The sequence below is a fragment of the Leucoraja erinacea genome, unplaced genomic scaffold (genome assembly GCF_028641065.1).
Source record: "Leucoraja erinacea ecotype New England unplaced genomic scaffold, Leri_hhj_1 Leri_160S, whole genome shotgun sequence".
Classification (NCBI taxonomy): domain Eukaryota; kingdom Metazoa; phylum Chordata; class Chondrichthyes; order Rajiformes; family Rajidae; genus Leucoraja; species Leucoraja erinaceus.
This window is the reverse complement of record NW_026575902.1, coordinates 162,556-234,644: the sequence shown is the minus strand read 5'-3', so window position 1 is coordinate 234,644 and position 72,089 is coordinate 162,556. Positions and strand designations below refer to the sequence as shown.

Sequence of the window (72,089 nt, the reverse complement as noted above, 5' to 3'; positions counted from 1 at the left end):
GTGTGCAATGTTCATGTAGTGCTGGTAATCCATTTCAAACGTAGCCCAGCGTCCGCTGATATCCGCATCAAAGACAAGAGGGTCAGGCTTTCGACAAGAAGCCATCGTAAAGTAAAACAAAACTCACCAAATAATAAAAATAAAAACCGTTATACAGAAGACGAAGGTCAGATCACTTCTGACGCCAAGTAAACACGAGCCAGAGCAGTATGTGATTTATAACCGTATATAACATATAACCAGATAACAATTACACCACGGAAACAGGCCATCTCGGCCCTTCTCGTCCGTGCCGAACACTTACTCTCCCCTAGTCCCATCTACCTGCACTCAGACCATAACCCTCCATTCCTTTCCCGTCCATATACCTATCCAATTTATTTTTAAATGCTAAAATCGAAACTGCCGCCACTACTTCAACTGGAAGCTCATTCCACACAGCTACCACTCTCCGAGTAAAGATGTTTCCCCTCATGTTACCCCTAAACTCCTGTCCCTTAATTCTCAAATCATGTTTTAACACATCTTTAATGAGCACTTGAAACTTAACTTAAGATGGACAGTGATTTTAAATTGGATCATCAAATAGGCGCGGTAGTAAAGTCCAGCTTCTTTCATTTAAGGCAGCTGGCAAAGGTGAAGCCCATTCTTGAGCGGCAGCATTTTGAAACAGTAATCCATGCCTTCATCACGTCTAGGCTGGATTACTGTAACGCACTCTATTTTGGAATTGCTCGATCTTCCCTGGCTCGTCTCCAATTGGTTCAAAATGCTGCTGCTCGCCTTTTAACTGGAACTCGAAAGAGGGAGCACATAACGCCAATTCTGGCCTCCCTCCACTAGCTCCCGGTGTACGTTCGAGTTCATTTTAAGACTCTTTTATTTGTTTTTAAATCTTTAAATGGCCTCGCCCCGCCTTACCTCTCTGAGCTGCTTCATCCCTACGCTCCTGCCCGGTGCCTCAGGTCAGCTGCTCCTGGAGGTACCGAGGTCTAAGCGGAAGCTCAGAGGGGATAGAGCCTTTTCTGTTGCTGCTCCGGCGTTATGGAACACTCTGCCGTTGCACATCAGACAGGCCCCCTCACTGTCCATCTTCAAAACCAATCTTAAAACCCATTTATATTCCTTGGCTTTTGACCCTGTATGAGACTTTGCTCCTGTTTTAGTGTTTTTAATGTTTTTTTTTTTTTTTAATTGTTTTTACTCTCTCTTTTAATGTTTTTATTGTCGTGTAATAATTATTTGTCCATGATTAGTCATGTACAGCACTTTGTCGCAACAGTGGTTGTTTTTAAAGTGCTCTATAAATAACGTTATTATTATTATTATTATTAACAGCGTTGAGGATGACAGGTTGTCAATTCATCCTAGCGGCTCGAACTGGCAGTGCCGGGAAAGAGTGTTATTATAAGTGTTATAGTGGAGTTAGTGATGCTGGTTTATGTGTGATTGGTTCACATGCATCATCAATCTACAGGAACTGTTCTGACTAGGATATGAAGGCTCTGCAGAAAGTAGTGCGTTCGGCTGAACCTTGAGTTCCTCTTGGTTAGATGCAGACCGTTTTATCTGCCCAGAGAGTTTACCTCCACTGTTGTGACTGCAGCCTATATCCCTCCTGATGCTAATGCCAAGCTTGCAATGAAAGAGCTGCATACTGCCATTAGTAAACACCAGACTCACAACCCCGAGGCAGCCTTCATTGTTGCGGGTGACTTCAATCACTCCAACCTGAAGACTGTACTCCCCAAATTCCACCAACATGTCTCCTTCCCCACTAGAGTAGACAAGACACTGGACAAAGTGTACACTAACATGGCTGAAGCTTACAAAGCCGTCCCCCTCCCCCACCTTGGTCAGTCTGATCGCCTCTCATTGTTCCTGCTCCCTAAGTACTCCCCAGTCATCAGACGGGTTAAACCCACTGTGAGGACAGTTAAGGCCTGGTCAGAGGAAGCGGACTCCACACTTCAGCAGTGTTTTGGAAACACTGACTGGAAGGCGTTTGCAGCCCAGGCCACCCTTGACTCTCACACGGACATTGATTCCTACACATCCTCTGTTCTGGACTTTATAAACTCCACCATCAATAGTGTCACCTCCCTCAAACGGGTGATCATATTCCCGAATCAGAAGCCATGGATGAACAGCGAGGTCAGGCTACTGCTGAAAGCACGGGACACCGCTTTCAGGTCAGGCGATGCTCGAGCCTACAGTTCATCCAGGGCTAACCTGAAGAGGGGCATCAAGAAGGTCAAGCACTGCCATAAGCTGAAGATTGATGAGCACTTCAACAACAACTCCGACCCCCGACGCATGTGGCAAGGCATCCAGGCCATCACGGACTACAGACCCACCAACACCACCCCCACATCCAGCGACGCCTTCTTCCTTGAGGAGCTTGATCACTTCTATGGCCGCTTCGATAGGGAGAATCTAGAGGCAGCCATCAAGGCTGTGCTACCTGCCGATCACCAACCCCTCACACTCACCCCCTACGACGTGTACATGGCACTGTGTAGGACTAATGTGCGTAAGGCTGCTGGCCCTGACGGCATCCCCGGGCTCGTGCTCAGGGCCTGTGCTGCGCAGCTGACAGACGTCTGGACTGACATCTTCAACCTGTCACTTGCCCAAGGAGTTGGCCCCACGTGCCTGAAAACCACCTCCATCGTGCCGGTGCCAAAACACTCCACTGCAGCAAGCCTCAACGACTTCCGCCCAGTTGCACTTACTCCCGTGATCACCAAGTGCTTCGAGAGGCTGGTCCTGGCACACCTCAAAGGCTGCCTAGCCCCACATTGGATCCCTATCAGTATGCCTACTGCAAGAACAGGAGTACGGAGGATGCCATCTCAACGGCACTTCACTCCACCCTCTCCCACCTCGACAACAGAGACACTTACGTAAGAATGCTGTTCATCGATTACAGCTCAGCATTCAACACCATTACACCCTCTAAACTGATCACCAAACTCGGTGACCTGGGCATCGACACCTCCCTCTGCAACTGGATACTGGACTTTCTAACCAACCCAGTCTGTTAGGTTAGACAAGCACACCTCTTCAACCCTCACCCTGAACACCGGTGTTCCTCAGGGCTATGTGCTGAGCCCCCTCCTCTACTCTCTCTTCACCTACGACTGCACACCTGTACATGGTACTAACACCATCATCAAGTATGCAGATGATACAACGGTGATTGGCCTCATCAGCAACAACGATGAGTTGGCCTACAGGGAGGAGGTCCAGCTCCTAGCAGCAGGGTGCGCTGACAACAACCTGGTCCTTAACTCCAAGAAGACCAAGGAGCTCATTGTAGACTTCAGGAAGTCTAGGGGCGGCACGCACACCCCCATCCACATTAACGGGACGGAGGTGGAACGTGTCTCCAGCTTCAGGTTACTGGGGGTCAACATCTCCGATGATATCTCTTGGACCCAAAATACCTCAACTCTGGTCAAGAAGGCTCACCAGCGTCTCTTCTTCCTGAGGAGACTGAAGAAGGTCCATCTGTCTCCTCAGATTCTGGTGAACTTCTACCGCTGCACCATCGAGAGCATCCTTACCAACTGTATCACAGTATGGTATGGCAACTGCTCTGTCTCCGACCGGAAAGCACTTCAGATGGTGGTGAAAATTGCCCAACGCATCACCGGTTCCTCGCTCCCCTCCATTGAGTCTGTCCAAAGCAAGCGTTGTCTGCGAAGGGCTCTCAGCATCGTCAAGGACTGCTCTCACCCCAACCATGGACTGTTTACCCACCTACCATCCGGGAGCCGCTACAGGTCTCTCCGTTGCCGGACCAGCAGGTCCAGGAACAGCTTCTTCCCTGCGGCTGTCACACTACTCAACACTGTACCTCGGTGACTGCCAATCACCCCCCACCCCCCACCCCCCGACAATCCTCCCACAGGAAAAACACTATAACTGTAGGCATGTAAATAGATTTATTTATTGGTATCATATGCTATGTCGCTCTTCCAGGGAGATGCTAACTGCATTTCGTTGTCTCTGTACTGTACACTGACAATGACAATTAAAGTTGAATCTGAATCTGAATCTGAATCTGAATCTGAACGCACCATGGGAACTACACTCGCCCCCCTGCAGGAACTATACATCAGAAGATGCAACTCCAGGACCAACTCCAGGACCAACAAGGCCCCTTCCACCCCTGCAACAGAGTCGCCATGCCGTGAAAACAGAGAGGATGAGAAGGAGTTTCTTCCCAGAGGCCATTAGGACTGTAAACTCCTATCTCACCAAGGACTAACTTACTTGTACCAATTTACTGTTGTGTGGTGTCCTGTTAAAATTGCTGTTTTTTCTCTTTTTTCCACAAATATGTAATTACTGATTTTGTTCCATTCTGTTTTGTAGTTTTTTTGCACAATCCGCAAGCATTGCCACTTTTCATTTCACTGAACATCTCGTATGTGTATGTGACGAATAAACTTGACTTGACTTGAGAAAAGAACTACCGGTGCTGGTTTAAATCGACGATGGACACAAAAAGCTGGTGTAACTCAGCGGGAACGGCAGCAACTCTGGAGGGAAGGAATGGGTTATCAAAATGTGGAGGAAAGAACTGCAGATGCTGGTCTAAATCGAAGATAGACACAAAATGCTGAAGTACCGAGTCTGAAGAAGGCTCTAGACCCGAAACGTCACCCATTCCTTCTTTCCCGAAATGCTGCCTGGCCCACTGAGTTACTCCAGCATCGTGTGCCTATTCTCTATCCAGCTAACCATATCTATATCTCTTATATTTGAGGCATGCTGCCCGGTCCGCTGAGTTGCTCCAGCACATCGTTTATGTTCTGCAGATGACCTAGTTGTTATCCGTGATGCGATGGCACGTTTTATCCATATTCCCAGGTAAATATCATCACATCCCCTGTTCAACGAAACCGCTTCAGTCGGAACTGAGGCACAGAATAGATACAAGGATCGATAGAGGCTGGAGTCTTAAGCAAAACATAACGAGCTGGACGAACTGAACGTGACAGGTAACATCTGCAGAGGGAATTGTATAGTATAGTATAGTATAGTATAGTATAGTATAGTATAGTATAGTATAGTATAGTATAGTATAGTATAGTATAGTATATCTTTATTGTCATTTTCCTGAGTACTCACATACCCAGAGGAAATAAAAAAACGTTACTCAACCAGTGTCCATTCAGTGTGCAGTAAAAAATAAATAGAAATAAAAATACATATATCATGGACAAATTAAATTAAACACTCTACTCTCTGCTAAACATCAACAGGCGTTCCGGTCGGCAGCGGCACGACAGTGGCTCTGCTGCAGTGTGACCAGGTTGATGGTTGGTGCGCGATACTTGGCAGGGGGCAAAGTCCGTTTATCAGTCTTCTAGCCTGCGAGTAGAAGCTGAGGAGCATCCTGTTGGTTTTGCAGCTAATGCTCCTGTACCTCTTCCCAGGTGGCAGGATGGAGAATATGTGATGCGATGGGTGGTAGGGGTCTTTGATGATGGAGATGGCTCTGCTGATACATCTCTTCCTGTATATGTCCAGCAGGAAAGGGAGTGGAGCTGTGTCGGATTGGGGGCTTCCACTGAATGGTGAACTTCGGTGAGTGGAATACAGAAAACAGAGATGACAAAATCAAATTCCAACTCACGGCTCACTGCTTCGCCTGTTTCATGGGGCCAATAATGACACGAGTTAGAATCTTAATCCCGTTCTTCAACTGCTTTCTAAACTTGCTTTGTGTCATTGCATAGATACAGGTGTTCGCGCAGCAGCTGACCCGAAGAAGTAAGATTCCTACTTCGTTGGCGATGGTCGAGGGGCTCGTGAGATCCGCGCCAACGAAGTTAACGGTGACCCGAGTGCAGATTAAAGTTACCGTAGCCGTCGCCCAGAGTAATATGGAGGTGCCGGACACGGTGAAGAGTAAAACGATGGCATTGCGCCGATTCTCCGCCTCGGTGTCCTTGCCTTCCAGTGACTTCAGGCGCCGGCGGACTCTGCTGGCTGCTACGATGTACCGGACCGTGAGCCCATTCAGAAATATGATAAGACCATTGGGGAGTAAGGAGAGAGAGGCGCTACATAGCCAGGTGAAAGCTACCCAGCCGATGGAAGTGAAGTACACGGCTTTGGGCCGGCATCCCCAGTTCACATTGTCCACGGAGAAACGTGGCTCGTACATGAAGTGAAAGGGAATGTATTTTAAACAGCTCAATGCGCACAAGGACCCAATGACCACGGCGGCCGTCTTATCCGTGCAATACGTGAGTCTCAGCTTCGGGCAGCAAATGCTGACAAAACGATCAAAGGTGAAGGACACGGTTAACCAGACGGAATAGTCCAGGCTGGCGGCCCGCAAGTGTATGTATGAAGAACACAATGTGCTGAGCGAGAGAAAGGAATAAGGATTGTGGTAAATGTAGATTTCCCTGAGAAACACGTGGGAGATGACAACCAGCAGGTGGGACATTGCCATCGCCACCATGTAGCGGGTGATTCCTTTGGTGAGACCGCACTTTCCCCGGCACAGGATCACAGCCGTCAGCACGTTCGCTAGGGGAAGAACAAAGTGGAGGGAAATAACTAATTAATGTTCTATCATGTGCAACAGTAAGGAAACAGGCTTAGTTGGCGAGGAAACGATGCAGACAGCCACATAAAACATAGAACATTACAGCATAGGTACACGCCTTTCACGGCACACTTGATGCCAAGTTAAACTATGACTTCTGCCTGCACACGAGACACGCCTCTCCATTCTCTTCACATATATATATATATATATATCAGAAGCCTCCTGAAGCCGACCATGGCATCTGCCTCCACCAACAATCCTGGCAGCATGTTCCAGACACCCAGACACCCAGCACCCTCTGTGTAAACAAACGCTTGCCATGTAAATGTGCTTTAAACGTTAGCACTCTCTAAAACGTTAAGAACATTGAAGGTTGCGGGTGCCTAGAATGCGCCGCCAGGATTGGCGGTGGAAACAGATTAGAAAGACAATTTGGAGAAGTTTTCAGTTTGACACATGGTTAAGCAGGGATTATTGGGGACAGGGAGTATGGGGACAGGAAGTATGGGGACAGGGAGTATGGGGATGTGGATCAGGTGTATGTGGATCAGGCCACCACGTCGGCATGGACATTGTAAGCCAAATGTCCTGTTCCTATGCTGAACTGTTTGTTGTATGTTCTTTGATGTATGTTCTTTGATGTATGTTCTGTGTTCTATTACATTGGTCATTTAGACTTTTGCCCTTCGGTTCCTTGGAGTATGTGGTTCTTAAAGAGTCATGGCATTGGGAGCTCGGAAGGTACAACATAAAATAGACCTTCCTGCACTAGCAGCGGGGATGCTGTCATTAACACCACTTGTGTGGGTATTGGATACGCTGTCTGCGCTTATTAACAAATATCTCTCGGCATCAAGCGTAAGGGTCTTTACATTGCCAGCACGGGGTTCTATTAGGCACAGGGATCAATCGGATCAAACTCCCGCACCAGGAGTCAGTCCGTTCCCCAGCGCCGCTGAACTCGTCGGTCAGGAGCTTAAATCAAAGTGTCTTTGCTGAAGCAGGAACAATTCGCGAGATACTGGCGAGGACATTTAGCACAAAATGAATGAGACTAAGAGATATAATCCAATTTTCCCCTTCAAGCGCAGTTGAGAACGATGAGGTTCTTGTAAGGAAGGCAAAGCGAAGACGAAAAGACACAGAGCTAAGGAGGCACTGAGACTGCGAATGCAAGTGGTCACAGAGAGCGGAAGGAGCTGACAAAAACGATATCAGAATACTGATCAGAAAGTCACAAAATCACAGAATCACAAAGTGCTGGAATAACACGGCCGGCCAGGCAGCATCTCGGCAGAACATGGGAAGGTGACGATTCGAGTTGGGGCACTTCCTATAGATGAGCGGAAGAGCAGCAGCAAACCCAGGCGGGGAGCAGTGAGAGAGTCTCGAAGAACTGCCCTCAGGGATGTTTTTTGAATGTTGCATAGCTTGAAGAAACTTCGTCGTGGAGTAGTGAAATGTGGAAACAACATACTGGAGATGCTGGATTACAAAATAAGGAAATGAAGTGCTGGAGCAACTCAGCGGATCAACAGCATCTCTGGAGATCCATGTGTTCCAGAGCTTCTACTGACCCGCTGCGTTAGTCCCGCACAAATGGAAGTTTTTTTTCTTGTAAACCAGCATCGGCAGTTCTTTGTTTCCGCATCGCAACACAGAACGCGCGGCAACGTTGAACAATGTGCCTGGACTTACCAGGGATTCCAAACAGCGCCAGAATTGGATAGGAGATCTCCTTCACGTATAGAATCGGAGCCCGCCCCATTCTGTATGATCTCGGCAGCTCACTGAGCTAACACGATGGAGCAAGGAGCGCGATACCAATGCTCATTAATACTCGCGCCAACCCTCCAGAGTATTCACGGAGTGATGAAACAATGATGTTAGTCATGGACATTTGAACAAACATTTCCACGCAATTCCACACAGAGGGCTGTGGAGGCCATGTCAGTGGAGATTTTTAAGGCAGAGATAGACACATTCTTGATTAGAACGGGTGTCAGAGGTTATGGGGAGAAGACAGGAAAATGGTATCAGGAGGCAAGATCAGCATTGATTCAATGGCGGAATGGACGCAATGGGTCGAATGCCGCAATTCTGTTCCAATGACTTGTGAACTTGTGAATTTTGATTTAAATCTTTTTTATTTGAATTTCACAGCAATTTGCATACATACAATGATAACAGACAGTGACAGTCAAGGCATAATTGTGCAACAGTATGTAAGCGACCGTCAAAGCCCTTACTCTTACCCACCTTCAACCCACCAGAGTCAAGTCGGAACCAAACGGGGCCAAACAACATTCACATACGTACACATCCACACAAATATGGTAAGATAAACGAAACAAAAAGTACTAAAAAAAAAGAAAAAGGGGGTCACTAATAACAGTAATTAAGTAATTCATTAAATTAATAAATGTGTGTGTGTGTGTGTGTGTGTGGGGGGGGGGGGGGTTAAGGGGAGAGCAGCTGCAGTCGAGCAGAACAATGGTGGAGAGCACTCAGTTCTCTTCCGAGTCCGGGGACACGTTGAGAGAGTTAACAAGTTCCAATAAAGGGTTCCATGTATCTAGGAATGTCTTGCTAGAACCTTTGAGAGAGAACCTAAGTTTTCCAAGCTTTAAATTGTAAAGCACCTCCTTAATCCAGCGGGCGTGTGTCGGGGGACAGGTGAGCCTCCAGTTAAGCAAGATCAGTCTCCGGGCTAACAAGGTTGTAAGAGCTAGGACCCGTTTCACCGCAACAGAGAGGTTGGTGTTGGGAGGGGTACCGAAAATGGCTGACAATGGGTTTGGAGGAATTGTCTGGCCGTAGGCTCTGCTTATCAAGTCGAAAGCACTCCTCCAAAAGGTTGCTAGCTTAGGGCAAGACCAAAACACATGGCTATGGTTGGCAGGAGATTGATTACATCTGTTGCAGGTATTCCTAACAGCGGGGTAAATTCTAGATAATCTTGCATTTGTGTAGTGGACTTTGTGAAGGACTTTGCATTGGATTAGGCCATGATGGGCACATATGGAGGAAGAAAGAATCAATTCCAAGGCAGAGTCCCAACGGAAGATGTGAACTCGCCTTTTCCATGTGTACCCAGGTCGGTAGGTGGTCGCAATCATCATTCATCCAATACAGGAGTTTTTGCAAGTATCGCCTAAAGTCAGGAAGTGCCAAACCGCCGTCACTCTTAGGAGACTGCAGTACCGCCTTTCGGATTCTAGCCGGTTTGCTACCCCATACAAATTTATATATTGTCCTTTCTAATTTATCAAAAAAAGATTTAGTGATAAGTATAGGGACGTCCTGGAAAAGATACAGGAATTTGGGTAGGACGACCATCTTGACCAGATTTATCCGGCCCACGAAGGATAGCGGTAAAACTGACCAGCGGTCAAAATCTCTTTCGGCTTTCTCAACCAGAGGCAGAAAGTTTGTGCGGAACATATCAGATAAGGGTGTTGTGATCAAGACACCGAGGTAGCAAAACCCGTCCTCTGCACATTTGAATGAGGTTAAAGAGCGAGGGAGCTGCTTAGCCAATAGTTAATCAGTAATATCTCACTCTTTTGGTAGTTAAGTTTATAACCAGAATACGCACCAAACCGTTCTAAAATATTCGTAATCACAGGGAGAGAGCTGACTGGGTTCGCGATGTACAGGAGCAGGTCATCCGCATACAATGAGACTTTATGAGTTGTGTCGAACCGTGTAATACCTTTAAAGCCCTTCTCTGAGCGTAACCAGACCGCCAAGGGTTCTATCGCGACAGCAAACAGGAGTGGTGATAACGGACAACCCTGTCTGGCACCTCTCCGAAGGGGGAAGTGGGGCGACAGTTTGCCGTTTGTTTGTACTGAGGCCACCGGGGACGAGTATAATAGACTGACCCAAAGAATAAAACTGTTACCGAGGCCAAGCCTGTCCATCGCCTCATATAGGTACCTCCACTCGACCCTGTCGAAAGCTTTTTCGGCGTCGAGGGAGACCAATATTTCCGGGGTCTCACTGCTCGGTGAATGGATGTTAAGGAGACGCCTAGTATTGTGGGAAGACTGTCGGCCTGGTATGAACCCTATTTGATCTAACGAGATAATAGAGGGCATCACTAATGAAGTAAGGGCTTTAGAGAGGATTTTGAGGTCCACATTCAGGAGTGAAATTGGTCTATAGCTACTACAAAGCAGGGGATCTTTCTCCTTTTTAAGAATTAGGGAGATTAAGTAGCCCACGACAAGGTGGGCGGTAGGCGACGATGTAAAAACGCCTCATTGTACACATCTCTCAGGACTGGTGCGAGGAGAGCAGAGACAGCTTTGTAATATTCTACAGTGAAGCCATCAGGGCCGGGTGACTTTCCGATTTGCAGCGATGTGATGGCTGCTTGGACTTGAGCAACAGTTATGGGACCACCCAAGTCTCTCGTGGCATCATCGTCAATTCGGGGAAACGTCTTACTACTGAGCATGTCACCTGCAGTGGGCCGACAATCGGAAGCGTATAGTTCAGCGTAGAATTTAGCAAATGCTTCATTAATTCTAAGAGGATCAGTATGAATCTCCCCTAAGCTGGATCTAATGGCTGGAATTAGCCGTGAAGTCGCCTCGGTTCTGGCCTGATGGGCCAAAAGTTTCCCAGCTTTATCCCCACATTCAAAAAAGTGTTGCCTAGATTTAAGCAGTCGTAGCTTGGCTTTATTAGTAGACGTGAGGTCAAAGTCTGTTTGTAACCTAAGGCGTTCTCTATAAAGGTTAGGGTCTGGGTCAGATGCATATTTGTCATCAATGTCCTTTATTTTTTGTAACAGGTCTGCCGTTTGGGACGTCTCGGTTCTTTTCAGGTTGGAGACAAAATAAATAAGTTGGCCCCTAATATAGGCTTTTGAAGCTTCCCAGAGTATACCTCTTTCTATGTCCGGCGAGTCATTCAGCTCAAAATATAAGGTGATTTAGGAGTGCAAGAATTGCATGTAGTGAGCCTCTGCTAATAATGAGGAGTTGAACCTCCACTGTTTAAAGGAGTTAGTTCGTTTACGAAAGTGGAGATCAAGGGAGGTCGCAGCGTGATCTGATATTACGATGCTATGATACTCGCTGGATTTGATTTTGGAGAGCAGTCTGTTATCTAAGAGAAAGAAGTCTATACGGGTATAGGTACGGTGTACGTGGGAAAACAATGAAAATAATTTAGTCGTGGGGAATGTAAATCTCCATGGGTCCGCGAGCCCAAGTCGTGTGGCGAACGCATGCAGGGTCTTACCTGATTTAGTTAAAGTAGAGGCTTTGTTCGAAGATCTGTCCAGTATAGGGTCTTGGACCAGATTAAAATCTCCACCCACAATGACGTGGTGATTTTCAATATTTGGGTGAGATGTAAAACATTTGGTTACAAATGAGCTGTCATCCCAGTTGGGACCGTAAATACTGGCCAATATGACAGGTGTGTCTTGCAGTTTGCCAGTTTTCTGTGGTTCGAACATAACGTTCTTACGAATCAGGATAGCAGCACCCCTAGCCCTATCATTAAATTTCGAGTGAAATAAGTAGCTAATCCATCCTCTCTTAAGCCGTGTTGCGAAGTTCTCTGTTGCGAAGGTGGGTCTCTTGAATGAAACATATATGTCACCTTTGAGCTGTTGCAAGTGGGCCAAGATCCTGTCGGACTTGGTAGGACTTCCCACCCCCCTCACGTTCCACGAGACAAATCTAAGAGTGTCGTTTGTGTTGGCCATACTTAGCTATATCCAAGCGAGTGGGCAGAGCGCTGTAGTACTGCAAGTCGAAACGGAAGAGCGCATCAAAGCCAACTGCCGAGAGTGGGGATGTGTGCGTGTGTGGGGGAGGGGGGGGGGGAGGAGTGATTTAAAAAAAGGAAAGGAAAGATACATACACACGTACACACACAACAAAACAAGTGGGACACATATCACTTAACCATCTTTCAAACCTGAGTCCCCGGACCTGAGACCCCCCATGTCCCAACTGAACCATGAGTGCCCATTGCACCAAGGTGCGTTGTCCTCGCATCCCATGGAGATATCCGATCTTAACTCCCAATGTTTCCACCTCCCAAAACAACAAAATCGCTCAATGTCAGTAAAGTAACATAAAATGAAATAAGTGTAGTAATAATAATAATAATAATAACAATGATAATAATAATTTGAAAAATAGAAAGTAGAAATAAAGTAAAATAAACATAAATAAATAAATACAAAGTTGAAATAATTGCCATAATAGTTGCACTGCTAATGTCACTGCTAACACTAATTGTAATGATAGTAATGATGATAGTAATAATAAGACAAAGCAAATTAACAAAATGGTGATACTGAATAAGCAAGCCAACGCATAAGTGGATAAGAATAACTTCCTTTGGTATTACATAGTATATCTTAAAATCGACATGGTATAAAGAAAGAGTTAGCGTTAGAGAAGTTAGCAAGTTGCAAACTGGGCTCTTGGATTAAAGCGCAGGGCAAAAGAACATCAATTAAGTATTGTTAAACAAAAACGCTGTAGGAGCAGATTGGCATAACACAGCCTTGGCTGGAATGAGTTCTTATCAGCCTCAGACAGACCGCTAGGACGACTAGTGTAAACAAACTAGCCGAATGCTGGCACCGTTAGCAGCCAGCTGCTAAAAACAAGAAGGCAGAGACCAGATCACGAACCACAAAGTGGGTCCCTTAAGCCCAATTTTATAGCATGTGCAGGTGAAGAACCTTTCAAGTATGATTACACATAAACATTATAAGGAAAAGTTGGTATAAGATAGTCACGAATCGTGGTGAATTCTTACCAGCCTCACACATTTCAAGAGGGGTCTAGTATAATCAGCAAGGCCGAGCGCTAGCAATGGCTAGTTGCTAAGAGCAGTCAAGCTAAAGTTAGTCCATAGTGTAACCGTAGATTAACCGGACCCCTGTGCCACTCGGATATAGACGTACCGAGCGAAGTCAGTCATCTGTGGGTCCCGGTCTGCGTCGACGGTAAGATGAGATGAAATCCTGAGCGTCCTCGGGAGATGTTAGTCGTCGCCTCTATCCTTCCTCGGCCACGATGAACAGCTTGGCTGGATAATGAAGGGAGGGTTTGAGACCCAGGTTGTACAGCTCCTTCATAACGTCTCGGTACGCGGAGCGTTGTTCAACTATCTCGGGACAGTAGTCTTCGTAAATGTGGATCGGGATATCCTTGTACTTCAGCTTACCCCTCTGCCTCCGAGCCTCACGCACCACCAACTCGCGGGTCTGGTATCTATGGAAGCAGATCACAACTGTTCTGGGTTTCTCACCAGGGCTTGGCTTGGCTGTTAGCGTACGGTGGGCTCGGTTTAGCTCCGGGGCTGATTCCAGTGTGGGTTCGCAAAGAGTCTCGAGCAGGAGTTGAGAGAACAATGCTGTTGTTTGGGGGCCTTCGATGTTCTCGGGGAGACCGACTATCCTTATGTTATTTCGGCGACTCCTGCCTTCCAGGCCGATAAGCTTAGACTTTAGCTTGGCGTTATCTTCGGTCACCGTAGTTAGTATTGTCGCTATAGCTCGTATGTCTTGGCTGGTGGTATCGGCAAAAGACTCTAATGACGAAAGACGGTGTTGGTGATCTAAAATTGTGGTCTGTATATTGTCCAGCTTCGTTTCCAGTTTGGTGAACGGTGCGTTGAATTCTGCCAGTAGCGATACCTTGTGCTCTGTTAACATGGCTGCTAGCGTGGCCATGTCGGTGCTGGTCGTCGGGTCTTCCGTCTTTTGCTCCTCTTTCTTTCCTCTGCCTGGCATCTTTATGTCAGGACTGTTTTATGAAGAAAGACTGGATAGACTTGGTTTATACTCTCTAGAATTTAGGAGATTGAGAGGGGATCTTATAGAAACGTACAAATGTGACAAGGGGTCACAGCTTAAGGATAAGAGGGAAATCCTTTAAAACCGAGATGAGAAAAACATTTTTCACTCAGAGAGTGGTGAATCTCTGGAATTCTCTGCCATAGAGGGTAATTGAGGCCAGTTCATTGGCTATATTTAAGAGGGAGTTAGATGTGGCCCTTGCGGCTAAGGGGATCAGGGGGTATGGAGAGAAGGCAGGTACGGGATACTGAGTTGGATGATCAGCCACGATCACATTGAATGGCGATGCAGGCTAGAAGGGCCGAATGGCCTACTTCTGCACCTAATTTCTATGTTTCTATGTTTACGGCGTGGAGAGGTGCTGTCAATGGTGTTTAAATATTTATGGGTAGTTATAAAACTTAGGCTGAGCTATAATAAAAGTTGGAGGTGAACAGGTCGGGAGCGGGGAAAAGGTCGACTACTGCAACATGCGCCCCCAGCTTGTGAATTTTGACTCCTAATTGGAGGAGCAATACGCATTACAAAGATTGTAGTTGGACACGGGCTTAATACTAACCTGTATCTCAATCAACGATGTGAGATGACGGGCATTTCACGTGGCGGGATTCGCTTCGTTCACCTGGCGGCCAATGTGTTGTATGTAGGAGGAAACATATTTTGTACTTTATCACATTTATACCCAAGTAAAAGAGAATAGGATATTTCACAATGGTTTGCTCAGGTTGTTTCTTTTGCTGTACAATATGAATGCTTGATGTTAAACTCAGGGAAAATGAGCATGAAGTCTTTGTAATAGATGTGAGGTTATAAATTCCACACCTCATATTGATGTCACTTCAAAGTCAGAATTAGAATGTTTCCTCCCTTAAGCAATTTCATGGAACGATTCTCCTCAGATCTCTTTGTTTGCGACCGATTAACTGCTTCAATTGAATGATACCATTGAGCTGAAAGCCACAAACCTGTTGTAAATCATCTCCTGCATGCGGAGTTCCCGATATGGCCGCCTGTATATTGGCGAGACCAAGAATCGGCGACTGATTTGCTGAACACCTGCGCTCGGTCCGTCAACGTCTAATGGACATTTCGGTTGCTTCCCAAACAGACGTTTTTTTTTCCGGCCCTACTCCATCGCTAGACGGACACCACACGCCAACTGGTCATAGAGTCCCATTGCAAGGAAATTGACGCTTTGGCCTAAATTGCCCTTGCTGCCGGCAGTGCCCCATCCGCACTAGTAGCCCCTGCTCGTGTTTCGCCCGTATCCATCCGAATCGGTCCTTTCCATGCACCTGTCGAAATGTCTTTGATATGATGGAATAATATCTGCCTCACCTACCCCCTCTGGCAACTCATTCAATATACCCACCACCCTAAGCGTGAAAAGTGTGTCCCTCAGATTCATATTAAATATTCCCCCTCTCACTTAACGGCAAAGTCGTCTAGTTCTTGATTCCCCTTTTCTAGGTTAACGATTCTGTGCATCGACCCTATTAATTTCGCTCCCGATCTAGTGTAAGATTACACTTCATCTTTCTGTGCTCAGAGAAATACAGCCCTGACCTGCCCAACCTCTCCCTATAGATGGGAATTTAGTTTCTGCTAACATCCCCGTAAATCTTCTCTGAATTCTTTCTTTCTTAACGCCGTCTTTCCTATAGCTGGGTGACCAAAACTGAGCACGATACTCGAAAAGTGACGTCATTAACCTTATAGAACTGCAAAATAACATCCTACCTTTTATGGTCAATGCTCTGACTGATGAAGACCACTGTGCCTAAATACTTCTTTTCCCCTCCATCTGCCTGTGGCACCACTTGCTCGGAACTAGTACCTGCACTCCAAGATAGCTCTTCGCCACAACACTCCCTCGAGCCATATCCCTGCCCCGGTTTCACTTCTCAAAATGCAGCACCTCACTCATATCTGCATTAAACACCACTAACTGTTCCTCAGCTCACTTGCCCAACTGCGCAAGAACCTGCTGTTATCTTTCATAACCATCTTGGATATCTACAATACAACCCACTTGTATGCATTCGCATATTTACTAATCCTACCTTGTCCATTTTCAACCACATCTTTCATACAAACAACAAAGAGGTTTGGACCCAGCAGCGATAGCAGAGGGACACCACTGTCACTGGCCACTAGTCCGCGAACCAACTTTACAGCAACACCCTCTGTTCCATTTTCCATGATGCCAATAAACCATCCAGTCGGCTAGGTTTCCCTGGAGTCTATGCGATCTAACGTCTCAGTGTAGATCACGACACTGACTCTCATCAAAAGCCTTGCTGAAATCCAGAAAGGTAGCGTCTGCAGCTCAGTTGTCATCCCGTTTTTTGGTTATATTTTCACAAAAGTCAACAGGACTCGGGAAACACGGTGTTCCACGTAAAGTACCATGGCGACTATCCCTAATCACCCTTGTCTATCTGAATGCATACATATCGTATCCAGTTACTTGCCTACCACAGATGTTACACTAACTGGACTATAGTTCCCAGGCTTTTCCTTGCAGCCCTTCTTAAATTGCGATACAAACATTAACCACCAGTCTTCCGGCATCTCACCCCATTTAATTCTGATGTATATAACTAAGGCATGCAATTTATTCTCTGGCTTTCGACCGCGTCCTCAGATATATCTGATCAAACCCAGGAGATATGCCTAACTTCAGACGCCTTAATTACTCCTCGACCGTAATATCGACTGCCCCCAAAACACTGCCATTGGCTGCCCCCAAGATTTACAGTTGTTGCTGCTTTCTCTACGGTTAAAACAGAGGAGAAATACTCAATGATGACATTGCCATCTTTGCTTTGGTTTTTCTGGGACCATATTCTCTTTCCGGTTACCAATTTTCCCTTGATGACCACCCATATTATTTTGATGTTGCTCGATATTATCTGCTAACGTTATCTCCCGCCCCCTTTTTGCCCTCCTGGTTTCTTTATTAAGTCTGTTCGTCAGTTACCAAATTTCCTTGAGGAATATACATGATGCCAGCTCCCTCCCTATACCCGTCCCATGCCTCCTTCATTTTCCTGACCAGAGCCTCAGTTTCTCTCATCACTCATGCTTATGCTCACCTGTATTTCCCTTCCGTATAACAGACACATGCATGCCCTGAACTCCAGTTATCACACCATTAAAGCATCCCATGATTTTGGCCGCTCCTTTGCTTGTAAAAACCTAGTCGGATCAATTTGTGTCAGTTCCTGTCTGTGGGTACCATCAAAGTTGCGCCTGCCCCAATTCAGAATTTTAACCCGCGGGCCTGCCATGTCGTTACCTACAGTTATCTCAAAGCTAATATGACAGTGGTCGCTGGTCCCAACAGAGTCGACCAAGAACACATCAGTCATTATCGTTTCCAATTTCCGTATAATGTCCACCTGTCCACCTTATTGTAATGCACTGATTTTAATTTGACAAATTGGGAATTGAGGATTGAAAATGTGATGATATTGTTCGATGCCAATGGTTATGTTTCAATGTAATACACAGATCGATGTGAATCATTGGTTATAGTAGTGGTTGCGTGAAATCCGGTTATGTCATACAATTCATGGGTACCATCAAACCAAACATAAATCCAATAGGTCGTGCTAAGAGAAAAATGAACAGCGCGGGAAATAATGCTACATCGTTACAATGTTACATGATTCAGAGAAAGTACTCATTATTTATATGCAGGACCACATCGGGACAATACCCTCAGTGGGGCAAGATGCAGCGGACCTATGCTGTAAGAGGCTTTATTGTTCATATCCTCTGATCGTTTGGGGTCGCGACCAAATGTTATAATCTATGGTCAGCCGTTCAACGTCCGTTCTGGACGGAACAGGAGACACGGGATAGTGCGTACTAGTGAGGGGAATATACAGAATGGCGGCGTTATATTCGAACTCCAATATTCGGCTCACTGCCGCGTCCTTTTCGTGGGTTTCGTAAATAAATGAATAAGACTTTTCATCCCGTTCTTCAGCTCCTGTCTAAATTTACTTTGGGTCATTGCATAGATACAAGTATTGGCGCAGGAGCTGACCCTAATGAGCAAGACCCCCACCTCATTAGCAATATTCGAGGGGCTTGTGGGATCCGAGCCCACAAAATTAATAGTAATGCGGGTACAGATGAAAGTCACCGCTCCAGTGGTCCACAGTAATATGGAGGTTCCCGACACCGTGAAGAGTAAGACAATAGACTTACGCCGATTCTCCGACTCAGTGTCCTTGCTATCATGTCCCTTTAAGCGCCGGCGGACTCTGCTGGCCGCTATGATGTTCTTGACCGTCAGCCCGTTCAGAAGCAGGATTAGGACGAAAGGGAGTAAGGAGAGAGAAATGTTACACATCCATGAAAAAACAACCCACCCGATGGAGGTGAAGTAGGCGGGTCTGGGCCGGCACCCCCAGTTCACATTGTCCATGGTGAAGCGTGGCTCGTACATGAAGTAAAATGGGATGTATTTTAAGCAGCTCAGCGCACACAGGGACACAATGACCACGGCGGCCGTCTTATCCGTGCAATAGGTGAGTCTCAGCTTCGGGCAGCAAATGCTGACAAAACGGTCAAAGGTGAAGGATAATGTTAACCATACGGAATAGTCCAGTGTAAGGATGCGCAGGTACACATACGAAGGGCACACCGTGCTGCGGATGAAGAAGGCGTTGGGGTTATAGTAGACATAGATTCCTTGGAGCAACACTTGAAAGAAGATGACGAGCAGATCGGACATTGCCATCGACACCATGTAACGGGTGATACCTTTGGAAAGTCCGCATTTTCCCCGGTACAGGATCGCAGCCGTCACCAAGTTCGCTGGAAATATCAGAAAACAGAGTGAAATGCCATGTTAGTCAGCCACCAAGTGTAACAGCGGGGAAAGATGCCGCGTTCAGTTCTATGTTGTAGATTTTGCGTTCGAGATGCATGTGTTGGCATCAATTTATTATCGTCACGCATATCGAGATACAGTGGAAGGCTTGGTGTGCACGTCATTCACAAGTACTACAGATAGTAAGAAATAATCCATATCTCTCTACATAAAAGAGGGTTATGCCGTTATTGTGTTACCGTTACCGAGAAAGTGCAGATATAAACCATATATACGCCACAATGAGGTGGGTTAGAAAGTCCGAACTTTATCGTATCTTTTGAGAAATCGTCTGCTCGCAGCGGAGAAGAAGCTGTTTCTGAATCCACATTTGGTGGTCCACAGTGTCAAGCTATGTGTTTTCTTCGCAATAGGAGAGAGGAAAAGAAGGGATGACTTGGGCGCGAGTGGTCCTTGATTGATTTGGGTAGTTTCCAGAAAGTGCGTGAACTGTAGATGGAGTTGGTGGTGAGGCTGGACTGTGCTCGAAGTGGGCGAATACGCAAATCAATTAACATTATTGCGGTCATAGGTAGAGTTGTTGCCAAACCAAACTGTGATGCATCCTGATAGGATAAGCACAGCAAGTACCGCAAATAGAACAAGGCAACTATCCCATAACATCCTTATCATATTGGCGAAACAGGATGGTGACAGAAAAGTCCCTCCTCTCGCCCTCTTTAACCCTTTTCCTATTGAATCAACGAAATATGTTCCATGCACCATTTCGAATTAAAAACACGGCACCGCCCCAGTGCAACGGTCTCCCAGCACTGCACGAAATGACAACGAGATACAGAGCTCAGAACTTTCAAGATCGAGTAGACCTTGCTGATGCAGCAGCGCCGTTGCTTCCACTTGTGAGCGGATTTGAGGGGCTGTTAATATTTGCTGCCAGATACCCTTCCATATAAAGTGTATATAAAGTGCACCCACCCCAACACCCATGTCCAAAGTCCGTCAGTTCCCCAGAGCCGCTGACTCGAAAAGTCTGGGTTGGAACATATACCAGCTATTCTGTTGTAGTAACTTGGGTAACTCGCTGGATGTGGACCAGGACATTTTACCCAGATAGGAAGTAAGCGGCATTATGACAGACTCCGAATTCATTACAAGCTAACTCGGGGCCCATGGAGGCTCCGATAAGAGATGAAACGCAAAGCCGTAAGGACAGAGGGCAACGGAGGCAGCGAAGCTGACGACAGCCAACGGCAACAGCGCACGGAAAGAATCGATGAAAACGACATGAGCACACAGAGCCCTCGACACCGTTGAAACGGAGCAGTAACACGTTGAAGGACAGGACTGCGGATTGGCGTTAGAGTTTGGGAACTCTTTGAGTGCTTTTCATAGTGAAGGATCTCCTATCATCCGATTAAATCGCGCTACTTTTACAACTAGTTTATCTATCTATTGTGCTTGGCTTCATTTGATTGCATTTATGTACAACATTATCGGATCGGATAAGGTGTAAAACCAAAATGTTCACTGTACATCTGTACACATGACAATAATAAACCGAAAGCTAAAATGTCCGGACTTACCAGGGATTCCATACGCTGCCATAATCGGATAGAAGATCTCCTTCACGTACAGAATCGGAGCCCGTCCCATTCTAAGCGTAGCAGTGTCGGCAGGAAACACAGGGACTGTGGATCAAAGATCACGGCTCCAATCCTCTTTATTAACCGCCCCAAATCCCCAGAGGGCACGAACGATGACAAAACAATGGAATTAGTCACAGATATTTTAACAAACATTTCCACACAAATTAAGCTATTCGGTTATTGCTCGATGTAAAACAGTCTTGGAGGCCACTGATTCATTACTGACCCGTCTCTTGATCAAAGATAAATGTGATGGACTCTGTCTATGTCGGTAATTGCTTTTTCATTTACCAGGCGAAAGACACGACTGATGTTAATTCGTTTAAAATTGGGAAATGGAGCGCATCACAACAGGTTTCCCGGATCTTTGTTCTTGTAATATGAATGCGTAACCTTGAAAATTGCCCAACGGACCTTGAAGTCAGCGGTTGGTGTTACTGAATAATTCCATGCCGGCATTTCAATTCACAATATAGTCCAAGTTGCAATCTTGCTGCAAATAATGTAATAGGTTTATTTTCAGTAGTTCTCTTATTGTATAACGGATACCTATTTGACATAAACAGCAAGATTGAGCTGAATATAATCAGATACCTGTATATTGGAAATCTTAAAGGGCCGAACACAACAAATGTCTGGAAATATTCAGCATGTGTGTGCATTTATTGAGACAGTAAACGTTCAACATTCAGACTGCTAACTTTTCATCAGATTCAAAAGAAATTCAATACGCTAAACCAGATGCATTGAGTATAAAAGTCAGTAAGTCATAATCCAGTTCTCTATGACGTTCGTTCGGCCAACATTTGGAGTGTAGCCTGCAGTTCAATTGGCTCTGATAAAGGAAAGACGCGAAGAGTTTGAGAAGACGCAGACGAGGTTTAACGGAATGTTTCCGGGATTAGAGAGTATCAGTCGCCAGCCGAGTAGAGATGACTAAGGCCACGAGTGATGAACGCCACCTCCTCTACGGACGTGTACCCCCGGCCCAACGGCTGAAGTCCAGGAGAAGCTTTCTCAGCCATGTCCGGCCCCTAATAGCATCACGGGAAGAAACCAGACTCCAACTATGGACAAAAAGGCTTGAGGACGACCCCCCTCCTACTGACATGGGTATCCCTCCTTCTGAAGCCCTCCCTCCGGGCTCAGAAGCACCATGGGTCCAGTGGAAGACACTCAACCGTCGAGAACAGGAACAGGGCGATCAAAAGCTGCCATGGCCAGATGGGGCTATGAAACTGGCCAAACCACCTGTGAATGTGGAGAAGAGGACCATACAATGCAGCACTGCCTTGTCTGCCCCCTACTACCCAACCAGTGCAGCCCAAAGGATCTTGCAGTGTTCAATAAAAACGCAAAGGACTGTGTAAAGGAATGGGAAACTGTCATATAATCAACCAGCTTCAAAGACACGAAAAGAAGAAGTAGCTGCAAGGAGACATTTGGACAGACGGTGATTGTTTTCACTGGAACCCCGCAGGTTGAGGATAGATGGGCAGATGTGGATGGTACAGTCAGGTGATTCTTTCTCCCAGAGATAGCGATCAATGGCCATAATTCTTTCAGTTTTAAGGTGGTTATGGAAAAGATAAACGTATTCACAAGTTAACTTGTAAATTGTGGAAAGGATAATATCTGATGGCATCACACAGGGAACCTGCAAATATTGATTCGAAGTGCAGGAAGGAACTGCAAATGGTAAACAATGATCCACATCTTCGCTCAGTCCGCCTTGGTCCACGTGATCTTCCGCTAGGCAAACACTTTAACTCCACTTTCTATTCCCATATTGATCTTTCAGTCCAGGGCCTCCACTGTCAGCGTGAGGCCAAACTCACATTGGAGGAACAACACCTCGTATTTCGCCTGGGCAGCTTATAACACAGCGGTATGAATATGGATTCCTCTAATCTCGAGTAAAGCTTGCATCCCCTCTCTCACCGTCCCTCCTCCACCCTAGTCGTCGGCTAGATTCACTGACGTCTTGTTGATGTTTACTGGGTGCATAACTCGTAATCATCTACCTCACATACAAGAATGGACCATTGTGGTCTCCACCTCTCAGTTATCATCGTTGCTATTTGCATTTCTTCCATTCATGTGTTCTAGGTGCTGTCTATATCTCTCGTTTCACCCGACTCTCAATCTGAAGAATAGTCTCGACCGAAACGTCCTTTCCTGCAGAGATGCTGGCTGACGCTGAATTACTTCCGAGTTTTGTGTCGAATATTGATTAGAAGATGCTTGTAAAAGTGAAATAAGAGGGTCCGGGGTCAGCAAGTAACAGTGTAGGCCAGCGTAGGCAGGAAGAAAAAACTCCAGCTGACACGGGATACTGAGGTTCTGGTTAGGATCACTGTATTAGTATATGGAAATGGGATATGCTGGAGAGCATTTAGGAGAAGGAATTCAGGAGTGCAAGTGAGACGACAGGCATGCTTGCCCGATAAGGTATTAGGGAATCTAAAGACATTCAGCAAGGAAATTACGAGCCAATAGTTTGTATATTCGACAATAGACAATCGACAATGGGTGCAGGAGTAGGCCATTTGATCTTTCCAGCTAGCACCGCCGTTCAATGTGATCATGGCTAATCCTCCCCAATCAGTACCCCGTTCCCGCCTTCTCCCTATATCCCCTTACTCCCTATATTGAAGATCCCTACCTAGCTCTCTCTTGAAAGTATCCAGAAAACCGGCCTCCGCCGCCCTCCGAGGCAGCGAATTTCATTGACACAACTCTCTGTGAGAAAAAGTGTTTCCTCGTCTCTGTTCTAAATGGCTTACCCCTAATTCTTAAATTGTAGCCCATGGTTTTGGACTCCCTCAACATCTGAAACATGGTTCCTGCGTCTAGCATGTCCAAACCCTTAATTATCTTATATGTTTCAATAAGGTCGCCTCTCATCCTTCTAAACTTCAGAGGTACACCCCAGCCGGTCCATTCTCTCATCATATGGCACTCCCACCATCCCGGGAATTAACCTTGGAAACCTACGCTGCACTCCCTCAATAGCAAGAATGTCCTTCCTCAAATTAGGGGACCACAAATGCGCACAATACTCCAGGCGTGGCCTCACTGGGGCCCTGTACATCTGCAGAAGGACCTCGTTGCTCCTATACTCGATTCCTCTTGTTATAAAGGCCAACATTCCATTCGCTTTCTTCACTGCCTGCTGTACCTGCATGCTTACTGATGTACAAGGACTCCCAGATCCCGTTGTACTTCCCCCTTTCCCAACTTGACTTCATTTAGATAGTAATCTGCCTTCCTGCCTTTGATACCAAAGTGGATAACCTCACATGTATCCACATTAAACTTCATCTGGCATGCAAATGCTCACTCCCCCAACCTGTCCTAGTCACCCTGCATTCTCCTACCATCCCCCTCACAATTCACACTGCCACCCAGCTTTGTGTCATCTGCAAATTTGCTAATGTTACTTTGAATCCCTTCATCCACATCATTGATGTGTATTGTAAATAGCTGCAGTCCCAGCACCGAGCCTTGCGGTACCCCACTAGTCACTGCCTGCCATTCTGAAAGGGACCCGTTAATCCCTACTCTTTGTTTTCTTTCTGCCAACCAATTTTCTATCCATGTCAGCACTCTACCCCAAATACCATGTGCCCTAAATTTGCCCACTAATCTCCTATGCGGGACATTATCAACTGCTTTTTGAAAGTCCAGGTACACTACATGCACTGGCTTTCCCTTGTCAATTTTCCTCGTGCCATCCTCAAAAAAAATCCAGAAGATTAGTCAAGCATGATTTCCCCTTCGTAAATCCATACTGACTCGGACCGATCATGTTACCGCTATACAAATGTGCCGCTATTATCATCTTTTATAATTGACTCCAGCAACTTCCTCACCACCGATGTCAGGCTAACTGGAGGAGGGAGGAGGAGGAGGGGGGGGGGGGGGGGGGGGGGGGGGGGGGGGACAGACGATAGAGCGCGGTGATTGGAGGAGGGAGACTTGACACAGACCTGCGCTTCATCCGCAACCAGGATGATCCCGGCCGGCTCTCCGGCGATGTCCTGTCCCATCACGAGTCCCCCCCCCGCGGGTGGCCAGCGAAGTTGGCAGCAAAGATCCTCCGCTGCAGGATCTTTGGTCGGGAATCAGACTGGCCAGCGCAGAGAAGCAGCGCTAAGTCCAGCTAACTCTACCTGTCCCGCCAGGTGAGCTTACAACCCTTCCTGAACATGCGGGAAATATGGCCAGCGCGGAGAAGCAGCGCTGATGTCCCGTCAGTCCAGCCAGGGCTGTAGTTAACCCGGCGAGACAGGCAATTGAGCGGCATTTAGCGCTGGATTGAGCCTCCGAAGCCTCGCGCGCGTGTGTGTGTGTGTGTGTGCGTGTGCACATGCGTGCTTGGCCGCCAGAAAATTGTGTCCCCCGTCCCCTCCGTGTTTTGATAGCGTGTTCTGCTCTTGCTTGAGCTCACACGAGTCCATGCCGATCAACGATTCACGCAGAGTAACACCATTCTGCACACGCTGGGGTCAATTTATATTTTTCCCGAAGCCAATTAACCGACAAACCTGCATGTCTTTGGAGTATGGGGGGAACCGGAGCACCAGGTTAAAAACGTACGCGTAACATGGGGAGAAGGTACAAACTCCGTACAGGCAGCACCAGGATTCAGGATCGAACCCGTGCCTCGGGTGCTGCGAGGCAGCAACTATACCGCGGCGCCCCCTAGTGTTTAACCAATTGAAGACTTACGTGGATGAGCTCATCTTTGCTCCTCTCACCCTCACCATAAAGCCATGTCCTCCATTACGTGGCATTTCTCTTGGTAAGAAGGATTTGCGTGTTTACCCTATATGTACATCTCATAATTTTATATACTTCTATCAGATCCCAGCTTTCAACTCTGCATAGAAAACAATTCAAGTTCAAAGGTTTCAAAGGTTTCAAAAACTGGCGCCGTAATGGCACTGCTGGTAGGGCTGCAGGCTGATCGGATCCTGGCCTCTGGTGCTGTGTAGGCGGGTTTCATTCGGATACCCTGGTATTCGGTTTCCTCTCACATCCCCCAAACGTGTAGTTTGTAGTTCAGTTGGCCTCCTTAAATTGTCTCGAGTGTATAGTGAGTGGGTGAGAAATTGGGGAACAGAGAACCCGTTTGAATGGGCGACACATGGTCAGCGTGGACACTTAGGGCTGCAAAGCCAGTTTCCATGCTCTATCTCTAGGTATGTTACAAAACCTACCTGAATCGTCATTGGGAATCTGCCCTCAGCAATGTCCGCGATTTTGGCGCTGTTTTGAGGGGGCGGGTTTAAAACGCGATTTTTACTAGGCTGTACTAATCGCAGATGTTCAGCCTAGTAAATCATTAACGAAAAATCGCTGCAAGACCCGGTCGCAAAAGGTATTATTAGTTTTATAGGCCTCGAATAATAGTTATAATAATTTTAAAATTACTGTCTCATTCCGCAACCTCCGCAGCCCCAGGCTTTTATAAAGCAAACAATTAAAGGTATGTACCTTATTTTTTACATTAAATGGGGCATATATATAATCCTGTATATCAAATTATCTATAGCGAGTAGTTCATTTTGGCCTTTTTATATCCCGCAGTATTTTTCTCGGCATTTGAGGGCACTAATCCAGCGCGATGTCAACGTTCTAAACCAGCGCGTTCACAGAAACCCACTAGAAAGCCGATTTAAATGGGCATTTATTTACAGCAATTGAACACTAAATTCCTTCCATTTGGCCTATAAATTAATGTAAATTAGATATAAAAATCATGTTATATTGTGAATTATTTGTGAATAATCTTTGGACACTTAGGCTATTTAAAAATGTTAATCTTTCCTTAAGAAATGGGCTTTTGACTATCCAAGATCACAGCTTTTTTGTAATGTCCATTGAAAATTAATAGGGAACAAGATGCTAATTTCCGAGTATGAAAATGGCCATAACTTTTATAATACTTGAGATATGAAAGTGAATTTGGTGTCAAATTAAACTTATTGTTATGCTTTATCTGATGGGATAAATTGCAGACTTGATTTTTAAAATCTCAAAATTTTGTAACATTGCTACTATCTCCAAACTGATCTATTTGTGACAGATTCACAAGTGCTTAGTGTCTCCGCTAAGCAATGCACCAAGGAATTGTACCCAGCCATGGATTGTGCTGGCCGAGAAGATATCGCTGTAGTGGGCTGGTATGTGTCATTATTCCTCATAGCGCACCAGCGACTTACCTTTAGTTCTGTATCTATATTATGGTCTTCCTCCCAAAGAGCATCATCTCACCGCTTTCAAAATTACATTTCGCGTTCTGTTCATTGTAGGAACTCAACAATATCGTTCTTTAGGTAGAACACGCTGCCCGATTTCAACAGCAGGACGAGCTCCACTAATGAAAGCAACTTGCGAACTTACGAGTCATGCCTCCTATATTGACAGTCGGGTTGTTAATGGAAATACTAGAGAACAAGTCTCAACGCGGAACCTTGACGTAACCCACTCGTCACAGACTTCCAATCGCACTAAATACCCTTGACCATCATCTTCCCCCTTTGTCACCAATGGAATTTGGGAACCAATTGTCCCTGTAGCCATGGTTCACGTGAGCTCCCACTTCGGAGCCACATAAAACAAGCGAAAGAACACTAAAAGCATACATGTAACACATACTAAAAAAACAAAAATGGGACAGACAGACTGTTGCCGAGGCAGCCATTGCTGGTGCCAACCGGTGGACCAAGTTTGTCCATCCTCTCCTTGATATCACTGCCCTCTATATCGTGCATCATTCTGGTAAAGATCTTCAGTACTCTCTCCAAAAATCCACCATATTTTTTTTTAGATTAGATAGCCTTTATTGTCATTCAGACCGAAGTCTGAACGAAATTGCAGCAGTCATACATATAATACAATAAAAACAACAATAAACACATATTAACATCCACCACAGTGAGTCCACCCAGCATCTCCTCACTGTGATGGAGGCAAAAGTCTTAGGTCTGCAGTCTCTTCCCTCCTCTTCCCCCTCTGCGCTGAGGCGATACTCCTCCGGGCGATGTTATAATCAGTCCCGCGGCTCAAACACCGCGGCCCAGGGTGGTTGAAGCTGCCGCCCACCAGTCCTGCAGACGCAGCCGCTGGCCCGCGGCTGAACCCCGGACTCAGGCCACCACCGCCAGAACACCGTCCCAGCCACCCTCACGTGAGTACCGCACCGTCGTCAGCCTCGGGCTGGGCCGCCCCGACATGGGCGTCGCTTCTCCCTCGGGCCGGGCTGCCCCGACATGGGCGCCGAACCTCCCTCCGGCTGCGAGCGCCGCACCTCCCCGAGCTCGGCCGCTCCGACGGGGGCCTCGTTCCACCCTCGGGCTGGCCGCCCTCACGGGAGCGTCCCAACCTCTTCCAGCCCTGAGCCGGACCACCCTCACGGGAGCGAGCTCAGGGCGAGTCCTGACGGGCTCTGCCTCCGGAGCCTCGAGGTCGTCAGCACCATTAGGCCTCAGCGCAGACGGAAGCAGAGAAGGGGAATACGACAAAAAGGTCGCATTCCCCCGCAGGGAGAGACTGCAAACACCGTTTCAACCCCCCCCCCCCCCCCCCCAAAAAAAACACAAACTAAAAAACAAAAACTAGACTAACCAAAACAAAATAAACAACACAAAAAACACAAACAAACGGGACTGCCGGTGAGCCGCTGCAGCCAGAGCCGCGCCGCCACTCCGAATATACTCCTGCAATGAAGAGAACAGATTCGCAAACAGTCAATGGTTGGAAAATAAAAGCAGCGAGGATCCCTCTTCAATGTGGAGAAAGCGTCACATTGCACGAAAATTGGCCTTTCGGCCCAACGACCATGCCGACCAAGATGCTTTTCCTACGCGTCATGTCTGCCCGCGTTTGGCCCGTATCTCTCCAGAACTTTCCAATCCATGTACTGTACGTCACAAAATATCTTTTAAATGAGATCGTGGTTGCAATCTGAAACTGTGTAAAAAAATACTAAAGACCAGAAACATAACTGTTGCACAGTGGTGGCGCAGTGGAGCAGTTGGTAGAACATACTGCCTCACTGCGCCCGAGATTTAACTTTTATCCTGATATCGGGAGATGCATAGCTGGATTCACCCTGTGAAACGCCGGCCTCCATCGGATGCTCCGGTTTTCTTACACATCTACCAAACCTGCGGGTTTTCTGGTCAATTGACCTCTGTAAATTGTCCTTAGCGCATGGGGCCAACCCTCAGTGGATAGGAAATTGGGATGACGTAGAACCCCTAGGATCTATGGTCAACATTGAATCGCTGGACAGCAGAATCTGTTTCCATGCGGTATCTCCAAACGGAACTAATGAGAGTTAGATTTACAAGTGTTTCGTGTCCCATAAGGCCAGATATGGGTCCTGGTGACCGGGTGACCCCCACTGCTGTGGGCTGGCATAACCCATTCTTTTATCAGAGCAGACTAGCGTCCTATCTTTAGATCTGCATCTATGCATAGGGCTTGTCAATCCTCCCAAAGAGCACTATCTCAACTACTGCATGTTTGCATTTCACGTCCCATTGTTCCGTCCATGAGGAACTCAGTTATATCATTGCTTTGGCAAGAACACCCTGCTCATGCTCAACAGCACTACCAGCTCCGCCAAATAGAATGAGTTAACAAATTACACCATTCTTCTAGTATTGACATGCAGTTTGTTATTAGAAATAGCAAAGGACAGAGCGATCCTTGACATACCCCACTCGCAATAGACTTCCAATCGCAATAATAACACTTCGTCATCATTTCCCGTCTTCTGTCACCCATCCAATTTTGGATTTAATTGTTCCGTGGGCTCTCACTTCGTAAAACCATTCCCCCATGTGGGGTGATGTCAAAGACCTTACTGTAGTTCATAAAGACCAATCAGACGGCACTCATTATCACATCCGAGTTGAGGTGTCAGTGAGGTGGAAGGACAGTGCTGCCACTTCTAGAAAGGTCACCACCATCCCAGGCACGCACCTCCTACACTAACAAGTCTAAAACGGAGGAACAGTCCCCATCAGTTTCATCAAGCATATGCTTTAAATAAATAGACAGTTAAAATGGTTAAATATTAAGTATTTCAACGATAATCGTACCGTACATATGCTATCAATTTCCCCCCACTACCCTTAAAGCTATGTTCAGCAGTCCTTGGCATTTTTACCCTTGGAAGAAGGTTTTGGCAGTCTACCCTATCCATGTTTCTCATAAATGTGTATGCTTCTATCAGGTCTTCCCTCAGCCTCTGGCGCTGCATGTAAAACAATTAAACTTCACCCAACTTCTACTTATAGCTAATATCATCGTAACTAGGCATAATTCTGGTACGCTCTCGAAGGCCTCCACGCCCTCCATGTATAGGGCCGAAAGGACGAGCTCAGAATCAACGGCTGGATTATCCAAGGAGCGAGGGTCACTCTTGAACGGAGCCAAAGAGACACAGAGCAAGGAGACAGTTCCTTCGGCCTAATTTGACCATGCCGGACAAGACGCCCAACTACGCCAGTCACAGGTGCCCACATTTGGTCCATAATCCTCTAAAATGTTTGTATCTATGTACCTGTCCAAATGTCTTTTAATTTTCGTAGTACTTTCCTCAACTACCTCCACTTGCATCACGTTCCGTATCTCCATTAGCGTCCGTGTGTAAAGGTTGTCTCTCGGTCCTCCTCTCACCCCCCCCCCCCCCCCCCCCCCCCTTGTTTGTGATTCCCATACGCTGGATAAAAGATTTATATTCACCCTGAACATTTTTCTCATTATTGTAATCATATCCAAATTATTATAATTCAAGAAATAAATTCCAAGGAATAAAGTTTTAGTCCGCCCAATCTTTCCATAAAGTCCTGGTCTCTGTCGTTTTAAATCATGGCACTCTTTTCAGCTTAACGACCTCCAGGAGGCGGATTAAACGAATTAATATGTATTCGGTGGTAACATCTATAAATACTCATTTTCACCGGAACCTCTCCATACTTAACTGGAGCAAACAATACGGACACATTTATCTAAAGATGCTCAAATCTTGAGAAATACACACAGTGCTAGAGAATATTAGCGGGACAGGCAGGATCTGTGGCGGGAATACATTCGCGATGCTTCGGGCCGTGACTTCAGATGTCAAATTTTGAGAAAAACAAACCGTACTTTAAGGGACAGAAGTTTAGGGGTAATGTGAGGGGGAACATCTTTACTCAGAGAGTGGTAGCGGTGTGGAATGAGCTTCCAGTGGAAGTGGTGGAGGCAGGTTCATTGGTATCATTTAAAAATAAATTGGATAGGCATATGGATGAGAAGGGAATGGAGGGTTATGGTATCAGTGCAGGCAGGTGGGACTAAGGGGGAAAAAAATTGTTCGGCACGGACTTGTAGGGCCGAGATGGCCTGTTTCCGTGCTGTAATATGTTATATGTTATACTTGAGAAACGCTTCGGGTCGGGCCCCTTCTCTGGAGAGAATGGACAAGCGACGTTCCGGGCGGGACCCTGGTACGGTTAGTTCACCAGAATAGAGAGAAGGGAGACGTCATGTTCGAACTCCAACTCACGATTCACTGTATTGACAGTTTAATGGGCTTAATAATGAAAAGGGTTAGAATCTTAATCCCATTCTTCACCTCCTGCCTGAACTTGCTTTGGGTCATTGCGTAGATACAGGTGTTCGCGCAACAACTGACCCGAACGAGTAAGATTCCCACTTCTTTGGCGATGTTAGAGGGGTTCGTGTGATCCGCGCTCACGTGATTGACTGAGACCCGATTGCAGATCAAAGTTACCGTAGCCGTCTTCCAGAGTAATATGGAGGTGCCGGACACGGTGAAGAGTAATACGATGGACTTACGCCGATTCTCTGTCTCGGTGTCCTTGCCTTCCAGTGACTTCAGGCGCCGGCGGACTCTGCTGGCCGCGATGATGTACCGGACCGTTAGCCCGTTCAGGAGTACGATGAGACCGAATGGGAGTAAGGAGAGAGAGAGACGCTACACATCCAGGTGAAAGCCGCCAACCAGATGGAGGTGAAGTAGTCGACTTTGGGCCGGCACCCCCAGTTCACATTGTCCACGTGGAATCGTGGCTCGCATAAGAATTTAAAGGGGATGTACTTTAAACAGCTCAGCGCACACATGAACACGATGACCACTGCGGCCGTCCTATCCGTGCAATAGATGCGTCTCAGCTTCCGGCAGCAAATGCTGACAAAACGGTCAAAAGTGAAAGACACGGTTAACCAAACGGAATAGTCCATGGTAGCGGTCCGCAGGGGTATGTATGAAGAGCACACATCGTGCTGAGGGAGAGGAAGGTGTTCGCGCAACAACTGGTTGTTGTAAATGTAGACTTCTTTGAGCAGTACGTGAAAGGTAACCACGATCAAGTCGGCCATTGCCATCGCCACCATGTAACGGGTGATTCCTCTGGTGAGACCGCACTTTCCCCGACACAGGATCGCAGCCGCCAACGGGTTCGCTGGAGGAAGAACAAATTACAGCGAAATATCGATTTTAAGTCGTGGCCGCGCCGATTATGCCGTTAAATTAATTTCCTAATACAGAACACTCGATAGCGTTGCGAAATACTGTAGCAGTACACATTGAACGGCGGGATCGGTCTTACAGGGGATTCCCAACGCCGGCAGAATCGGATAGGCGATCGCCCCCATGTACAGAGCCGGAGCCCGCTCCATTCCAGAAGACCTCGGCAGCTCTCTCTGAAGAGCGAATTGAACAAGGTATGCGGTTTCCGTCGTCATTAATACCCGCGTCCAATCCTCTAGTTTGTTCGCAGAGTGACAAAAAAAAAAACCTTAGTAAGATGTCCATCTTAACAAAGATCTTCACGTAATTCAAGCTCCTTATTGGAGCAGGGAGGGAAGGATGTTTTACTAACCCTTATCTCGATCCACATTGTAAGGTGAAGGACATTTGTTGTGGCGGAATTCGCTTCGTTAACTGAGGGGACAATGTGCTGGATGTCGGTGGATTTATAACAGGAAGAAATCCAAAATATAAACCGCCCTTTTTCAGATTTATTTCCGCGGAAAACGAAATAGGACGTCGTTAAATCCAGGGAAAGGGAAAATTAATTTTACGTGCGGCTTTAATTTCGCCGAACACCTCCGCTCAGTCCGCAATAACCAACCTGACCTCCGGGTGGCTCAGCACTTCAACTCCCCCTCCCATTCCCAATCCGACCTCTCTGTCCTGGGTCTCCTCCATTGCCAGAGTGAGCAACAGCGGAAATTGGAGGAACAGCACCTCATATTCCGCCTGGGGACCTTGCGTCCGGATGGCATTAACATTGAATTCTCCCAGTTTTGCTAGCCCTTGCTGTCTCCTCCCCTTCCTTAACCCTCGAGCTGTCTCCTCCCACCCTCCCATCCGCCCGCCCTCGGGCTCCTCCTCCTCCCCTTTTCCTTCCTTCTCCTCTCCCACCCCCCACCAGTCTGAAGAAGGGTTTCGGCCCGAAACGTCGCCTATTTCCTTCGCTCCATAGATGCTGCTGCACCCGCTGAGTTTCTCCAGCAATTTTGTGTACCTTTAATTTTTAAATCCCCTTTTGATATCGCCACATTGTCTAAAATACACCACGAATCTTTCTCCCATCGATTTCATTGGCAATTTTGCATTGTATCTCTCGTTTTGTGACGGATTAACTTCCATATGAACAGTGATAGATTGAGCTGAAAAGCACAACCGTGTAAACACGTGAATAACACGAAGGGACAGTCCGGATCAGTTTCATCAACCATACGCGTTAAAGAACTGGACAGTGAAATGAGTTAAATACTAAGTATTTCAACGAAAAATTGTTTCATAATCTATTGATTTTATTCGAGCTAGCTAAATAAAGAATCTGACGAAGGGGCCGCGACTTCAAACGTCGACTATTCCTTGTACAGATACTGCCTGTCTCTGTGTAGTGTTCAGCCCAACAAAAACGGGGATAATGCCCCACGGACGCATATAATCTGCCCCCATACGGGTGCGCCGGGACTCTATTCAAATCCCGGCGAGCAGGACAAAGCCTCCTCAGCGAGAGGAAGGCGCGTAACTTCACGTTTTCATCAACCGCGGTCCATCAATGTTCTCTTGTTCTTTACAACCAGGCACATAATTGACCATGGAATTAATTTTCTAAAGGACTGACAACGGTTAGAATTCAATGTTTATAAATAGTTTGAGCCAACAGACTTTGATGGCCCGATGCTAAACATCCCCTGTCCATTCCATCCACAGATGCTGCCTGACCCGCTGCGTGACCCCTGACCCGTTGTGTTTTGCTCATCTTTTGCAGTAAACTGCGTTGACTTTAATTCCAAACTGACTGAGTGTCAATGGTTTTATTTCAATCCAGCGCACAGGCCAGATCGAGTAAAAATTGTGGAGTTATGCGGAAATAGTTGGGTACTGACAGAAGCCTTGGCGTTCGGGGAGGAAACAAGCAACGCACGTGTATAAAAAACCTTCCCCGTACATCTGCAAAAAAAGCAAAGAGCGGTTTAAAATACGTTGGGTGGGGAGCGGTGTGGAGGGGGGGGGGGGGGGGGGGGGGGGGGGCTGCATAGCATGTACACGGCTCTAGGCCGGTCCCCCAGTTCAATTGAAAGGGGATGCATTTTAAGCAACTCAGCGCACACATGGGCACAGTGGCGCCGGCGGTCGTGCTATCCGTGCAATTGATGAATCTCAGTCTGTTCATTCGAGTCTTGCCATCATCCTCGTAAACATTCTCTGCACTCTTTCCAGCTCAATATCATAGAAACATAGAAAGTAGGTGCAGGAGTAGGCCATTCGGCACTCCGAGCCTGCACCGCCATTCAATATGATCATGGCTGATCATACAACTCAGTATCCTGTACCTGCCTTCTCTCTATACCCCCCCCTGATCCCTTTAGGCACAAGAGCCACATCTAACTCCCTCTTAAATATAGGCAATGAACTGGCCTCAACTACATTCTGTGGCAGAGAATTCCAGAGATTCATCACTCTATGTGTTAAAAATGTTTTTCTCATCTCAGTCCTAAAATATTTCCCCTTTATCCTTAAACTGTAACCCCTTGTCCTGGACTTCCCCAACATCGGGAACAATCTTCCCGCATCTAGCCTCTCCAACCCCTTAAGAATGTTGTAAGTTTCTATAAGATTCCCCCCAGAAAAAAATGATGGGTAATGAAAGGGGGTGTGTGTTCATGTCCATGGATCATTGAAGTTTAGGATAGATGGACACGCCCTGTCACGGAGGCCGCATATGCAGAGGCCTGCCCTTGCACCACACATCTGCTTTACATTGTGCGCCGTAAAGGCATATCCTCTTCTCCTTGACATTCCCCTCTGGGAATAATGTTCTGACTATCTACCCTATCATAATTGTATATACTTCTGTCTGGTTTCCCTTTAGCCTGTGTCACTGGAACGCCTTCGCATTCTCCCTGCAAAGGGGAGATCACAGCTGCACGCATTTAAACATTGGAGTATAATGGAGCGACGGTAAATAGCGGAGGGTGGGGGCAGATTGAACACGCTTGGAGATATTCCGGGATAAAAAACTATGATAACGCCTTTTGAATTAGATCGTTCCGGCAAAAAGCGGGTTGAAAGAAAGTAGATACAAAGAACTGCACATACTGGAGCTCGAGCAAAACCACAAATTGCAAGAGGAACTCACTGGGTCAGGCAGCATATATGGAGGGAATATGGGGAGGGCGACGTTTCGGGTTGGGACCCTTCCACAGAACGGAGTGATTTGATTATGGAAATATATAGAACGAGCAGATAATCGAATTCCAAATGTCGAGTCACTGCCTCGCCAGTTTTACTGGGTTACCGATGAAACGAGTTAGAACCTTAATCCCGTTCTTCACCTCCTCTCTGAACTTGCTTTGGGTCATTGCGTAAATACAGGTGTTGGAGCAACAACTGAGACGAATGAGTAATGTTCCCACCTCATTTGCGATGGTCGATGGGCTTGTGAGATCAGAGGCCACAAAATTGATTGTAATTCGCGTAAATATGAAAGTTACTGCCCCTGTCGTCCAGAGTAATATGTAGGTGCCGGACACGGTGAAGAGCAACACGATTGCATTGTGTCGATTCGCCACCTCAGTGTCCTTACCATCCAGTGATTTCAGTCGCCGGCGGATCCTGCTCGCTGCTACGATATTCCTGACTGTCAGCCCATTCAGAATCAGGATTAGAATGATTGGGAGGAAGGATAATGACAGGTTACACATCCAAGAAAACAACATCCACCAGATGGAGGTGAAATAGGCGTCTTTGTGCCGGCATCCCCAATTCACATTCTCCATGGTGAAGTGTGGCTCGTACATGAAGTGAAAGGGGATGTACTTTAAGCAGCTCAGCGCGCACATGGACGCAATTACTACGGCGGCCGTCCTATTCGTGCAATAGACGAGTCTCAGCTTCGGGCAGCAAATGCTGACAAAACGGTCAAAGGTGAAGGATACGGTTAACCAGACGGAACAGTCCAGGGCGAGGATGCGCAGGTAAACATATGAAGGGCACATCGTGAAGCGGGAGAGGAAGGAATTATAGGTGTAGGGGATATAGACTTCTTTGAGCAACACCTGTAAGATGACCACGAGCAGATCGGCCATTGCCATCGCAACCATGTAACGGGTGATTCCTCTGGTGAGACCGCACTTTCCCCGGTACAGGATCGCAGCTGTCATCACGTTAGCTGGAGAAGGAACAATGTGCAGCAAACTAACCAGTTAATCAGCAGCCAAGTATGGAGCGACGGCCTCATTGGAGCGGATACTTTGCAAATGACAACCCCAAACCGTAGAGAACAGGAACAGGCCATTCCGCCCTATATATTAACACCGAACATCATGCCTTTGCCCGCACGCGCGCCATCATATTGTACTCCCTGCATATCGATGTGTCTCTCCAAGAGCCTCTTAAACGCCATTATCATATTTGACTCCAACACCGCTCACAGTAGACAAAAGTTCTGGAGAAATTCAGCGGGGTAAGGAAATAGGTAACGTTTCGGGCCGAAACCCTTCTTCAGACTTCAGGGGTGGGGGGAGAAAGGAAAAAGGAAGAGAAGGAGCGCGAGGGCTGGGGGAGAGCTGAGAAGGGGAGGAGACAACAAAGGCTAGCGGAAACCGGTGAATTCAATCTTTATACCACTAGGGTGCAGACTGGCCAAGCGGAATATGAGGTGTGGCTCCTCCAATTTCCGATGGTGTTCACTCTGGCCATGGAGGAGGCCCAGGACAGAGAGGTCGGATTCGGAATGGGAGGGGTAGTTGAAATGCTGAGCCACCGGGATATCAGGTTGGTTAATGCAGTCCGAGCGGAGGTGTTCGACGAAACGATCGCCAAGCCCACACTTGGTCTCACCGATGTAGATCAGCTGACATCTAGAGCAGCGGATTCAATAGGAGCGATCTTTGCAGAAAGCAGACAGGGGGGGGGGGGGGGGGGGGGGGGGGGGGGGGGGGGAGAGATGGAAAGATGTGGCAAGTGTTGGAGTCACATTGGAGGTAGTGAAAATGACGGATGACTATTTGTTGTATGTGACGGCTGGTGGGGTGAAAGGTGAGGACTAGGGGAACTCTGCCCTTGTTACGAGTGGGGGGATGGGGAGGGAGAGCAGTGTTACGGGGTATGGAAGAGCTAACGGTAGCATGTTCAGGCACCCACCACACTGCATGTTAAAATAAGACGATTCCATATATCTCCTTTATACCGTGCCACACTGCGCAACATTTTACACAGAGAAATAGTGGGTTGCGAGGGGCCTGGATATGCAAGGAATGGACGCAGATGCATTAGATGCAAGATATTACGTTGATTTGGGGACATGGACATTATGGGGGAGAAGGATCCTTTCCTGTCCTGTCCTGTTCTATTTTCTGTATTCTAAGTTCTATATTCGGTGGGGGGAGGGGGGGGGGGTGGATTATGGTCACTTTGACGTCTGTCCTCGGTGTCTTTAAGTCAATCTGCGCAGCGGAGGTTTAAAGGATCATGCCACCTGGAGTTCAGTAGTTACAGCGTCCGGTAGACGTGCCTAGTCTTGCAGCGCTGCCACGTGCGCGGGACGTGCAGACGCCGCCTGTGTTTGTTACCAAATATCTTCAGGTATCAGGAGTAACGGGGCTTCATATTCCTAGCACACTGTGGTTTTGCTGAGTTTTACTGGTTGCAATACACGTAATAACGTCCCCACAGCCAACGATGCACCATGATGTGTTCCACCTTTCCTTGATCATCGTTGCTGGCTGTGATCTGTCTTTCTGCATACCATTAATTAATGTGTTCAATGTACCTTCGCATATTTCTCCCCCCACTCTCAGTCCGACCCGAAACGTCACTAATACAATTTATCGGGCACGGATTGATCGGATCAATCACGGCCACCGAGGTACATCCGTTCTCCAGAGCCGCTGAGCTCGATAGTCAGCAGCTTAAACACATTAGTCTGAAGAAGGGTCTCGACCCGAAACGTCACCCACTCCTTCTTTCCAATGATGCTGCCTGCCCCGCTGAGTGACTCCACCATGTTGTGTCTATCTTCGGTTTAAGCCAGCATCTGCAGTTCCTTCATACAGCTGAAACCAATGTGTATTTGGTGGAAGACGACTAACACGCGGGATACGGACGAGGACAGTTTGACCAGGGGGCGAGTGAGATTAAGAGAAACAGGATGATTACAAACAGACTCTAGAACGAAATAGGTTACTGTAAGGCAGGGAAAGGAAAGACGAATGGACACATGGCACGAGCAGCAGCAAGACTGCTGAACCAAGCGGGAACAACGGTTAAAGTTATATCAGAACACAGAGCATATGGTATCATTGAGACAAGCTTCAACACGGTGAACAATGTGAAAGGATTTACCAGCAATTCCAAACGCCGCCAGAATCGGATAGGCGATTTCCTTCATGTACAGAATCGGAGCCCGCTCCATTCTAGAAGATTTCAGCAGCACTTTCGGTTGACACAATCGAGTGAGGAGAGCGGCTCGTATCCTCAGTAATACTCGCTGAAATCCCCCGCTGGGAACGAGCCATGGCATTAGTCACAGGCTCTTTAACAAACATGTTTTCTTTCACACAAATATTTAAATTTCAACAATCTCACGGGGACTGGGGGGGGGGGGGTTCAGCGTAAGATGAAAAAATCAATTAGTAGAGGAGGTGGCAGGCGCATTTCTGCTACTTTTCTGTATCCAAAATTCAGTGTAACGGACTTCTCCTGTGGTGAGAATCGCTTCATTCACAGGGCAGGTGGAGGTTGAGGTATTGAACACATGGATGTACAAAATAAATAATATCCGAAGTAGAGATGGTTAAAAGCTGCAAATTCTCCGAATTATCACAAGCAACTTCTTCTGGACCACCCTTATTGAAGCAATCGCTACTAAGGCACAACAAGGCCTCTACTTCCTCGAAAGGCAGTCCCCAACAACTCTCACCGACTTCTATAGATGTGCCATAGAAATCATTTTATCGCGATGAATCACAGCATGATTTGGGAACGGCTCCGTCGAAGACCGCAACAAATTGCAGAGAATTGTGAACGCAGCCCAGACTATCACAAAAACTATCTTCATCCCATTTGGGAACCTTTCAACTAACCATGTGTATGATTGAAGCAACAAGACAGAGTAAGGGAAAGTATTAAGTAATTGGAATATTATTTTTATTTATTGTCACATTCTTCGAGTTAATCGAGTTGGCCTGCTACAAGAGGTCTGAGATCATCCACTGACCCATGAAAAACGCTGCGCAGAAGGGTCCCGACACGTAACATCACCTGGCGATATCCTCCATAAATGCTGCCTGCTCCGTTGTGTTCCTCCAGCAGTTTACGTTATCCTCAACGTACCAGCGTCTGCATTTCCCTACATGCTACTGCCACCGACCTCGCCGGTGCAGGAAGTCCTCGGCGGGACGAACTCCACTTCCGGGTTCTGAAAGTTGAACAGCTGCAGTACATCCGAGGGGGTGATTTTTTTTTCACCGAGCATTTCAGAAACAACCACAATACAGGCAAACAGGTTGCGATTTGTTAGATCCAGTAATCATGCAGGTACAGATCGAGTAAAGATGAAAGTAAAGCAGGCAGCGAAGAAGGCCTTCAAAACAAGAGTTGAGTATAGGAGCAAATACGTATGTCTGCAGTTGTACAATGCGCTAGTTAGACCACACCTGGAGTTTTGGTCTCCAAATTTGAGGAAGGTCATTCTTGCCATTGAAGGAGTGCAGCGTAGGTTCACCAGGTTAATTCATGGAATGGCGGGACTGTCATAAGTTGGTAGAATGGAGCGCCTGGGCTTGTACACTCTGGAATTTAGAAGGATGAGAGGGTAAAATTATTGAGACATATACGATTATTAATGATTTGGCCACACTAGAGGCAGGAACCATGTTCCCGATGTTAGGAGAGTCCAGAACCACGGCCACAGTTGAAAAATAAGCGGTAAACCATTTAGAACGGAGATGACGAAACACTTTTTCACACGGAGAGTTGTGAGTCTGTGGAATTCTCTGGCTCAGAGGGTGGTGGAGGCCGATTCTCTGGATACTTTCAAGAGAGAGCTAGATAGGGCTCTTAAAGATAGCTGTGTCAGGGGATATGTGGAGGAGGCAGGAATGGGGTTCTGATTGTGGATTATCAGCCATGATCACATTGAATGGCGGTGCTGGTTCGATGGGCCGAATGGCCTATTCCTACAATTATTGTCTATTGTCTATCTATTGTCATAAGAGGTATTTAATGTGAAGCTGGGTAAAGATCGAGGAATTCAGGGCAATGGGGAACAGGTTCGGAAGAGTAGATGAGCCTAGTGTCGACCAGCCGTGATCAAATTCGATGGCAGGATAGCCGTAAGCGGCCGAATGGCACACTGCTGCTTCTCGGTGCTCAAATTGTTGACGACGAGTGTACAATTCAAAATGAACTGTAATTCCAACAGCGATGTTCTGGTATCGGATTCAGTGTGTTTAAACTAGTAACATGGAACGCAGAGAAGTATGACACAGGAACAGACCACGTGGCCGAGGAGAATTTGTGCCGAACATGATGTCAAAGGAAACTAATCTCATTCATATCGACAAAATATACCTACATGATTCCTTGCATATCCACGTGCTTATCCAGACGCCGTTTGAATACCGCTTTCGTAGTATAATCCACCGCACTTCGCACTAAGGGACCCACCGCACACTGTTTAACAGGCCCCGCACATCCCAATTCAACCTCGCTTTCACAGCTTGAAGTTATGACATATACACTTTGACACTTCCACCATGGAGGAATTGCTCTGATTGTCTATCCTTTTGCAACATGCGTTGACTTTGAATGTAGAGAGTGCTGGATGCCAATGGTTATGTTTCTAGTGCAGCGCAACGTGAAAGCCCAGACATCGGTAATGGTTCATTCTTGTAACGGGATACTTTGTGTGTGTGCTATCCTGTCAGGTCTTACCATTCAATTCTACAATAAAACATTACACAAATACATCAGGTGTGACAAGAGAAAGATAACCAGAGTGCAGAATGTACTGTTAAATTGTGACAATATTACAGCTGCAGAGACAGTGAAGTTTTCAGAAAGCTAAACATCCCGACAGGTAGGTTGGGAGATCAAGACTACATCAACAGCGATGCAAGATGTAGTGGACACGGAGAGGGGTTTTGGTGTTCCTGTCCACGGATGCTTGAAATTCAGGACAAGTAGGTCTGGGAGAAGAAGGGCCACACAATATTTATCTTTACCGACCCGCGACGTTACTCTTGAATTGGCGCTGGTTGGATCCCAGAACATTTGCCGAACTTGATAGAAATAAGGTATCAAACGACAGAGGGGATTAAAGCGTGTATATGTTGAAGTCCTGAGCAAAATACAAAGTGGTGGGCAGACTCACGGGCCAGGCAGCATCTCTGGAGAGAAATAGACAGACGACCTTTCGAGTCTGGTTCCAACTCGTTCACCGGAGTAAAATCTATGTTCTCCCGTTCAACGAGTCCGCTCTAACCGCAAGTGGAGGCATGGGACGGTGTGTTTTTCTGATGGGAATAGATAGAATAGCTGTGGTGTATTCCAACCTCAGCACTCGGTTCAATGCCGCGACCGTTTCGTGCGTTTAATAATAAAACGAATGAGACTTTTAATCCCGTTCTTCGACACCTGCCTGAATGTGCTTTGCGTCATTGCGCAGATACAGGTGTTGGCGCAGGAGCTGAACGAATGAGCAAGACCCCCAACTCATTTGCTATGTTCGAGGGACTTTTTAGATCAGAGCCGACAAAATTAATTGTAATTCGGGTACAGATGAAGGTCACCCCTCCCGTCGTCCACAGTAATATGGTAGTGCCGGATACAGTGAAGAGTAAGACGATGGATTTATGCCGATTCTCCACCTCGGCGACATTGCCTTCCAGTCCTTTCAGGCGCCAGCGGACCCTACTAGCCGCTATGATGTTCCTAGCCGTCATCCCGTTCAGAAGCAGCGTTAAGACGAAAGGGAGTAAGTAAAGATAGATGTTACACATCCAAGAAAATTCCACCCACCAGATGGAAGGCGAGTTAGGGCCGGCACCCCCAGTTCACATTGCCCATGGTCGTGGCTCGTACATGAAGTAAAATGGGAGGTACTTTAAACAACAACGGCAATAAGAACACAATGACTGTGGCGGCCGTCTTATCCGTGCAATACGTGAGTCTCAGCTTCGGGCAGCAAATGCTGACGAAACGGTCAAAGGTGAAGGATAAGGTTAACCAGACTGAATAGTCCAGCGTGAGGATGCGCAGGCATACGTATGAAGGGCACACAGTGGTGTGGCTTAGGTAGGAGTCAGGGGTGTAGTGAACGTAGACTCCTTGGAGCAATACTTGAAATAAGATGAGGAGCATGTCGGACATTGCCATCGCCACCTTATAACGTGTGGTTCCTCTGGAGAGTCCGCACTTTCCCCGGTACAAGACCGAAGCCGACTGCAGAAGACAGAATTAAGAGGAGAATGACCATGTAGTTCACCGACTCTATTGTCGTCTCTATTACACTAAATAGAGACGACACAGGCTGCGTTTGGACCTCATTAGAGAGACCGGCTTAGTGGCGCAGCTGGTGGACCCGCTGCCTCACAGCACCAGCGTCAGGACTCGATCCTGGTCTCGGGGGCTCGCTAAGTGGAGTTTGCACGTACTCCCTGTGACGCACGCGTTTCCTCCTGATGCTCAAATATCCTCCCACCTCAAAAAAAGTGAAAGTTTGTTGGTTAATTGGTCTCCATGAAAATCGTCACCAACGTGTAGGGAGGGGATGTCAAAGTAGGATTATATTAAAGTAGCGCGAACAGGTTAGCATGAACAGGGCCAGTTTCAATGCTGTGAGGCCAAGTTGAACAAAATCACTGCGTGGATCGTAATTGTCACATACACTGTAGTGGCATTTAACAGGATAAGCATATGGATATGCTGGGTATGGCTGCATGTTGGTTATGTGCAGGTAGATAAGAGATGGTCTTGGGATTATGCTTGACGCACATTCTGGGCTGAAGTGCATGTGCTTGTGCTGTACTATTCTATGTTCTGGGCTCTGGAAACTGAAGGACATCTTTCTGAATTATACCACAATATTTCTTCGCGGGAGGCTTTCAATAACACCGTCACCGATCCATGAAGGAAATAATATAGCGAATGGGCTGCGTAGTGAGAAATTTATTATTAACTTCAGATGGAAATCAGGGCTTGAATTGCGTTTTTTTTCTTCAGTTTATTTCTTCATGCTCTGCGTGGTCTGTCTGCCAACTTGTGAACGAAATAGTTTTTAAGCCTGGGAAGACTTAAATCTCATCTCACTCGCACTGAAGATAGACACAAACTGCTGGAGTAACTCAGCGGGACAGGCAGCATTTCTGGAGAGTAGGAATGGGTGACGAGTCGAGTCGAGACCCTTCTTCCGAAGATGATTCAGAATCTGAAGAAGGGTCTCGACCCGAAACGCCACCCGTTCCTTTTCTCCAACGATGCTGCCTGTCCCGCTGTGATACTCCAGCATTTTGTGATTATATTCGGTTGAACGTAGCATCTTGTCACACATCGAACGACATGGGGCATGGCGCCGATTGTGGACTTCCCTGAGATGGTTCTACGATTGTCAGATAAAATCGCCGTAATTCCTTAAATCCCTTTTCGCTACCGATTGTACGCGTTGTGCTTGATTGTATTTATGTACATTTGTATGTGATCTGATTGGATAGCATGCAAAATATAGCCCCTCGCTTTACGTCGGTGCACCTGAAGATAATTACCCTAAACCTAAAATGGTTGGTTTTACCAGGGATTCCAAACGCCGCCATAATCGGATAGGCGATCTCCTTCACGGAGACACAGTGGATCAAAGAGCACGGCTCCTCTCCTCATTCATACCCGCGCTAATCCTCCAGTGGCCACTGGGAGTGACGGGGCAATTCCATTAGTCACGGACACTTTAACAAACATTTCCAGACAAACGAAGCCATTTTCCAATTCTTGGTGCAGGAATTCTCAATGCAGAATCGTACAGAAGGCCGGCCACTGGTATTACCGACCAGTCACTTGCTCCAAGATGCAATTTCATAGTATTTTCCTGAGCGGGGAGTCACTTCATTCATAGGGCGGCAGACGGGTTTAATGTTACGAATGTTAACACTGGTGAATCCTAAATATAATCATTACTCTATCATTTTATTTTAAATCAGCGGAAGTGGAATTGTCGCGCGTCACAGTTCTTTACTCGCGTCATTTTCTTGTTCTACGATAGATGTGCAACATTGCACGTGGCGCTGCGGACCATGCAGGCCTGCCGTTGGCGTTACTGAATAATTCCATGTCGCTCTTCCATCTCACCGCACAGTTCAAGCTATACCCGCGTTGCAAATAACGTAGTTAGATTTTTTCCTCAGATTTTTTTTAAATTTGTGACGGATGCCTATTTCATACAAACAGCAATACATTGACCTGAAAATGCACATGTTTGTTAGAAATCCGAAAGGATATAAAACACTTCTATCTTCCGAGGGAATTCACCTCCATCATCCTGACCGCGGTCTACATCCCACCCCAGGCACACGCCCGCCTGGCACTGGATGAGCTGCACGCCGTGGTCAACAAACACCAGACGTCTTACCCCGAGGCATTTACCACCATTGCTGGGGACTTCAATAAGGCAAACCTCAAGAAATCACTCCCTAACTTCCACCAGCATGTCTCCTGCTGCACCAGAGGACCCAATACCATCGACCACTGTTACACTACCATCAAGAATGCCTATCGTTCCATCCCTCGTCCTCACTTCGGTAAATCCGACCATACCGCGGTGTTGCTTCTTCCTGCCTGCAGGCAGCAATTGAAAAGCGCACCCCCAGAGGTGAGGTCAGTACAGAGCGGGGGGGGGGGGGGGGGGGGGGGGGGGGGGGGGGGGGGGGGAGGAACACAACTCCAGGACTGTTTGCAATCTGTAGACTGGACAATGGTCAGGGACTCGGCAGCGGACTTGAACGAATACGCCACAGTCGTTACAGACTTCTTAAAGAAATGTGTAGACGACTGCATCCCCACAAAAACCTTCCGAGTGTTTCCCAATCAGAAACCTTGGATGAATTTTGAGATCTGCAGTCTTCTGAAGTCCAGACACCAGACATTCACGTCCGATGATACAGAGGCCTACATGAAGTCCAGATACAACCTTGGTAAAGCCATCAAAAAGGCCAAAAGGGACTTCTGCCCCAAATTTGAATTGAATTGAATTGAATTGAGTTGAATTCCTTTATTGTCATTCAGACTGGAGGATGAGACAGATGTTCGGCAGCTGTGGTGGGGCCTGAATGCAATCAACTCCTACAAGGCGAAACAAGGAGGCAGCTCGAATCTCGGCAAAACATCATTCCCTGACGAGCTCAATGCGTTTTACGCACGCTTTGAAAGGGAGAATACTGATATGCCTTCCCGAGCCACCATTCGCTGTGATGGTATTTCAGTCTCAGCCACAGAGGCCGACGTCAGGAAATCATTCAGCGTGATGAACCCTCGAAAAGCGCCTGGACCTGATGGTATACCCGGTCGTGTTCGGACCAACTGGCTGGAGTTATTACGGACATTTTCAACCTCTCACTTCTGAGGTCTGAGGTCCCCACCTGCTTTAAAAGGGCATCAATTATACCAGTGCCCAAGAAGAGTAAGGTGACGTGCCTCAAAGACTATCGACCTGTGGCACTAACGCCGGTGGTGATGAAGTGCTTTGAGAGGTTGATCATGGAGCAAATCAACTGCTACCTCGACAAAAATCTGGACCCACTGCAGTTCGCTTACCGCCACAACAGGTGGATGCAATCTCGCTGGCGCTCCACCCCGCTCTGCACCACTTAGACAACAATAACTGATATGTGAGGCTGTTATTCGTCGATTACAGCTCGGCATTTAACACAATCATCCCCTCCAAGCTGTTTACCAAACCCGCATAACAGGGTCTCTGCGCATCCCTCTGCAATTGGATGCTCGACTTCCTCATTCACAGACTACAGTCTGTTCGTATTGGCGGAAATGTGTCAGCCTCGATAACAATCAGCACCGGAGCACCACAAGGCTGTGCTCAGCCCCCTGTTGTACTCACTCTATACTCATGACTGCGTAGCCAGTCACGGTGCGAACTCCACCATCAAGTTCGCTGACGACACCACTGTTATGGGATGTATCACTGATGGGGATGAGTCAGAGTATAGAAGAGAAATCGAGCAACTGTCCATATGGTGCCAGCACAATAACCTGGTCCTCAACACCAGCAAAAACCAAGGAACTGATTGCCGACTTTTGAAGGATGGGAACCCACAGCCCCGTTTATATCAACGGGTCGATGGTTGAAAGGGTCAAGAACTTCAAATTCCTGGACGCGCACATCTCTGAAGATCTTTCCTGGCCCGAGAACACGAATGCAATGATCAAAAAAGCACATCCGCGGCTCTACTTCCTGAGAAGATTACGGAGAGTCGATTTGTCAAGGAGGACTCTCTCTGACTTCTACAGGTGCACAGTCGAGAGCATGCTGACCGGTTGCATCGTGGCTTGGTTCGGAAACTTGAACGCCCTGGAAAGGAAAAGACTACAAAAAGTAGTAAACATTGCCCAGTCCATCATCGGCTCTGACCTCCCTTCCATCGAGGGCATTTATCCCAGTCGCTGCCTCAAAAAGGCTGGCATTATCATCAAAGACCCACAACATCCTGGCCACGCGCTCATCTCTCTGCTACCTTCAGGTACAAGGTACAGGAGCCTGAAGACTGCAACAACCAGGTTCAGGAATAGCTACATCCCCACAGCCATCAGGCTATTAAATCTGGCTCGGACAAAACTTTGATTATTAATAACCAATTATCTGTTATTTGCACTTCATCAGTTTATTTATTCATGTGTGTATATATTTATATGACGGTATATGAACACATGTGTTTGTATTAAATGCCTACGATGTTCTGTGTGCTGAAGCAAAGCAAACATTTTATTGTCCTATCAGGGACACATCACAATAAACTCACTTGAACTTGATAAAAATCGGTGAATATTCAGCATGTGACCGCATTTACGAATCAGAATTAACAACTACGTATTGGGCAGCCCGCCCGGAAGGTAACCACGGGGCCTACAATCCATCGTTAATAGTCTAATAACGTCCCCCCCCCCCCCCCCCCCCCAGCCCCCCCCCCCCCAGCCCCCCCCCCCCCCCCCACCCCACCACCCACACCCACACACACACACACAGACAGACAAATTTGGTCGTCTGCCTATCACCCACTTATCGATCCACTTGAGACTCCACCCCCATACTATGAAAGAAGTAATTAACCATTTCCTCGACTCTGGTCTCCATACTCGCGTCCGCCACAAAAAATGCTGGGTAAATGGGCGGGTCAGGCAGTATCTGTGCAGGAAAATATAAGCGAGGATTCGGTCCGTGACCCTCTTTCAGACCCAGAGTTTTGCCCCGAAACTGCGCCTACTCATATATTCCACCGATGCTGCTTGCCTGTCTCATTTAATAAAACGTTTCATGTTCAGAGGCCCAGGGAGCCGTTGGTGAGAGGGGAGGAGTACCTGCGCTGTAAGTACAAAATACACCGCGGGGCATGTTTTCACAGAGGCCCAGGGAGTCGTTGGTGAGAGGGGAGGAGTACCTGCGCTGTAACCAAAATCGCCAAAATTCCAGAGAAGGAGTCTGGGGAAGCCTCTGATTGGTTTACATTTTTACATTCCTGCCTTTAGGTTAAGGATTCTGGGAGCTAAGGATTCTGGGAGCTAAGGATTCTGGGAGTTAACGGTACAGTATTTATTAGTATTTATTAGTAAAGTTTAAAGGAAAGTTTTGTGTTTTTTAAGATTTAATATAGTTAAATTGGGAGTAAGATATGTAAGTGGAGATTGGCCCCGTGGTCTGCTCAGCCTGCAACATGTGGGAGATCAGGGATATGGTCGGTGTCCCTGGTGACTACGTTTGCAGGAAGTGTGTCCAGCTGCAGCTCCTGGCAGACCGCATTGAACGATTGGAACTGCGGCTGGATTCATACTGGAGCATCCACGATGCTGAGAAAGTCGTGGATAACACGTACAGTGAGTTAGTCACACCGCAGGTAAAACGGTAAGAGGACAGGAAGGGAACGGGTGGCCAATAGCCAGCAAAGCAGTAGGCAGGTGTGCAGGAGTCTCCTGTGGTCATCTCCCTCCTAAACAGGTATACCATTTTGGATACTGTTGAGGGAGATGGCTCATCAGGGGAATGCAGCAGCAGCCAATTTCATGGCACCATGGGTGGCTCTGCGGCACATGAGGGGGGGGGGGGGGGGGGGAGGGGGGAAGGGTAATAGTAATAGGGGATTCTATTGTCAGGGGAATAGATAGGCGTTTCTGCGGCCGCAAACGAGACTCCAGGATGGTATGTTGCCTCCCTGGTGCAAGGGTCAGGGATGCCACTGAACGGCTGCAGAACATTCTGGAGGGGGAGGGTGAACAGCCAGTTGTCGTGGTGCATATTGGCACCAACGATATAGGTAAAAAAAGGGATGAGGTCCTACAGGATGAATTTAGGGAGCTAGGAGATAAACTTAAAAGTAGGACTTCAAAGGTAATAATCTCTGGATTACTACCAGTACCACGGGCCAGTCAGAGCAGAAATAGGAGGATATTGCAGATGAATACATGGCTTGAAAAATGGTGCAAGGGGGACGGATTCAAATTTTTAGGGCATTGGAACCAGTTCTGGGGGAGATGGGACCAGTACAAACAGGACGGTCTGCACCTGGGCTGGAATGGAACCAATGTCCTTGGGGGAGTGTTTGCTCATGCTGTCGGGTAGGATTTAAACTAATGTGGCAGGGGGATGGGTACAAGAGCAGAGAGGCAGGGGGTGTAAAATGAGGGTAGAAGAAAGAGGTGGCAAGGTGAAAAGTAAAAGTGGCAGGCAGACAAAACCAAGGCAAAAATCAAAAAGGGCCACTTCTCAACATACTTGTATAAGGGGTAAGAGCGTTGTAAAAACAAGCCTGAAGGCTTTGTGTCTCAATGCAAGGAGTATTCGTAATAAGGTGGATGAGTTGAACGTGCAGATAGCCATTAATGATTATGATATAGTTGGGATCACGGAGACATGGCTCCAGGGTGACCAACGCTGGGAGCTGAACATCCAGGAATATTCAATATTCAGGAGGGATATAGAGAAAGGAAATTGAGGTGGGGTAGCGTTGCTGATTAGAGAGGAAATTAACGCAATGGAAAGGAAGGACATTAGTTTGGAGGATGTGGAATCGGTATGGGTAGCTGCGAAACACTAAGGGGCAGAAAACGCTGGTGGGTGTTGTGTACAGGCCACCTAACAGTAGTAGTGAAGTTGGTGATGGTATCAAACAGGAAATTAGAAATACGTGCGACAAAGGCAAAGCAGTTATAATCGGTGACTTCAATCTACATATAGATTGGGTGAATAAAATTGTCAGGGGTGCTGAGGAAGAGGATTTCTTGGAATGTATGCGGGATAGTTATCTAAATCAACATGTAGAGGAACTAACGAGAGAGCAGGCTATTTTAGACTGGGTATTGAGTAATGAGGAAGGGTTACTTAGCAGTCTTGTTGTGCGTGGCCCCTTGGGCAAGAGTGACCATAATATGGTTGAGTTCTTCATTAGGATGGAGAGTGACATTGTTAATTCAGCAACAATGGTTCTGAACTTAAAGAAATGTCACTTTTAGTGTATGAGACGTGAATTGGCCAAGATTGACTGGCAATTAATTCTAAAAGGGTTGACGGTGGATATGCAATGGAAGTCATTTAAAGACTGCATGGATGAACTACAAAAATTGTTCATCCCAGTTTGGCAAAAGAATAAATCAGGGAAGGTAGTGCATCCGTGGATAACAAGGGAAATCATCATCAAAGGGATAGTATCAAAGTGAAGGATGATGCGTACAAATTAGCCAGAAAAAGCAGCATACCGGAGGACTGGGAGAAATTCAGAGACCGGCAGAGGAGGACAAGGGGCTTAATTAGGAAAGGAAAAATGGATTACGAAAGAAAACTGGCAGGGTACATAAAAACTGACTGCAAAAGATTTTATAGATATGTGAAAAGAAAGAGATTTGTTAAAACAAATGTAGGTCCCTTGCAGTCAGAAACAGGTTAGTTGATCATGGGGAACAAGGATATGGCAGACCAATTGAATAACTACTTTGGTTCCGTCTTCACAAAGGAAGACATAAATAATCTTCCGGAAATAGCAGGGGACCGCGGGTCAAAGGAGTTGGAGGAATTGAGTGAAATCCAGGTTAGTCGGGAAGTGGTGTTGGGTAAATTGAATGGAGTAAAGTCCGATAAATCCACAGGGCCAGATAGGCTGCATCCCAGAGTACCTAAGGAAGTAGCTCCAGAAATAGTGGATGCATTAGTAATAATCTTTCAAAACTCTTTAGATTCTGGAGTAGTTCCAGAGGATTGGCAGATAGCAAACGTAACCCCACTTTTTAAGAAGGGAGGGAGAGAGTAAACGGGGAATTACAGACCAGTTTGTCTAACATCGGTAGTGGGGAAACTGCTAGAGTCAGTTATTAAAGATGGGATAGCAGCACATTTGGAAAGTGGTGAAATCATTTTTCGAGGATGTAACTAGTAGCGTGGATAGGGGAGAACCAGTGGATGTGGTGTATCTGGACTTCCAGAAGGCTTTCGACAAGGTCCCACATAAGAGATTAGTATACAAACTTAAAGCACACGGCATTCGGGGTTCAGTATTGATGTGGATAGAGAACTGGCTGGCAAACAGGAAGCAAAGAGTAGGAGTAAATGGGTCCTTTTCACAATGGCAGGCAGTGACTAGTGGGGTACCGCAAGGCTCAGTGCTGGGACCCCAGCTATTTACAATATATATTAATGATCTGGATGAGGGAATTGAAGGCAATATCTCCACGTTTGCGGATGACACTAAGCTGGGGGGCAGTGTTAGCTGTGAGGAGGATGCTAGGAGACTGCAAGGTGATTTGGATAATAATAATAATAATAATAATAATAATAATAATAACTATATTTGTTAAGCACCTTAAAAAACAACCAAAGCTGACCAAAGTGCTGTACAGAAAAAAGAAAACAAGCAAGCCATCATAAAACAGGCAGAACAACAGAACATACAACTAACACGGGGCGCATAAATTACATACGAAAATCCAAACAATAAATTAAAATACATAAAACACGAGTACGAACCACGCAGCAAAACCAAGCAACTAAAGTTAATAAACAATTCAACACCTCACTGGTCTACAAAGGCCACGGAGAATAGATATGTCTTCAGGAGTGACTTAAAAACAGCTAGAGAAGGGGCCTGTTTAACGAGCAGAGGCAATTCATTCCACAATCTCGGAGCCGACACAGCAAAGGCACGGTCCCATCTGAGCTTCCGCTTAGTCGTTGGCTCAATCAGGAGCAGCTGATCATCTGACATGAGAGAGCGGGAGGGCGAATAAGGGTGAAGAAGCTCAGATAGGTAGGACGGGGCAAGACCACTTAGAGATTTAAAAGTAAATAAAATAATTTATTTAAAAGAACGATAGGCTGGGTGAGTGGGCAAATGTTTGGCAGATGCAGTATAATGTGGATAAATGTGAGGTTATCCATTTTGGTGGCAAAAACAGGAAAGCAGACTATTATCTAAATGGTGGCCGATTAAGAAAAGGGGAGATGCAGCGAAACCTGGGTGTCATGGTACACCAGTCATTGAAAGAAGGCATGCAGGTGCAGCAGGCAGTGAAGAAAGCTAATGGTATGTTAGCTTTCATAGCAAAATGATTTGAGTATAGGAGCAGGGAGGTTCTACTGCAGTTGTACAGGTTCTTAGTGAGACCACACCTGGAGTATTGCGTACAGTTTTGGTCTCCAAATATGAGGAAGGACATTATTGCCATAGAGGGAGTGCAGAGAAGGTTCATCAGACTGATTCCTGTGATGTCAGGACTGTCTTATGAAGACTGGATAGACTTGGTTTATTCTCTCTAGAATTTAGGAGATTGAGAGGGGATCTTATAGAAACGTACATAATTCTTAAGGGGTTGGACAGGCTAGATGCAGGAAGATTGTTCCCGATGTTGCGGAAGTCCAGGACAAAGGGTCACAGCTTAAGGATAAGGGGGGAATCCTTTAAAACCGAGATGAGAAGAACTTTTTTCACACAGTGAGTGGTGAATCTCTGGAACTCTCTGCCACAGAGGGTAGTTGAGGCCAGTTCATTGGTTATATTTAAGAGGGAGTTAGATGTGGGCCCTGTGGCTAAGGGGATCAGAGGGTATGGAGAGAAGGCAGGTACGGGATACTGAGTTGGATGATCAGCCATGATCATATTGAATGGCGGTGCAGGCTCGAAGGGCCGAATGGCCTACTCCTGCACCTAATTTCTATGTTTCTATGTTTCAGGTGAAGAGTGTAGTGTCGGCGGTTTATGTTCCTAAGTTGTAGGAACAGAACCTACTCCGCCTTTCAATCATGGCTGATCTATCTTTCCCTCACAACTGCATTCTCTTGCCATAGCTCCATAGCCTCTGACACCATTACTAATCAATAGAGCCAGGAGTTTGCTGTAAATGTCATGTGCCTTTTCATTCCTTTTTTGATGATTTCACCAGGATAATGCATTTTTCACAATCGAGTGCCTAAATCATCTTTTTTTTTGCCGTTTTGCTAAAAGGTAGTGCTCTTTTCTCTAGTTGTACCGTGATTCCCTTGACGTTGTCTATATTAGCACGTTAATATTATTATTAACATGTTAACATGGTATAATTTCCAAGAACATGATATCCCCCAGTTTTTGGAGGTCGAGCAACAACAAAAAGTATTAATTGTGCAACCCTTCCAACTGCTCCCACACCGGGTACCCCCGAGGCCGGGGGGCAGTGGTCGCTCAGCCCCCCACTTTCAAAAACGTTCCGCGGTCCCTGTATTCCATTCACCTGCCTTCTCCACATAACCCCATAGAAACCAATAATCGACCTAGCTCTTAAAAATATCGACTGACTTGGCCTCCGCAGCCTTCTGTTGCAATGAATTCCACAGATTCGCCATACTCTGCTGAAAAAAATCCTCCTCAGTTTCTTCCTAAAGGAACGTCATTTTATTCTGAGGTTATGACCTCTGTTTCTGGACTTTCGCACTTGTGGAAACAATAGAAACTAGGCAATCGACAATAGGTGCAGGAGTAAGCCATTCGGCCCTTCGAGCCTGCTCGCTATTCAATGTGATCATGGCAGATCAACCACAATCAGTACATCATTCCTACCGTCTCCCCATATCCCCCGATTCCGCTATCTTCAAGAACCCTCGATAGCTCTCTCTTTAAAGTTTCCAGAGAACCGGCCTCCACTGAGGCAGATAATTCCACAAACTCACAACGCTCTGTGCGATAAAGTGTATCCTCATCTCCGTTCGAAATGGCCTACCCCTTATTCTTAAACTGTGGCCCCTGGTTCTGGACTCCCACAACATCTGTAACATGGTTCCTGCCTCTAACGTGTCCAAACCCTTAATAATCTTATATGTTTCCAGAAGATACCCTCTCATCCTTCTAAATTTGAGAATATACAAGCCCAGCCGCTCCATTCTCTCAGCATATGACAATGCCGTAATTACAGGAATTAACCTTCATATCCACAACCACTCTATCCTGGCGTTTCACTATTCAACGAGGTCCCCCTAACGACCCCCCCCCCCCCCCCTCCCGACCAGCATCCTTCTAAACTCTACCGAATGAATGCGTCAAACACTCATCGTACGTTAACCCACTAATTCCTGGGATCATTCCAATTCCTGGGATCATTCTCATGAATCTCGTCCGGACCCTCTCCAGCGCCAGCACATAGTTCCTCTGATATGGGGCCCAACATTGCTCACAATACTCCAAATGCCGCCTGACAAGCGCCATATAAATCCTGATCATCAAATCTCTGATTTTGTATTCCAATCCTCTGGAAATAAATGCTCTCGTTGTGTTAGAAACATAGAAACATAGAAATTAGGTGCAGGAGTAGGCCATTCGGCCCTTCGAGCCTGCACCGCCATTCAATATGATCATGGCTGATCATCCAACTCAGTATCCCGCACCTGCCTTCTCTCCATACCCACTGATCCCCTTAGCCACAAGGGCCACATCTAACTCCCTCTTAAATATAGCCAATGAACTGGCCTCAACTACCCTCTGTGGCAGAGAGTTCCAGCGATTCACCACTCTCTGTGTGAAAAAGTTCTTCTCCTCTCGGTTTTAAAGGATTTCCCCATTATCCTTAAGTGTTTGCCTACCTTACTACCAATTCGGTTTGTAAATTAACTTTATGGGAATCCTGCACGGGCATTTTCAAGTCCCATTACACCTCCACTTTTTGAATTAACTTCCCATTTAGAAAATAGTGTATGTCTTTATTTCTACTTTCAAAGTGCATGTCTCCACACTCGCTACGTTGTATTGCATCTTGCATGCCTCTGTCCACTCTCCCAACCTGCCCAATTGCATCAATAAAGTAACTAATTTCCCTACACGACATGCCCCAGCATCTATCTTTCTATCATGTGCAAACTTGACCACAAACCCTCCAATTCCATCATCCAAATCATTGATATACAACGTGGAGTAACGGCCCCAGCACCGACCTCTGCCGAACTCCACGAGCCACTGACAGCCAACCAGAACAAGATCCCTTTATTGCAACTCCATGCCTTTTGCCATCGAGTCAACCTGCTGACTCATGTTAGTATCTTCCCTTTGATACATTAAGATGTCATCTTCTTTAGCAGCCTCACGTGTGGCATCATATCAATGGCTTCATGAAAATCTAGGTAAACAACATCCGCAGACTCTCCCTTGTCTGTTCTGGAATTTACATCCTCAAAGAATTCCAACAGATTCGTCAGACCATGCTGCCTTTGGCTTATCTTATCATGCTTCTAGATACTCAGACACATCATCCTTTAGGTTGATCTAAAATCGCATCAACCTTTGAAGGCTGTGTTTTCCACTCTTCCTCTTTGCTCCCTTCTTGAGCAGCACATTTCCAATCTTCTGCAGCCAGTTTAACCCTAGCGATTCTTGAAAGATCACTGCGCATTACATCGCAATCCATGCGGCTATCTCTCTCAGAACCACAGAGTGCAGCCCATCAGGCTCAGGTGACCTATCCACCTTCAGGCCTTTCAGTTTGCCAAGTACCATCTCCTTAGTATTAGCCATTCTACGAATTCCATCCCCTGACTCCCTGCAATTTCAGCCACGTTGCTGGTGTTTTCTACTGTGATGAAAAAAAAAGTTATTCAATTCCTCTTCCATTGCTGCGTTCACTTCTCCAGCATCAATTTCCAGCGGTCCGATGTCCACTCTTGCCTTTCCTATTCTTTATATATTTGAAGAACTCTTGCTATCCTGTTTTACATAATTGGCTCCTTATCTTCGCATTTCATCTTTCCTCTCCATATTATCTCATTAGTTACTTTATTTAACAACAGTTTATAAAACAATCTGATCCTATACCTTCCCGCTAATCTTCGCAATGTTTTGCCTTCTCTTTTAGTTTAGTGCTATATTTGACATCTTGTCAGCCACGATCGCCTCATTCTGCCTCTAGAATCTTCCTTCCGCTTTGGACTAAAAAGATCATGTACCTTCCGATAGATTCCCAGAATAACTCAATTGCTGTTCCACATGGGTTCCTGCACGGATCCCTTTCCAGTCAAATTTGGCGAATTACCTCATGTCCAGCGGTAATACCGATCCCTCCGATTTCATCTTCTCCCTCTCAAATTGCTGGTTGAATATTATCATATGATGGTCGCAACCTCCTAGTGGCTCCCTTATCAAATCCAGTTCATTACACAAAATCAGAATTGCCTATTCTCTGTCTGATTCTCTAAACATCCATCCTCGACAACAACATCTCTGGGCACTCAAAAAATGTGTAACGAATAGTCAGATGACGTTTCCGTTCGGGAACCTTCCACAGACACCTACTACAGGGTGATATATTTCAAATCTAAATCTTATTCTCTCTATACGTGTCGCCCGATTTGATGAAAAATTCTGGACATTCTGTGATGTCTATACCAAACATAATCAAACTATCAACACATGCCCGGTGTTTTTATCTTTGCTTTTGAACTATAATGAATCATCTGCACGTAAAGCAGATGCATACTACGTTTAAGCAGAATATTGCATTGGCGATGATGCCCAGAGGAATATACTGTCGTGTCCGAAGAGGGCGATGGATTATGTAGGCTTCAACTCCACCACATGAGTTTTACACGTTGTTTCCCTGAATAATTAACCTTTGAATTCAAACTACAACTTAAGCAAATCGTTGTGCCATGATCCTTCCCCGTCCTGTGCCTAGAATTGTGATCAATAGCGGTAAATATTTCAGAGTTAGTTCTGCTAATACTCTGCAACAACAAACCAACCGGTGCCTTGCCCGGTTGTACAATAGATTCAGCTAACGGGTCGGTAATATGTCCGTGGACTCATACATATGTTTTGCATAAAGCATTCCTCCACCAGGGGATAGCTGAAATTACTTCACTGTACGGAAATAAATGTGTTTGTTTAAGAGACTGTGAATAATACCTGGGATCCGCCACTCCCCTATCTCACTGGAGAGTTGGCGCGAGTATTAATGGGCATCTGAACCGCGCTACTTGCTCCATTGTACGCACGAACTTAAGGCCGGCACAGGAACGCTTCGAGAATGGGAAGTGCTCCAATTCTGTACGTCAATGAAATCATCTATCCGATCCTGGCGGGGTTTGGTATCCCTGGTAAGCTGTGACTTCAGTTGCTTAATGTGTTGTTCGTCTGATTCGTATAACCATATAACCATATAACAAGTACATCACGGAAATAGGCAATCTCGACCCTTCTAGTCCGTGCCGAACACGTATTCTCCCCTAGTCCCATATACCCGCGTTCAGACCATAACCCTCCATTCCTTTCCCGTCCATATAACTATCCAATTTATTTTTAAATGATAAAAACGAACCTGCCTCCACCACCTTCACTGGAAGCTCATTCCACACAGCCACCACTCTCTGAGTAAAGAAGTCCCCCCTCATGTTACCCCTAAACTTCTGTCCCTTAATTCTCAAGTCCCCTTGTTTGAATCTTCCCTACTCTCAGTGGGAAAAGCTTATCCACGTCAACTCTGTCTATCCCTCTCATCATTTTAATGATCTCTACCAAGTCCCCACTTCTGCGCTCCGAAGAATAAAGCCCTAACTTGTTCAACCTTTCTCTGTAACTTAGTTGCTGAAACCCAGGCAACATTCTAGTAAATCTCCTCTGTACTCTCTCTATTTTGTTGACATCCTTCCTATAATTGGGCGACCAAAATTGTACACCATACTCCAGAATTGGCCTCACCAATGCCTTGTACAATTTTAACATTACATCCCGATTCTATACTCAATGCTCTGATTTATAAAGTCCAGCACACCAAAAGCTCTCTTTATCACCCTATCTACATGAGATTCAACTTTCAGGGAACGGTGCACAGTTATTCCCAGATCCCTCTGTTCACCTGCATTCTTCAATTCCCTACCATTTACCATGTACGTCCTATTTTGCTTTGTCCTGCCAAGATGTAGCACCTCTCACTTATCAGCATTAAATTCCATCTGCCATCTTTCAGCCCACTCTTCCAAATGGCATACATCTCTCTGTAGACTTTGAAAATCTACTTCATTATCCACAACCCCACCTATTTTAGTATCATCTGCATACTTACTAATCCAATTTACCACACCATCATCCAGATCATTGATGTACATGACAAACAACAGTGGACCCAACACAGATCCCCGTGGCACCCCACTAGTCACTGGCCTCCAACCTGACAAACAACCATCCACCATTATTCTCTGGCATCTCCCATTCAGCCACTGTTGAATCCATCTTGCTACTCCACCATTAATACCCAACAATTGAACCTTCTTAACCAACCTTCCGCGAGGAACCTTGTCAAAGGCCTTACTGAAGTCCATATATACAATATCCACTGCTTTACCCTCATCAATTTCCCGAGTAATCTTCAAAAAATTCAAGAAGATTAGTCAAACATGACCTTCCAGGCACAAATCCATGTTGACTGTTCCCAATCAGACCCTGTTTATCCAGATGCTTATATATATTATCTCTAAGTATCCTTTCCATTAATTTGCCCACCACTGACAACACACTAACAGGTCTATAATTGCTAGGTTTACTCTTAGACCCCTTTTAAAACAATGGAACAACATGCACAGTACGCCAATCCTCCGGCACTATTCCCGTTTCTAATGACATTTGAAATATTTCTGTCATAGCCCCTGCTATTTCTATACTAACTTCCCTCAATGTCCTAGGGAATATCCTGTCCAGACCTGGAGACTTATCCTATTTTATATTTCTCAAAAGTGTCAGTACTTCCTCTTCTTTGATCCTCATAGTTTCCATAGCTACTCTACTTGTTTCCCATACCTCACATAATTCAATATCCTTCTCCTTGGTGAATACCGAAGAAAATAAATTGTGCCATATCTCCCCCATCTCTTTTGGCTCTGCAGATAGCTGTCCACTCTCTAATGGACCAACTTTATCCCTCGTTATCCTTTTGCTATTAATATAGCTGTAGAAACCCTTTGGATTTACTTTTACCTTACTTGCCAAAGCAACCTCATATCTTCTTTTAACTTTTCTAACTTATTTCTTAAGATTCTTTTTACATTCTTTATACTCCTCAAGCACCTCATTTACTCCATACTGCCTATACTTATTGTAGATCTCCCTCTTTTTCCGAACCAAGTGTCCAATTTCCCTTGAAAACCATGGTTCTTTCCAATTTTTACTATTTCCTTTCAACCGAACAGGGACATAAAGATCGTGTACTCTTAAAATTTCACCTTTAAATGTCCTCCATTTCTCTTCCACATCTTTCCCATAAAACAAACTGTTCCAATTTACTCATTTTAAATCCTTTCGCATCTCCTCAAAGTTAGCCTTTCTCCAATCAAAAATCTCAACCATAGATCCAGTTCTGACCCTCTCCATAATTATATTGAAACTAATGGTATTGTGATCACTGGTGCCGAACTGTTCCCCAGCGCATACATCTGCCACCTGACCCGTCGTGAGTGCTCTCGCAGCCCTTTTGCGTGATATCTTGCACTTAGCAGTAACCCGCAGTGCTATGAATAATGAAAAATCATTTTTAAAAGCATGGCCGCAGTATCACCAAACATAAATGGATAGACAGGGAACAGTTTAGTAGATACATCGGGCAGACGTCTAAAGCGTAGACAAGACGATCATTTATAGCATCGTTGTAAAGGGGGGGGGGGGGGGGGGTATGGGTTGTGGCAAACTAGACATGAGTTTCCAGATCATCGGTTTAATTATTTAAATAATTAAACCTATGGCCATAGAGTCCAGAATGGAAAGTGAACGGTGAGCTCGGGACAGCGACGCTGGTGGAGGATATAGGAATTACAGGATATAATTCCCGGTAGGCGGCGCGACTCTGGTCAGCAGCGGCCTCTGCAGCCCGTCCGCGTTTTTATTATTTTCTGTCTATGTTTCTATGTAGTTCTATGTAGTAGAGGGGAGAGTGCAGTGGAGAGATAAGTTTTTTTTGGCCTTCCATCAGCAATGTGATGGATGTTTATGTAAAATGTAAATTATGTGGTGTCTGGGGTCTATTTGTTTGTAATGTATGGCTGCAGAAACGGCATTCCGGTTGGACCTCAAGGGGTCCAAATGACAATTAAATTGACTATTGCCTATTGACTATATAAGCATAAAGAGGGGTTTATAATGAGAGGAAGAACATTATGTTGCAAGGCAGTGCTGGAGTTACTCAGAGGATTGCGCAGCATCTCTGGAGGACATGGATAGGCGTCGTTTTTGTTTGTATAATATTTTTTTATTAGAAGCGATGCATATCATAATCCAAACCAATACAGCCTTTGTTTAACGATTACATATTATTCGTAGGTTACACAAAAAAGCTGGAGAAACTCAGCGGGTGCAGCAGCATCGATGGAGCGAAGGAAATAGGCAACGTTTCGGGCCGAACCCCTTCTCCAGTCTGAAGAAGGGTTTCGGCCAGAAACGTTGCCTATTTCCTTCGCTCCATAGATGCTGCTGCACCCGCTGAGTTTCTCCAGCTTTTTTGTGTAACCTTCGATTCTGCAGCATCTGCAGTTCCTTCTTAAACACATATTATTCGTATCCAGTTTCCCTTATCATAATAGCCGGGATCCTCATTTATCAATTGCGTATTAACACTGCTTCTAATTGGTTATTTTTATTCATAGATAGAAAGAGAGGAAAGAAAAAAAAGAAAATTAAAAAAAATAGAGTGAACTGTCAATATTAATAATACAGTTAAGGAGATGGGTCCGTAGGATAAAAACGTAACTATTCATCTAATCCTGGATTCAAGTTTCAGTCAGGCTTCCGTGCTGGGCCATTCTACCCCTTCAAATAATTTATAAATGGAGACCATATTCTAGTAAATAATTCTGGTTTGTCAATTAAGACAAGTCTATTTTTTTTCCAAATGTAAGGTCTCCGACATCTCCATAATCCACATTTAATTGTGGAGGTTGTTGGATTTTTCCAAAAAAATTATATTGATTTTTTCCCAATTATTATACTATAATCAGGGACATTAATTTGGCTTGTTGTAAGGCATTTTTAGGCATTGTTCTGATATTCATAATATTAGTAATTTAGAGTCGGGTTCCAATTGAATATAAACAACTTCGGAAAGAATTTAAAAAATATTCGTCCAGAAATTTAAATTTTTTATACAATTTACAAAAGGATGGGTTAAATTAGTCACTGAATATTGACATTTGTCACATATAGGGGTGATATTATGAAAACGTCTATTTAATTTTGTTTTGTAATAATGCAGTCTATGTAATACTTTAAATTGTATTAACGAATGTCTGGAATTTAACGAGCATTGATGTATATGTTGTAGACTTTCATCCCAAATATATTTCGGTATAGATTGAGCTAATTCATTTTCCCATGCTTGTCTATATAATTCCGTCGACGGAATCTCACTATCTAAAATAGTATTATAAACGTAAGATATTAATGTAACTATTAGGATGTTTATTCAAACATTCACGAAGAAACCCTGGCTCTCTAGTTCTATAGTCTTGTGTATGTGATTTAACATAATCTCTAAATTGTAAATATCTAAAAGAATTATTTGAATGTAAGCCATAATTCTGTTGTAACTCCTGAAATGAAAGGAAAATACCTTTTCTATAAAGATATCACACCTTTTTAATTCCATATTTTTCCATTGTACAAAACCTTTATCCAATGCAGAAGGTTTAAATGAAGGATTATTTACAATGGGAAGGGAAAGTGGTAAATTGTCGAATTTTAATATATTTTTTAATTGTTTCCAAATTCGTATCCCACTGTATATTATAAGGTTGTCATGACATGTCTTTGTATTCAGTTTTGTGGGAGCTAACAGAATCGGGCCAATTTCAAAAGGCAGACAATCTTCCTTTACCGTCTTTAACCAGTCTGGTTGCTTATCCATATCTTCCAACCAAAACTTCATATTTTTAATATTGACTGCCCAAAAGTAAAATAAAAAATTGGTAAAACTGATCCTCCTGTCATCTTGGATTTGCTTATATGTTTTTTACTTATTCTATGGTTCTTTTAATCCCAAATAAAACTTGCGACAATAGAATCAACTTAAAAACAAATTTTGGGGGATATATCGGGATTGATTGAAAAAGGTATAGTAATTGCGGGAGAAAAATCATTATTATGGCATTGATTCTACCGAACATTGTGATGGGAAGTGTTTTCCAATATTGAATATTCTTACGCAGTTTATTAAGTAAAGGTGGAAAATTTATCTTAAATAAAGAAGTATATTTCATGATCACATAAATTCCTATATATTTAAAATTTTCATTTACTATTTTAAAGGGAGATTGTTGCAATATATGTTAAGTTCCGTTTTTGGCATAATCTCACTTTTATTCCAGTTACTTCTATATCGCGGAAATAAACCAAATTGAGTTATAAGATTTAACAAGTTTGGGATGCTAGTGTCTGGATTTGTAATATATAGTAATGCATCATCTGCCTATAAGGAGATTTTATTGACTATATTTTTAGTATTATGCGCATATATTTCTGGGTGGGCTCTAACACATTCTGCCGATAGGCGTCGTTTTGGGTCAGAACAATTCATCTGATCTTTTGGACGCTGGGTTACTCCACTACTGTGTTCGACGAACTTAAAAATCTCATACCGATGACTCCCAGGGATGCTCCCTGACCCGTTGTATTAAAACAGCACTTCGCTTTCCATGGAGGCATCCAAAATCAGCCGTTCTTTTCGTCTTCAGTGATACATTAGAGTCTGGTTTAACATGTGGACGGGGGATGGGGCGAGGGATGGAAGGGAGGCCGAAGGACGCAGTTGATATTGATACCGGGGGATTGGGGATGAAAGGATCATAAGCGGGGCAATAGAGGGAGTTGAATGATAATATTAATTCGCCTGCTTCTGAGTACTTTCCTCCCAGTCTGCCTACCCGCCAACAATACATCTTCATCCTTTCCTCACCATCACATCCACCCTCGTCTTTTCGACCTCCCTTGCCGCTTGTCCCAGCAGTTGTTCTCTCTGATATCATCCCGACCCTACATGATGAAACGAGTTATATTGAAGCATTGAATCTCGTCTTCCCCCGTAGATGAATCCCGAATAGCCATGTATCCGCAGCACTAATTGATCCAAAATCAAATATCCAGGTCCCGTAGTTTTCACTTTGCTTTACATTTTGATACATTTACAAACCAAAAGAGTTATCAACGCGCAAATGCTCCAGATCAGAAATCAAATCAGAATATATTGGTAAACAGAAGCAGCGTCTTTGCTTAGCCTAACGACGTCAATGTTTCACGTCAGACACCACCAATTATATGTAGCAATGTTACAACATTTTGAGATTTTAAAAATCATGCCTGTACTTCGTCCCATCAGAAAAAGGATAAAAATAACTTAAATTTGTTACCTAATTCACTTTCATATCTTCAGTATTTTAAAGGTTATGGTCATTTTCATACTCGGAAATTAGCATCTTGTTCCCCATTGCTTTTCCATTGAATTAACACAACATCTGTGATCGAGGACAGTCAAAAGTACATAACGTTCTTAAAAGTTAAGAGAACGGAATGACATTTTCAATTATTATAGATTGAAGCATTCTGAAACAAATATGAAACATTTTACTTAGATGACCTGAATTTAAAGCATACAATTAGTTAGTTACCAAATTGTAACTAATTACAAAATTGACCGTTGTGACGGAAATAGTAATAAACACCCAGACTGCCTTCAAAATTCAAAAATGTGATATTCTCAAGATCAGAGCTTTACTATTGTTGTAATATATGCTGTAAGTCCATTACATCAGATAGGTAAAGAAATTACAATTTTTAACAATATACCTTTATGGAAAAGATTAGTTGCTAGTTGGTACATTGGCATATCATAATTAGTAGCATCATCACACTCCTCAGATTGTAACCAATAAGCAACTCTGTATACCTTTTTTTCCTGTGCTTTTCATTTTTGGCAATGTAGATTACACGTTTTTGGTCTTCAAACCACGTATGATAGGCCTTTCTGCCCAATACCTTTCCATTAAGAATGTCATGTAGATCATCACATTTGGAGGAGTCCACATTCAGATAATCTCTGCGAATGCTGTCTAAATCAGTTTCTTTTGCTGGGCATTTGGATTGCCAAGTTTGCATTTCTTCTTCGGAGACATCTGTTTAAAACGTAAAGAAAGACAAACAATTGAACAGCTTAAACAGAAACAAGTTATTATTTACAGTTTTAGGAAAAAAAGTTGGAAATGATAAAGTAAAACGCTAAAACAAATAGTAAATACCCAATTAAAAACATCATATTCGCCAGTTTCATCAAATCAATTAAATTCATCTAAATTCAATTACTAGATCTAAACATCTGTCCATGTCTTAATAAAAGGCTAACATTTTTAAATAGGCTAAGTATCCAAATAACAAATACCAAAATATCTATCTATCGTTCTATCTGTCTGTCTGTCTGTCTGTCTGTCTGTCTGTCTGTCTGTCTGTCTGTCTGTCTGTCTGTCTGTTTGTCTGTCTGTCTGTCTGTCTGTCTGTTTGTCTATCTATCTATCTATCTATCTATCTATCTATCTATCTATCTATCTATCTATCTATCTATCTATCTATCTATCTATCTATCTATCTATCTATCTATCTATCTATCTATCTATCTATCTATCTATCTATCTATCTATCTATCTATCTATCTATCTATCTATCTATCTATCTATAAAACTCAAACCCATCCGCCATCCGACCGCCTGCAGTACGGATCCCTTCCTGCCTTTCGATTCGTTCCCGCCGTGCGATGTCACAATGCCCGATGTTCGCGGACGTCCAATCGGAATGGATCCATTTACATGTACGGCTTCCGGCCGCGTTTCTTCCTTTGATGCTCTGCATCTCCGAAACCGGACGCAGAATCGCCTACGTGTTTTCCATTTCGGTAGAGATTTCGCTTTTCTTTCTAAGTATCCGATCCGCATTACATTTCGTCGTGTTTAAGTATACGTTTTTAATCAAACCCTTCACCCCCCCCCCCCCCCACCACCTCAATATTTCAAAAAGAAACTGGATTGTAACCCATAGAAGCAGCACCAGCCGCAGCCCCAGCCCCCTGGCGAATGTTCCATCGTGTGATGTCAGCCCCCTGGATTCATTTACATATGCCTTTGCAATGTTCCATCGTGTGATGTCACAATGCCCAAAGTTCAAATACATTGTTGCCATATTGGGAGTACAGAGAATAGGCTGTGGGCCGAGAAGCTTTATTCAGCAGTTTCGTGACCCAAGTCACCAAACTACATGAAATTGTCACATATTGTAGAAAATATTTATATAAATCACCCCGAAACTCGATATGAAGAAGACTTGCACATTTTTATTAAATTAGAGAAAACCGGAAAAATGTCCGGAGTACAGATAAGGTTCTCCAGACTGATTCCTTGGATGTCAGGACTTTCATATGAAGAAAGACTGGATAGACTTGGCTTGTACACGCTAGAATTTAGAAGATTGAGGGGGGATCTTATAGAAAATTCTTAAGGGGTTGGACAGGCTAGATGCAGGAAGATTGTTCCCGATGTTGGGGAAGTCCAGAACAAGGGATCACAGTTTAAGGATAAGGGGGAAATCTTTTAGGACCGAGATGAGGAAAACATTTTTCACACAGAGAATGGTGAATCCTTGGAATTCTGTGCCATGGAAGGTAGTTGAGGCCAGTTCATTGGCTATATTTAAGAGGGAGTTAGATGTGGCCCGTTTGGCTAAAGGGATCAGGGGGTATGGAGAGAAGGCAGGTACAGGATACTGAGTTGGATGATCAGCCATGATCATATTGAATGGTGGTGCAGGCTCAAAGGTCCGAATGGCCTACTCCTGCACTTAATTTCTATGTTTCCCTCTCCCCACCCCTCTCCCTCTCCCAGCCATCTCTCTCTCCCCCACCCCCCTTCCCTCTCTACCACCACCCCTTCCCTCTCCACCACCACTCCCTTCCCCCTACCCTTATGTCCCTCTTCCACCACTCCCCGTCCCTCTTCTACCACTCCCGCTACCCCTCTACCCCTGCTCCCTCCCCACTCTTCCACTTCTTCTCTCCCACTCTCTCCTCCCCCTCTCCTCACCCCTCTCCCATCCCTCTCTCCGACACCCCCCTTCCCTCTCTACCCCCACCCCCTACCTTCTCTCACCCCACACCCCCTTCCCTATCCCTCTTCCATCACTCCCGCTACCCCCTCTCCTCCTCCTCCTCCCCCACTCTTTCCCCTCTTTCCACCCACCCCTCTCCCCATCCCTCCCTCCTGCCCTCCCTCCCCACCCCCCCCCTCCCCCAAGCCTCTCTCCCCGTCCCTCACCCCCTACCCCGGTCTCCTTTCCCTCCCAAGTCTATCCTGTTTCCTCCTCCTCCCTCCCCTCTTCTCACCCCCCGCAAACGCCGTTGGGGAAACAGACCATAGAGGGAGTACAGAGAAGGTTCAACAGACTGATTCCTGGGATGTCAGGACTTTCAAATGAAGAAAGACTGGATAGACTTGGCTTGTACTCTCTAGATTTTAGAAGATTGAGGGGGGATCTTATAGAAACGTACAAAATTCTTAAGGGGTTGGACAGGCTAGATGCAGGAAGATTGTTCCAGATGTTGGGGAAGTCCAGAACAGGGGGTCACAGTTTAAGGATAAGGGGGAAATCCTTTATGACCGAGATGAGAAAAACATTTTTCACACAGAGAGTGGTGAATCTGTGGAATTCTCTGCCACAGTGGGTAGTTGAGGCCAGTTCATTTGCTATATTTAAGAGGGAGTTATATGTGGCCCTTGTGGCTAAAGGGATCAGGGGGTACGGAGAGAAGGCAGGTACAGGATACTGAGTTGGATGATCAGCCATGATCATATTGAATGGTGGTGCAGACTCAAAGGGCCGAAAGGCCTACTACTGCAATTGCTTTCTATGTTTCTGTTTCCCTCTCCTCACCCCTCTCCCACCTATCCCTCTCCCCCCCCACCCCCCTTCCCTCTCTAACCCACCCCCCTCCCCTCTCGCCTACCCCCTTCCCCCCTACCCCTCTGTCCCTCTGTCACCACTCCCCTACCCCTCCCTCCCCACTCTTCCACTTCTCTCGCCTTACCCCACCCCTCCACCTCCCCCACCCCTCTCCTCCTCCCTCCCCACTCTTTCCCTGTTTTCTCCCCACCCCTCTCCCCATCCCTCCCTCCTGCCCTCCCCTCCCCACCCCCGCTCCCCCAAGCCTCTCTGCCCGTCCCTCACCCCCTACCCCGGTCTCCTTTCCCTCCCAAGTCTATCCTGCTTCCTCCTCCTCCCTCCCCTCTTCTCACCCCCCGCAAACGCCGTTGGGGAAACAGACCATAGAGGGAGTACAGAGAAGGTTCAACAGACTGATTCCTGGGATGTCAGGACTTTCAAATTAATAAAGACTGGATAGACTCGGCTTGTACTCGCTAGATTTTAGAAGATTGAGGGGGGATCTTAGAGATACTTACAAAATTCTTAAGGGGTTGGACATGCTAGATGCAGGAAGATTGTTCCAGATGTTGGGGAAGTCCAGAACAGGGGGTCACAGTTTAAGGATAAGGGGGAAATCCTTTATGACCGAGATGAGAAAAACAATCTCTGGAATTCAGTAGGTAGTTGAGGCCAGTTCATTGGCTATATTTAAGAGGGAGTTAGATGTGGCCCTTGTGGCTAAAGGGGTCAGGGGGTATGGAGAGAAGGCAGGTACAGGGTACTGAGTTGGATGATCAGCCATGATCATATTGAATGGTGGTGCTGGCTCAAAGGGCCGAATGGCCTACTCCTGCACTTAATTTCTATGTTTTTATGTTTCCCTCTCGTCACCCCTCTCCCTCTTCCACCCATCCCTCTCTCCCTCACCCCCTTCCCTCTCTAGCCCACCCCCTTCCCTCTCTAGCCCACCCCCTTTCCCCTCTCTACCCCACCCTTCCCTCTACCCTCTGTCCCTCTTCCATCACTCCCCCTACCCCTCTCCTCCTCCATTCCCTCTTCCCACCTCTCTCCCTTCCCCCTCTTCCATCCTCACTCTTCCCCTCTCCTTGCCCCACCCTCTCCCCTCCCCTCCCCCTTCTCCCCTCCCCCCCATCTCCCCCCTCCCCCGCATCTCTTCCCCACCCCTCTCCCCTTCCCCCTTTCCTTTCCCTCCCAAATCTGTCCCGTTTCCCATCCTCCTCTCCCCTCCCCCCCTCTCTGTCCCCCCTCCCTCTGTGAGTGTGATACCGCAGCCCCCCCCCCCCCCCCCGCAAAAAGTCGTTGGGGAAACAGATGCAACGGGTCCCCACTGGTCTAGTCTTATATAAAACCGTGTGCCTGCCGGCGTCCGGCTTCCGTCCGTCCCCTGCCGGCCCCCTTCTTCCTTTGATTCCTTGCTACGCCGAAATCAGTCGCAGAATCATCATTCCATTTCCCCTAGAGATCCCCTTTTCTTTAAAACCACTCCGTTACATTTCGTCGTGTTCATGTACATTTTTTTAATAGAATCAGCCCCCCCCCCACCCCCAGCCCAAAAATAAGCCACCAGCCCCAGCCCAGCCCCCAGCCCCAGCCCCCGCCCAGCCCCAGCCCCAGCCCCAGCCCCAGCCCCAGCCCCAGCCCCCCAGCCCCAGCCCCAGCCCCCCCAGCCCCAGCCCCAGCCCCAGCCCCAGCCCCCCAGCCCAAGCCCCAGCCCCTCCCCAAGCCCCTCCTCCTCTCCCCTCCCTATCTCACCTCACCCTCCCCTCTACCCACCCCGTCTCCCCCTCCCCCCTACCTGTGCGTTTGGGGGGTGGTTAGTGTGAGTGTGATGCCGCGCACCCCCCACCCCCACGCAAACGCGCGTTGGGGAAACAGACCCAACGTGTCTGCACTTGGTCAAGTTATCTTTAAATCTTACTTTGTCATGTATTTAATTATATACAATAACACAAAATATAGATGATTTAGATATTCTTATGACATGATTGTGAAAGAAAAAAGAATTTGATTATCTTGATAGTGGATGTTTCAGGAATGTGATGGATTGGAATGTAGCCGTGGCCGTAGATTTAAGTCAACATCGGCAGGCAAGACACGGTCGATTCGTATGTGGGCCTAAATAACATTTTCGCATCATGAGATAAAAATGAAGCCACACCAAAAAGCAAAATAATATGCTAAATAAACGACATACCTTTTGTTTTGTCTCGATATTGCGATCCGTGTTGTTGATGGCGTTGAATGCGTTTTAAATCGAGTTTAAATTTAATTTCTGCGATTAAATCGTCCAGCAATTTTTTTTAAACCTGCGAACCGAAGCCCGAAGGATTTTTCTTCATCAACTAGTAGGCCGAGGATATCCCTCTCCGACAACCAATGCAAACCAGCATTTTAATCCCCCCCCCCCCCCACCCCCCCGCACAAAGCCACCGGAATGGCACGCTCCGGCAGTGGCAGACCTACAGCGCCGCTGATGCTAGGTTTAGTAAAATCCCCATAATATGTGTATGAAGGACGTGCAGAAACTGGTTTAAACCAAAGATAGACGCAAAATGCTGGAGTAACTCAGCAGAGAGAAGGAATGGAGATGCTGCATGTTTCGCTGAGTTACTCCAGGTTTTTGTCTCTATCCCACCCATTTTTCGCTGATTCGCACCGTCATTCCAGCTGATGATTCTTGGACCTGAACGCCTGAAACATAGAAACATAGAAACATAGAAAATAGGTGCAGGAGTAGGCGATTCGGCCCTTCGAGCCTGCACCGCCATTCAATGTGATCATGGCTGATCATCCAACTCAGTATCCCATACCTGCCTTCTCTCCATACCCCCTGATCCCTTTAGCCACAACGGCCACATCTAACTCCTTCTTAAATATAGCCAATGAACTGGCCTCAACTACCTTCTGTGGCAGAGAATTTGAAGCAGGTTACTGCTTAGCTTCTGCGTATATCCAGGATGTTCTGTATATTTTTTCATTTGTTCCAGGGTAACAAAGTCGAAAGTTCAAATTGATGATCTTTAATAGTAAGATTAAACGAGTACTTACCAGTACGAAGTTTGATCTGTATTTTATGAGGAGTTACGGTGAGGGATTAAGTGAAGACCCCAGCTCCAGTGCGCAGGTGCGGCATACTTCGAAGCAGCGGTGTGAAATCACAGAATAGACACAATATTTGAAGTAAGATAGTAAAGATCACGAGACATCAGTTTACTATTTCGATCTGTATAATGAGGGTGAGAGCGGCGGGCACTTAATCCCTCACCGTAACTCCTCATAAAATACAGATCAAACTTCGTACTGGTAAGTACTCGTTTAATCTTACTATTTTACTTCGGAGTCACGTGAGTGATTCCGTGAAGACTTCAAAGGTCTGTGATTTCAAACCGTGTAACAGTTTTTATTTCACTCACTGCCGAAGTTTATGAGGGAGGAAGTGTTATCGTAATCAACCAGTGGATCTGCTTTCAAAAGAAACAGAAAGGTATTTGTTAACAATAACAACATAAAAGAGCTCCTCTGAGCTTAAATTAATATTGCAGTTTGTAATATTCTCCTGCAATTAAATCAGGTTTATCAACGGTTTATAATAAAAAATGTTCTGAACGCGGTTCCCTTGACCATTCTGCTGTATTGAAAATGTGGTCAACCGGGATGTCCATTCGTTCAGCCGCTGATACAAATGCTGCCCTAGTGGAATGGGATTAAATGTATTATTATCTATTCCGGCAGCTTTCAGTACCTGTTTGAGCCACCTTGGAGTGGTTTGGCTCGTACCCCGTCTTGGGTTACTGTGGTTGACCCATAGGCTTTCCTCTCCCTCTAAGATAGTGGGTTGTGTCTATATATAGTAGTAAATGGGTCAGCACACTCAACCTGGACTCTGGTGGGTAGGCCCGGAATCCCACCAGTGAATCGGGCGTTCCTGGTCCATATAGCCATATAACGACTACAGCACGGAAAACACAGGCGATCTCGACCCTGCTAGTTCGTGCCGAATCCATATACCTGCGAGTTAGATTTTACCAGACCTAAATATGAACTTGATGCGTCTGGGGTAATCACCATGTATCCAGTCTAGTTTATGGAGTGACCGGACTCTTTGAGCGTGTACGAGAGCCATAAGCATGAGCCTTTTTTAAAATATAGATTAAGCAAGCTGAGGGATCTGGCTGGTGCCATTCTCTGAGGTATGTCAATATCACACCAATATCCCATACATGGGTATATACCTGGGTGTTTGGGGCTTATATTATAGTTGCCCTTCATAAGTTTACCTTCAGTGGATGGGATCCCATGTTCTGCTGACATGCGGTTTTAGATAAGCAGATAAGGCGCTCCATGCTGTATTTACGGCACTGTAACTCACCTTTTAGTCATGGTGTAGATGTTCCAGGAACTCCAATACGTCAGTGGTTGAATAGTTCGTTGTCCCTGCGTCGTGGCAGTATTTTACCCATGTTAGCTTTTAGTGACTGTTCGCAGGGATGCCGACATGGTGGTAATGGTTCCTTTGGATAATCCCAGTCCCTGGTAAGGTCTATTCAAAACCTGCACCCAGGAGTTTGATGTTTCCCTGGCATGGGTGGCTTATGCCTGATACTGGGTTGAGTCAGCAACCATGGTCCACAAGGGAAATCCATAGGTGACTCGCCCACCGTGTCGTGATGAACTGGGAACCATGGCTGTAGGCCGGTCGGGCACGTTCAATATCTCGGAGACAGATCCCATCTGTATTGCGAAGTGCCCGACTGATGAGGCAGAAGGGAGGAAGGCAAAGCAGAAATTCCCCCTTCCAGCGTATAGGCATCTATCGCTGCTGCCTCTAATCTGGTTCCTAAGTCACATACATGGGTTACTGGTGATTCCGTCTTGTGCAACCAAATTGATATCTGGCTTTCAAACTGCTTAATAAATTTAGCAGATATTTTGGGTTATGACATCTATTCAATGTAATCATAA

General features: G+C 45.9%; 2 protein-coding genes across 2 annotated transcripts; both read right to left on the bottom strand.

Annotated features, from left to right (window-relative positions):
• Positions 1 to 5,653: 5,653 nt before the first annotated feature.
• Positions 5,654 to 8,345, bottom strand: LOC129716022 (probable G-protein coupled receptor 139). Its single transcript, XM_055665895.1, has 2 exons — positions 8,276 to 8,345; positions 5,654 to 6,555 (listed from the first exon to the last, which is right to left on the bottom strand). The coding sequence occupies exons 1-2, from the start codon at positions 8,343 to 8,345 to the stop codon at positions 5,654 to 5,656; spliced, it is 972 nt and encodes a 323-aa protein (XP_055521870.1).
• A 27,387-nt stretch (positions 8,346 to 35,732) lies between these two features.
• On the bottom strand, positions 35,733 to 36,626 carry LOC129716021 (probable G-protein coupled receptor 139). Its single transcript, XM_055665894.1, has one exon. The coding sequence runs from the start codon at positions 36,624 to 36,626 to the stop codon at positions 35,733 to 35,735; it is 894 nt and encodes a 297-aa protein (XP_055521869.1).
• Between the last annotated feature and the right edge of the window lie 35,463 nt (positions 36,627 to 72,089).

Excerpts from the sequence above, each read along its gene's own strand:
- LOC129716022 (XM_055665895.1), bottom strand. The coding sequence starts at position 8,345 with ATGGGGCGGGCTCCGATTCTATACGTGAAGGAGATCTCCTATCCAATT. Across the intron at positions 6,556-8,275 it reads GGCGCTGTTTGGAATCCCTG|CGAACGTGCTGACGGCTGTG; the intron begins GTAAGTCCAGGC and ends TTCTTCCCCTAG.
- LOC129716021 (XM_055665894.1), bottom strand. The coding sequence starts at position 36,626 with ATGACAGCTGCGATCCTGTACCGGGGAAAGTGCGGTCTCACCAGAGGA.